Below are 72,089 nucleotides of genomic sequence, written 5' to 3' on the forward strand. Positions count from 1 at the left end.
TTTTTTTAATAGCCTCAAAATGAAAATCTCCCAAATGCCCATTATTAGTAAAATGGATAAAGTGTGGTATTTTCATATCTTAGAATACTATATATATATATAAAATCATTATTGATAGAGTTATAGTGAATTCCACAAGCCTATTTTGAGTGAAAGAAACTAGCCAAAATATACATATTTTATTCTTCAATTTGTTTGAAGTTCAAAAATTAAAAAAGAAATAAGGCTTTTAGAATTCAGGGTCATAGTTATCTCTGGGGAGACATGAAGGGTAGCAGTTGTAAAACAGTATGAGATGAACTTCTGATGTGGTATCAATAGTATTTTTACTGACTTTGGTGGTAATCATATTTATATCTTGGTGACAGTTGTTTGAATTCTGCACATATGATGTGAATATAATTCTGCCTAGATGCTTTTAGTTTTAAAAATTATTTGAAAAATAAGGCTTATCAGGAAGAGGACTTCGTTACTATTTTCCTAGACTGCTAATAAACTCTTAGGCTTAACACTTTCTTTTGTTTTATACAATGTTAAACCCAAACCTTGATTTCTCTGTGCATTTGGTATAACCACACCTTAGATAAAACCAACCCCGTTGCTAATATCTTTTACTATCATCCAGTTCTTGGCATCTATTTGTAGCACACAGAAGAAAGTAGATTTTCAAGCATCCTAGGAAAATTGTTGTTTAAATGGACTTGTGTTGCTTGAAGTATATCATTTCTGCTAGATCATCTGCATGAGATAATTGAGATCCTAAAATGCAATTAAACCAGCTTGCTAGTTTTTTTTTTAGTCACAGGAATCCGATATACTTGGAGATTTGAGAGCCTTATTTGTAGCCTTATTTCTAAGCCTTATTAATTATGAAGCTTATTCTTGTGGGGACGGCTGACTAGGTTGGTATCGGAAAAGTGGCTGAAGAAAATGGCTTTTATTTACTTCTGACCCATCTATCTCTGAAATGGAATGAAGATAATATTCTTTAGGGTATTTTATGTCTCTAGGCCTCTGGAAATAATTTCTGTGAAGCAACACCCAGGCAAAAATCAAATAAATGGTCTTTAATTTTCCACCTCAAATAAATGATCCAAATGCACAAAGTTTATGGAGAGACTATAAATATGGTATTTGTCATCAATTAATACACAGATAAATTTGAATACCTGAAGCAACTATTTCTAGGCAAAGTAAGAATATTGATATACATTCCCAATGATATGATAGAGATTTCTAATTTTACTTTGATGAATTCAGGGTAAGTGACAATTTTAAATTTCTTTTAATACTTCTCATCTACTTCTAAGCCTGAGTACAATTTTGTATTTCCTATTTTGTGGCACATATCAGAGGTAATTATTAACTCAGTATATAGTTTATGTTGTCTCACTTTTTTGCTGCTTTATATTTCAGCCTCTAGTTCATTCCACCTGCTAATGCATAGTGTGTCTTTTTCTTCACTTTCTATGTTTGTTTTTTTGACACAAAAATAGATATTTTTTAATATGCAAAAACAATGACACAGTGAAACTTGTATATAACAAACACATATTTTTATAGATGTGAGAAATGATGTATTTTTTTAAATTAAGCAGTGAATTAATTGTCTAGATATGTACACTTGTAAATGTTTATGCCTATCTAAGGAAGTGGATAGACAAATTATTGAATATATCATGTGGAAGTTTTATTAACTAACAAGTATTGGTATGTGATACATGTTGAAATGTACTAGACAAAAATTGTGGAAATGACTTTTGATGAGATTTTAGGACTGTAAATGCATTGAATGATGCTGTATATTTATAACCTCTCTGAAGTGTTGTTTTTGTTGTGTTAGCACTCAGTCATGTCTCACTCTTTGCAACCCCGTGGATTGTAACCCACCAGGCTCAATTTTCCATAGAGTTCTCCAGGCAACCCACTGGAGTCGGTTGACATTTCCTTCTCCAGGGGTTCTTCCCAACCCAGGGATCGAACCTGGGACTCCTGCCTTACAGGCAGATTCCTTACCACCTGAGACACCAGAAGTTGATCTGACATATTATCAAACTGTAAACTACATGAAGAATGATGACTAAGGAAGAGTAAGATGCACTTGGCAGACTAATTCAACCGGGATCTTCCTATTGTAATACTGTTAATAAAGTCTTACTCCAGTATTTGAATTTCTTAGAAAAAATCTGGATAGGTTCTGGATCTTTAGCAGAATAAGTAATATTACTCATATTGCTTGGATAAATTTTGATCACTGCATAGATTAAAGCTTAACTTAGAAAGCAAAATCATGACTCTCAGGTAAATAGAAATTTTGTTGTTCAGTTGCTAAGTCACATCTGAATCTTTGCGACCCAATGGACTGCAGCATGCCACTCTTCCCTGTCCTTCACTATCTCCCTGAGTTTGTTCAAACTCATGTCCATTGAGTCAGTGGTGCTATCCAACCATCTCAGCCTCTGTTGCCCTCTTCTCTTGCCCTCAAACTTTCCTAGCATCAGGGTCTTATCCAATGAGTCAGCTTTTCAAACAAGGGGAGAAGTCTCAGATAATGTGGCCATATCAAATTTTTATTTAACACATTAGTTTCTGAAGGGACCAGTAAGATGTAATGACTGGTTCAAAGAGCACTTAACAAGTTGATGTATTTATAGGAAACTTATCAAAAAGATTTTAGGATAAGATTGCTAAGTTGGATCTAATACTTTTTAATATCCAATAGATCACACATCTTTGGAGTTATCTAAGCAGACAAAAACAACTTTCATCTTTATCAAAAAAAACTATAAGTATTAATAAATAACTTCATTAAATCCAGGGCCTTTAATTAGTAATAATGAAATGAACTAAGCACATTCTCTTAGAAAATCCTTCAGTTCAGTTCAGTTCAATTCAGTTCAGTTGCTCAGTCATATCCGACTCTTTGCGACCCCATGGACTGCAGCACGGCAGGCTTCCCTGTCCATCACCAACTCCTGTAGGTTACTCAAACTCATGTCCATTGAGTCAGTGATGCTATCTGACCATCCCTGATAGCTCAGTTGTTAAAGAATCTGCCTGCAATGCAGGAGACCCTGGTTTGATTCCTGGGTTGCGAAGATCGACTGGAGAAGGGATAGGCTACTCACTTCAGTATTCTTTTTTTTTTTATTTTTTTTTATTTTTTTTAATTTTAAAATCTTTAATTCTTACATGTGTTCCCAAACATGAACCCCCCTCCCACCTCCCTCCCCATAACATCTCTGTGGGTCATCCCCATGCACCAGCCCCAAGCATGCTGTATCCTGTGTCAGACATAGACTAGCGATTCAATTCTTACATGATAGTATACATGACAGAATGCCATTCTCCCATATCATCCCACCCTCTCCCTCTCCCTCTGAGTCCAAAAGTCCGTTATAGACAGCTGCGTCTTTTTCCTGTCTTGCATACAGGGTCGTCATTGCCATCTTTCTAAATTCCGTATATATGTGTTAGTATACTGTATTGGTGTTTTTCTTTCTGGCTTACTTCACTCTGTATAATCGGCTCCAGTTTCGTCCATCTCATCAGAACTGATTCAAATGAATTCTTTTTAACGGCTGAGTAATACTCCATTGTGTATATGTACCACAGCTTTCTTATCCATTCATCTGCTGATGGACATCTAGGTTGTTTCCATGTCCTGGCTATTATAAACAGTGCTGCGATGAACATTGGGGTACATGTGTCTCTTTCAATTCTGGTTTCCTCGGTGTGTATGCCCAGCAGTGGGATTGCTGGGTCATAAGGGAGTTCTATTTGCAATTTTTTAAGGAATCTCCACACTGTTCTCCATAGTGGCTGTACTAGTTTGCATTCCCACCAACAGTGTAGGAGGGTTCCCTTTTCTCCACACCCTCTCCAGCATTTATTGCTTGCAGATTTTTGGATCGCAGCCATTCTGACTGGTGTGAAGTGGTACCTCATTGTGGTTTTGATTTGCATTTCTCTGATAATGAGTGATGTTGAGCATCTTTTCATGTGTTTGTTAGCCATCCGTATGTCTTCTTTGGAGATGTGTCTATTTAGATCTTTGGCCCATTTTTTGATTGGGTCATTTATTTTTCTGGAATTGAGCTGCATAAGTTGCTTGTATATTTTTGAGATTAGTTGTTTGTCAGTTGCTTCATTTGCTATTATTTTCTCCCATTCAGAAGGCTGTCTTTTCACCTTGCTGATATTTTCCTTTGTTGTGCAGAAGCTTTTGATTTTAATTAGATCCCATTTGTTTATTTTTGCTTTTATTTCCAGAATTCTGGGGTGTGGATCATAGAGGATCCTGCTGTGATTTATGTCTGAGAGTGTTTTGCCTATGTTCTCCTCTAGGAGTTTTATAGTTTCTGGTCTTACATTTAGATCTTTAATCCATTTTGAGTTTATTTTTGTGTGTGGTGTTAGAAAGTGATCTAGTTTCATTCTTTTACAAGTGGTTGACCAGTTTTCCCAGCACCACTTGTTAAAGAGATTGTCTTTACTCCATTGTATATTCTTGCCTCCTTTGTCAAAGATAAGGTGTCCATATGTGTGTGGATTTATCTCTGGGCTTTCTATTTTGTTCCATTGATCTATATGTCTGTCTTTGTGCCAGTACCATACTGTTTTGATGACTGTGGCTTTGTAGTAGAGCCTGAAGTCAGGCAAGTTGATTCCTCCAGTTCCATTCTTCTTTCTCAAGATTGCTTTGGCAATTCGAGGTTTTTTGTATTTCCATACAAATCTTGAAATTATTTGTTCTAGTTCTGTGAAAAATATGGCTGGTAGTTTGATAGGGATTGCATTGAATTTGTAAATTGCTTTGGGTAGTATACTCATTTTCACTATATTGATTCTTCCGATCCATGAACATGGTATATTTCTCCATCTATTAGTGTCCTCTTTGATTTCTTTCATCAGTGTTTTATAGTTTTCTGTATATAGGTCTTTAGTTTCTTTGGGTAGATATATTCCTAAGTATTTTATTCTTTTCGTTGCAATGGTGAATGGAATTGTTTCCTTAATTGCTTTTTCTACTTTCTCATTATTGGTGTATAGGAATGCAAGGGATTTCTGTGTGTTGATTTTATATCCTGCAACTTTACTATATTCATTGATGAGCTCTAGTAATTTTCTGGTGGAGTCTTTAGGGTTTTCTATGTAGAGGATCATGTCATCTGCAAACAGTGAGAGTTTTACTTCTTCTTTTCCAATTTGGATTCCTTTTATTTCTTTTTCTGCTCTGATTGCTGTGGCCAAAACTTCCAGAACTATGTTGAATAGTAGCGGTGAAAGTGGACACCCTTGTCTTGTTCCTGACTTTAGGGGAAATGCTTTCAATTTTTCACCATTGAGGATAATGTTTGCTGTGGGTTTGTCATATATAGCTTTTATTATGTTGAGGTATGTTCCTTCTATTCCTGCTTTCTGGAGAGTTTTAATCATAAATGGATGTTGAATTTTGTCAAAGGCCTTCTCTGCATCTATTGAGATAATCATATGGTTTTTATTTTTCAGTTTGTTAATGTGGTGAATTACATTGATTGATTTGCGGATATTGAAGAATCCTTGCATCCCTGGGATAAAGCCCACTTGGTCATGGTGTATGATCTTTTTAATGTGTTGTTGGATTCTGATTGCTAGAATTTTGTTGAGGATTTTTGCATCTATGTTCATCAGTGATATTGGCCTGTAGTTTTCTTTTTTTGTGACATCTTTGTCAGGTTTTGGTATTAGGGTGATGGTGGCCTCATAGAATGAGTTTGGAAGTTTACCTTCCTCTGCAATTTTCTGGAAGAGTTTGAGTAGGATAGGTGTTAGCTCTTCTCGAAATTTTTGGTAGAATTCAGCTGTGAAGCCGTCTGGACCTGGGCTTTTGTTTCCTGGAAGATTTCTGATTACAGTTTCAATTTCCGTGCTTGTGATGGGTCTGTTAAGATTTTCTATTTCTTCCTGGTTCAGTTTTGGAAAATTGTACTTTTCTAAGAATTTGTCCATTTCTTCCATGTTGTCCATTTTATTGGCATACAACTGCTGATAGTAGTCTCTTATGATCCTTTGTATTTCTGTGTTGTCTGTTGTGATCTCTCCATTTTCATTTCTAATTTTATTGATTTGATTTTTCTCTCTTTGCTTCTTGATGAGTCTGGCTAATGGTTTGTCAATTTTATTTATCCTTTCAAAGAACCAGCTTTTGGCTTTGTTGATTTTTGCTATGGTCTCTTTTGTTTCTTTTGCATTTATTTCTGCCCTAATTTTTAAGATTTCTTTCCTTCTACTAACTCTGGGGTTCTCCAATTCTTCCTTTTCTAGTTGCTTTAGTTGTAGAGTTAGGTTATTTATTTGACTTTTTTCTTGTTTCTTGAGGTATGCCTGTATTGCTATGAACTTTCCTCTTAGCACTGCTTTTATAGTGTCCCACAGGTTTTGGGTTGTTGTGTTTTCATTTTCATTAGTTTCTATGCATATTTTGATTTCTTTTTTGATTTCTTCTATGATTTGTTGGTTATTCAGAAGTGTGTTGTTCAACCTCCATATGCTGGAATTTTTAGTAGTTTTTCTCCTGTAATTGAGATCTAATCTTAATGCATTATGGTCAGAAAAGATGCTTGGAATGATTTCGATTTTTTTGAATTTATCAAGTTTAGATTTATGGCCCAGGATGTGATCTATCCTGGAGAAGGTTCCATGAGCACTTGAGAAAAAGGTGAAATTCATTGTTTTGGGGTGAAATGTCCTATAGATATCAATTAGGTCTAATTGATCTAATGTATCATTTAAAGTTTGCGTTTCTTTGTTAATTTTCTGTTTAGTTGATCTGTCCATAGGTGTGAGTGGGGTATTAAAGTCTCCCACTATTATTGTGTTATTGTTGATTTCCCCTTTCATACTTGTTAGCATTTGTCTTACATATTGCGGTGCTCCTATGTTGGGTGCATATATATTTATAATTGTTATATCTTCTTCTTGGATTGATCCTTTGATCATTATGTAGTGGCCTTCTTTGTCTCTTTTCACAGCCTTTGTTTTAAAGTCTATTTTATCGGATATGAGTATTGCCACTCCTGCTTTCTTTTGGTCTCTATTTGCCTGGTATATCTTTTTCCAGCCCTTCACTTTCAGTCTGTATGTGTCCCTTGTTTTGAAGTGGGTCTCTTGTAAGCAGCATATAGAGGGGTCTTGTTTTTGTATCCATTCGGCCAGTCTTTGCCTTTTGGTTGGGGCGTTCAACCCATTTACGTTTAAGGTAATTATTGATAAGTATGATCCCGTTATCATTTACTTTATTGTTTTGGGTTCGGGTTTATACACCCTTTTCGTGTTTCCTGTCTAGAGAATATCCTTTAGAATTTGTTGGAGAGCTGGTTTGGTGGTGCTGAATTCTCTCAGCTTTTGCTTCTCTGTAAAGCTTTTGATTTCTCCTTCGTATTTGAATGAGATCCTTGCTGGGTACAGTAATCTGGGATGTAGGTTATTGTCTTTCATCACTTTAAGTATGTCTTGCCATTCCCTCCTGGCCTGAAGAGTTTCTATTGAAAGATCAGCTGTTATCCTTATGGGAATCCCCTTGTGTGTTATTTGTTGTTTTTCCCTTGCTGCTTTTAATATTTGTTCTTTGTGTTTGATCTTTGTTAATTTGATTAATATGTGTCTTGGGGTGTTTCGCCTTGGGTTTATCCTATTTGGAACTCTCTGTGTTTCTTGGACTTGGGTGATTATTTCCTTCCCCATTTTAGGGAAGTTTTCAACTATTATCTCCTCAAGGATTTTCTCATGGTCTTTCTTTCTGTCTTCTTCTTCTGGGACTCCTATAATTCGAATGTTGGAGCGTTTCATATTGTCCTGGAGGTCTCTGAGATTGTCCTCATTTCTTTTAATTCGTTTTTCTTGTTTCCTCTCTGATTCATTTATTTCTACCATTCTATCTTCTATTTCACTAATCCTATCTTCTGCCTCCGTTATTCTACTATTTGTTGCCTCCAGAGTGTTTCTGATCTCATTTATTGCGTTATTCATTATATTTTGACTCTTTTTTATTTCATCTAGGTCCTTGTTAAACCTTTCTTGCATCTTCTCAATCCTTGTCTCTAGACTATTTATCTGTGATTCTATTTTGATTTCAAGATTTTGGATCATTTTCACTATCAATATTCGGAATTCCTTCTCAGGTAGATTCCCTACTTCTTCCTCTTTTGTTTGGTTTGGTGGGCAACTCTCCTGTTCCTTTACCTGCTGAGTATTCCTCTGTCTCTTCATCTTGGTTATATTGCTGGGTTTGGGGTGGCCTTTTTGTATTCTGGTAGTTTGTGGAGTTTTCTTTATTATGGAGCTTCCTCACTGTGGGTGGGGTTCTATCAGTGGCTTGTCAAGGTTTCCTGGTTAGGGAGGCTTGTGTTGGAGTTCTGGTGGGTGGAGCTGGGTTTCTTCTCTCTGGAGTGCAGTGGAGTGACCAGTAATGGGTTATGAGACATCAAGGGTTTTGGAATAATTTTGAGCTGCCTGTATATTGAAGCTCAGGGGAGTGTTCCTGTGTTGCTGGAGAATTTGAGTGGTATGTCTTGTTTTGGAACTTGTTGGCCCTTGGGTGGAGCTTGGTTTCAGTGTAGGTATGAAGGCATTTGATGAGCTCCTATTGCTTAATGTTCCCTGAATTCAAGAGTTCTCTAATGTTTTCAGGCTTTGGACATAAGCCTCCTGCTTCTGGTTTTCAGTTTTATTTTTACAGTAGCCTCTAGACTTCTCCCACTATACAGCACCGATGATAAAACATCTAGGTTAAAGATGAAAAGTTTCTCCACATTGAGGGACACTCAGAGAGGTTCACTGAGTTACAAGGAGAAGAGAAGATGGAGGGGGTAGTTAGAGGTAACTGGAATTAGATGTGGTGAGATCAAAAGAGGAGAGAGCAAGCTAGCCAGTAGTCACTTCCTTATGTGTGTTCTATAGTCTGGACCGCTCAGAGGTATTTACGGAGTTATACGGGGAAGAGGAGAGGGAGGAAGTAGACAGAGGTGACCAGGGGGATAAGAGAGAGGAATGAGAAGGAGAGAGACAAATCCTGCCTGTAACCAGTTCCTTAGGTGTTCTCCACTGGCTGGAACACACAGAGATTCACAGAGTTGGATAGAGAAGAGATGGGGGAGAAAAGAGGCAGAGGCCACCTGGTGGAGAAAAAGGAGAGTCCAAAGGAGGAGAGAGTGGTCAAGCCAGTAATCTCGCTCTCAGGTAAATTTGGGTAGTGAAGTTTGGGTTTTTAGATGTACAAAATTGACAACAGAAACCTAAGAGCAAAGATTAAAAATCTAGAGTAGAGGTTGGATTTTAAAAAATTACAATATTAAAGAAAAGAAGCAGAAGGAAAAAGGAAGAAAGAAAAAAAACACACAAGAATTATTTAAAAAACAAACAAACAAAACAAACCAAAAAAAAACAAAAAACCACCAACAACCATCCAAAGGCTATATATGGTGTTTGCCTTAAAAAAAAAAAAAAAAAAAAAAAAGTCTTTTTTTTTTTTAAAATATTAATAGTAGGTTATAGAAATAAAAATTAGAGGATAAATAGAAGACTTAACAATTAAAAAAATAGTTAGAAAAAAAAAAAAAGAAGAAAAAAAAGGAAAAAAAAAAAAAAAAGGAATGATTTTAAAATTATTAAAAATATATCTGGCCGTTCTCTGATGTTTTTGGGCTGTGTGGGATCACTTCCAAGGTGGTTCCCTCTGTTTAACTTCTTCTGTTTGCTGGTTTTTTAGGCTCACTAGTTCAGTCACGCTGTGGGGAGGGGGGATGCTGCAAACAAATAGCACTGTCGTGTGCACAGTGTCTCAGCCCCGCCTGACTTGTCCCTTCTTGCGGCGTACAAACCGCTCCGGCTCTACGATGCTCCGCCGGGAACCGTCTGGGGCCGGCCCTAGGCTGCGTGCACTTCCCCGGTCCAAGCCGCTCAGGCCGCCCTCAGAGGCACAGATTCGGCTGGGACTGCGTTTTGTGCCCTTCCCAGGTCCGAGTAGCTCAGGAGTTTGGCGAGCGCGATCGCCGCGGCGTGTCACCTTTTCTGCCGCTGCTGCTCAGCTTTCTGGGTGGACCGCTGGCGTCCCCCGTGAGGCAGATTGTGACTGTCCAGCACCCCCAGAAGTCTTAGCAAAGAGGCCTGCTTGCAGTTAGGTAAGTAAAGTCTCTCCGGGTCTGCAATTGCCCCTTTCCAGTCCTTACGGCTCTGGCTGCCTGTCCCCGGCGGGGGATGGTCTGCAGCCGGCTTTTTCCGTTCCGTCCTTTGTTCTGTGCTCGGTCCTGGTGGTGTCTTATGTTCGAGCTTTTCGCGTGGTAGCTATCCCACAGTCTGGTTTGCTAGCGCAAGTTAGATCGTTCTGGTTGCGCGTGGGGCGTTCCTGCCCGATTCTTACAAAGCACTGCAGCCCGCGCCTCCCGCGCGTCCCTGCCCTGCCCCCACTTCCCAATGGCGGATGCAGGCGTCTGTGCCGCTTTTCCGCTGGGGGAGTTACTGTTGGTCTTGTAATCTCTTGGTCTTAATTATTTCTTTATTTTTCCTTCCTGTTATGTTGCCCTCTGTGTTTCCAAGATTCGCCACTGACTCGGCAGGGAGAGTGTTTCCTGGTGTTTGGAAACCTCTCTTCTTAAAATTCCCTTCCCGGGACGGGCTTCCCTTCCCGGGACGGAGCTCCCTCCCCACCTCCTTTGTCTCCTTTTTCATCTTTTATATTTTTTCCTACCTGTTTTTGAAGACAATGGTCTGCTTTTCTGGATGCCTGATGACCTCTGCCAGCCTACCGAAGTTGTTTTGTGGAGTTTGCTCGGAGTTGAAATGTTCTTTTGAGGAATTTGTGAGGGAGAAAGTGGTCTTCCCATCCTATTCCTCCGCCATCTTTTCGCAAGCCCCTCACTTCAGTATTCTTAGGCTTACCCTGTGGCTCAGCTGGTAAAGAATCTGCCTGCAATGCAGGGGACCTAGGTTCAATCCCTGGATTGGGAAGATCACCTGGAGAAAGGAAAGACAATCTTTAGGTAACTTTTTTCAGAGTATAATATTAAAAAGATGTATACCCCAATTACTTGCATTAGTTCCAAGTTTGGGGGAGTTTTTCTGATACAAAAATGTATCATATACAAAAAAACATATGCAGCTTATCTTCATATAATATAGAATTTGAAATTGGGAAATAAGATTTTCCCTACTTTTCTGGGGTAAAATTACCCCTTAATTCAAGTTCCAGCCTACAGTCTATTAAATACCAAAAGGAAGAAATGTGTTTTCAAGAGGTGCAAAAACTGTGGGTGTTTATACTTCTAGTAATGTGATAAAATTGCCTGTAACTAATAGAGTGTGAAATTGTCTCCCAAGGAACATAATGAAGTCTTAAGGAAAATATAGCTTAAAATAGGAGGTCTGGAAAATACAAGCAAGGAAAATCACTGCTACCTTGGAAGGTGATTTTTAAGTTGTTACAAAGTGTTACTACCTCTAATTTTATTTTCATTCATGACTGGCCATATGTCATTTTAACACTGACTTATCTAATTTATATATACTCCAGAAAACAAAATGAAATCAAGGAATCCAGTGCTTATTACTGTAAATATCATTAAGATACAATAAATATTTGCTACTTAGTGTTGTCTGGAGACATGCACTCTGGAGAAAATTGCTAAACTGGTTTTCCTAGATCTCAATACTGATTTTGTGCATCACTGATATTCTATTCATGTGTCTTGCTAAATATATGAAATGGAATAATGGTTTTGTGATGTGGGTAAGTACTCCTGAGGGTCTTCTCCAAGAACCTAAACCACTTCAGGAACCAACAGAATTAGATATAAAGGAGTTTCTGTTGTAAACCAGATACATTATATTGATGAAAACAGATAAACTCAGTACACTTTAGTGTATATAATGATAATAAATAGGCAGATATTCCTAGTGATTTAAATTAAAATGACAAAGTTTATATTTAGAAGTAGACTTTTTTATACTTATTTATCAGCACTTCACTAATATTTTCCTAAGTGATTTGTCCTATATCAGTGTCTTTTAAAATTTCAGTGTTATCGTCAGACCCTGCATTTCTTCATCCTAAAATCTAAGGGCTCTGTTTCATGATACTGGTGTATCTCTCAAGCATGAGTTTGAATGACATTATATATAATTTTTCTTACATAAACTATTATAAACCTGAAAAATTGAATGCAAGCAAACATCACTACTATAAGTGGTCTTATGGTCAATGAATTTCCTCACATTTGATTGTCTACATTTGTTTCTATTTCACCACTGGCATTGCAGTTTTGTAGTAATTTCAAGTAAACTGGCTTTTGTTGTTTAATTGTTTGATTTTCCAGGAATGATTTAGTAATTAGATCTGTATTAGATATTAGATACTTATATAAATGTATAATCATTAAAATTTTAATGGTATTAAGCCCACTAAATTTAGAGACTGTATTGTATGAGGGAAACACTTCTGCTAGCATCCGTACCCTACACTGGAGAAGGGAACCACTACCCACTCCAGTATTCTGGCCTGGAGAATTCCATAGACTGTATGGTCCATGGGGTCGCAAAGAATCGGACACGACTGAACAACTTTAACTTCACTTATCCTACATATTCTATTACTCTTAGGGTTCTTCTGCTGTGCAAGAAGAATCCACAATAAAAATATTTTGCTCCTAAGACTGATTGTCATTTAAACACAAAAATTAGAATTTTCGTTTTAAAATTTTGTGTTCAACACTGATAAGCAGGTGTGTGCCTGCATGCTCAGTCATGTCCAATTCTTTGTGACCTTATGGACGGTAGCCCCCCAGGATCCTCTGTCCATGGGATTCTCCAGGCAAGAATACTAGGCTAGGTATTCTTCCTGGCCTCCTCTAGGGGTCTTCCCGACCCAGGGACTGAACCTGCATTTCCTGTGTCTTCTGCATTGTCAGGCAGAGTCTTTACCACTGATATTTGCATATGCAATATAGACATTCTAGATAAGTTTACCTTTATTTTGTTTATTTGTTAAGGTATAAAATCCAATGTTGTAAGGTGTGAAACACATAGGAATTTTGTTCATATTTACTAATTCTTCTATGTTCAGCATATTTATACATTACTACAGTTAATTAATCACAAAAATATTGCTAAGAAATTTCCAAAGTTTGTAATTATCACTAGATGAAATATGACTAATTTGAGATGACTCACCAAAAAGATGAATAAATTGAGCCTGTCGTGATATTATGCATCTGTTAAAAGTGTTTTGAAAAATTGGCTGCATACACATTTATTTTCGATTATTAATAATAACCATTAAAACTTTAAGAATATCCCTAAATACTTAAAGAACCTCATGTGCATTGTAAACTAATTATCTATGAAAGGTTATTGTAAGGAATGAGTAGAATGAAAGAAGGTTCTGAATTATACTACTTTAAATAAGCTGTTGGAATTATTTTCATATCCATTTGCAAATTAAAAGTGATAGCAGATTCATGATGTTGTACAGCAGAAGGTAGCATAGCATTGTAAAGCAAGTATAATCCAATAAAAAAGAAAAGTGTAAAAAGTCTATAAAATACTTATCAAACATTTTTTTAGAGTTGTGGAGAATCTTAAAACCAGAGAAAGGTATACAGCAAGCAATGTTCCCTAGCAACAAGAGCCTAACCATAGTACTTGATTGACTAAGTGAATTATGTGCTATTTCAACATGTGTTTTTCATAGGTTGGCAATAATATTTTCTTGCTTAATTTTTCTGAAACTAACACATTCTGACTGTTTTATCATGAGTAAAATAGTACAGAGATATTAAGAATATATAATCTATGAAAAAATTCTGTATGTAGGGTTTGGGATTAGAAATTAGCACAATTATTCCATAAGCGTGGGGCTTCCCAGGTAGCCCTAGTGGTAAAGAACCTGTCTGCCAGTGTAGCAATGTAAGAGACGGGGCTTCAATCCCTGGGTTGTGAAGATCCCCTGGAGGAGGAAATGGCAACCCAGTCCAATATTCTTGCCTGGAGAATTTCATGGACAGCCTGACAGACTATAGTCCATGAGAACACAAAGAGTTGGACAGTGCGCACACTGTGTAGAACTATGCACCACCAGACTTAAACAGGTGACAAGTACCTCCCTTAATATAAAATATATTTTGCATATATGTAAATGAAACAGCTAGAAGTTATATAACAAATGCTAAAGTAAGTAGATTCATGAATACATTATCAGGATATAAAATGTGTGAGTAGTTTGAGAATAAGCAAAGCTAAATTTAGATATATTTACTTATCAATGTTTTTAAAAGATTTATCTTTAAAATATCTTGCTATTATTTCTAGAGTAAAACAGTCTACAGTATGCAAACATCAGTTCAGTTCAGTTCAGTTGCTCAGTAGTGTCCAACTCTTTGCAACCCCATGAACCACAGCATGCCAGGCCTCCCTGTCCATCACCTACTCCCAGAGTTTACCCAAACTCATGTCCATTGAGTCAGTGATGCCATCCAACCATCTCATCCTCCGTTGTCCCCTTTTCCTCCTGCCTTCAATCTTTCCCAACATCAGGGTCTTTTCAAATGAGTCAGCTCTTCGCATCAGGTGGCCAAAATATTGGAGATTCAGCTTTAGCATCAGTCTTTCCAATGAATACACAGGACTGATCTCCTTTAGGATGGACTGGTTGGATCTCCTTGCAGTCCAAGGGACTCTCAAGAGTCTTCTCCAACACCACAGTTCAAAAGCACCAATTCTTCTTCACTCAGCTTTCTTGATAGTCCAACTCTCACATCCATACATGACCACTGGAAAAACCATAGCCTTGACTAGACAGACCTTTGTTGACAAAGTAATATCTGCTTTTTAATATTCTGTCTAGGTCAGTCATAACTTTCCTTCCAAGGAGTAAGCGTCTTTTAATTTCATGGCTGCAATCACCATCTGCAGTGATTTATATTAAAAAAGGGGTGGTGCTGCTATAGTTTTTATTAGCCTAGAAACCATATTGATGCATTCAACCGTAGGCTCTTAAAAAATTAATTCTGGGAATTAGTAACATCAGTGAATGTGCCTGAAAGCATTCATTTTTCCTTGACTTGAGAGAAATGTAGTGTCTTTTGGTTACCAAAAAAGTCATGTATTTATCTATGATGGCTTCTGAGATATAAAGGGAGAGACAAAGATCTGTATAAAGGGTACTCAGTGTTCAGTTGCTCAGTTGTATCTGACTCTTTACAACCCATGGACTGTAGCCCTCCAGGTTCCTCTGTCCATGGAATTCTCCAGCCAAGAATACTGGAATGGGTTGCCATTTCCTCCTCCAGGGTGTCTTCCTAACCCAGGGATCTAATCCACGTCTCTTGCATCTCATCTCCTGCATTTGTGCAGGTGGATTCTTTACCACTGAGTCACCAGGGGACAATGAAGGGAGAGCAACTTAAAATTGCCCCAGACCTTTTTACTTCCTTTATTAGATTGTATTGATTATGTTTAATGTACATAATATTAAGCTAGATTATTGAATTTTGCACCGAGTATTGTAGCAACAAATCTCTGACCTTTAAAAGCTTTTGAACTACTTGCAGTACTAAGAAATGGGTACAGATTCTAATTTATTTGTAACCCACTTACGTGATTTACTCTCAAGAAGCACTTTACAACTTCAAGAAATTGGGAATAGGTACCAAGAGGTAGCTCAACTGGTAAAGAATCCACCTGCAGTGCAGGAGACCCTGCTTCTATTCCTGGGTCAGGAAGAACTCCTGGAGAAGGGATAGACTACCCACTCCAGTATTCTTGGGCTTTCCTGGTGATTCAGATCCCTGGGTGGGGAAGATCTCCTGGAGAAGGAATGGCTACCCATTCCAGTATTGTGGTCTGGAGAGTTCCATGGACAGAGGAGCCTGGTAGGCCATGGACTGGCAAAGAGTAGGACACAACTGAGTGACTTTTACTTCACCAAGATGAGGTATAAAAATTGTGCCAGCCACTCAGTGAACTGTTCTCTGATCATTGATCCTGGAAAAAGTTGCTCTTAGATCGTGATGTTCTTCTCTTGGGGATGATACAATTTCAGTGGCTTCCTCTAGACTATGGCTTAGCTTCACAGGTACTTTCTTTTCCTATCCCAGGGTAAAGTGGAGTCTAGGGCAGAGGAGCAAGGTTGGGTCTCAAGATAGAGTCCTACCAGGGAGAGATCTAGTCCCTTATACCTGTCATATGGCTTTACTTTAGTGCTATGCCAGACTGGCTCACAGCAGCTCACATTGACTCATGGGATGTTTGTTATGTTTTCAGGAATGTTGTGAGCTGGCTCTTAAATAAAGCCATTACTAAGATATAAATTAAATAAATTTACAATTAAGGTATACTGAAAGTGAAGATAATAAATACTCAGATTTTATCACATTCTAACGATCTGTTGCCACATGGCAGTGTTATCTGTATGTTTGAGGTTATATTTACTGTATCTGTATAGCGGATATACTACATAACTGTGTGTTCCATATTCAGGGGTATAATATTAATAGGTGGAAACGGTCCAAATTGGGAGTATTTCAGATCAGTTCAGTTGTTCAATAATGTCTGACTCGTTGTGAACCCATGGAGTGAAGCACGCCAAGCCTCCCTCTCCATCACCAACTCCCAGAGTTTACCCAAACTCGTGTCCATTGAGATGGTGATGCCATCCAACCATCTCATCCGCTGTTGTCCCCTTCTCCTCCCACCTTCAATCTTTCCCAGATTAGGGTCTTTTCAGATAAGTCAGTTGTTTGCATCAGGTGTCCAAAGTATTGGAGTTTCAGCTTCAGCATCAGTCCTTCTAATGAATATTCAGAACTGATTTCCTTTAGGATGAACTGGTTGGATCTCCTTGAAGTCTAAGGGACTCTCAAGAGTCTTATCCAACAACACAGTTTAAAAGCATCAATTCTTCAGCACCTAGCTTTTTTTTTATAGTCCAACTCTCACATCCATACATGATTACTGGAAAAACAATAGCTTTGACAAGATTGACCTTTGTTGGCGAAGCAATGTCTCTGCTTTATAATATAATGTCTAGGTTGGTCATAACTTTTCTTCCAAGGAGCAAGCAATTTTTAATTTCATGGCTGCAGTCACCATTTGCAGTGATTTTGGAGCCCAAAAATAAAGTCTGTCACTGTTTCCTCTGTTTCCCCATCTATTTGCCGGAAGTGATGGGACCAGATGCCATGATCTTAGTTTCCTGACTGTTGTGTTTTGTTTTGTTTTGTTTTTTTTTTTTAACTCTCCCCTTTTACTTTCATCAAGAGGCTCTTTAGTTCTTCTTCACTTATCCAGCCCAGCATTTCTCATGAAGTACTCTGCATATCAGTTAAATAAACATGGTGACAATATAGTCTTGACGTACTCCTTTCCCTGTTTGGAACCAGTCTTTTGTTCCATGTCCAGTTCTAACTGTTGCTTCCTGACCTGCATATAGGTTTCTCAAGAGGCAGGTCAAGTGGTCTGATATTCCCATCTCTTTCAGAACTTCCCAGTTTGCTGTGATCCACACAGTCAAAGGCTTTGGCATAGTCAATAAAGCAGAAGTAGATGTTTTTCTGGAACTCTCTTGGTTTTTTGATGATCCAACGGATGTTGGCAATTTGATCTCTGGTGCCTTTGCCCTTTAGAAAACCAGCTTGAACATCTGGAAGTTCACAGTTCACATGCTGCTGAAGCCTGGCTTGGATAATTTTGAGCATTACTTTGCTAGTGTGTGAGATGAGTGCAATTGTGCAGTAGTTTGGCATTGCCTTTCTTAGGACTGGGATGAAAACTGACCTTTTCCAGTCCTGTGGCCATTGCTGAGTTTTCCTGATTTGCTGGCATATTGAGTAAAGCACTTTCAGAGCATCATCTTTTAGGATTTGAAATAGCTCAACTGGAATTGCATCACCTTCACTAGCTTTGTTGGTAGTGATGTTTCCTAAGGCCCACTTAACTTCACATTCCAGGATGTCTGGCTCTAGGTGAGTGATCATACCGTGGTGATTATCTGGGCCATGAAGATCTTCTTTGTATAGTTTTTCTGTGTTTTCTTTCCACCTCTTAATATCCTCTGCTTCTCTTAGGTCCATACCATTTCTGTCCTTCATTGTGCCCATCTTTGTATGAAATATTCCCTTGGTATCTCTAATTTTCTTGAATCATTCTCTAGTCATTCTCATTCTTTTGTTTTTCCTCTATTTCTTTGCATTGATCACTGAGGAAGGCTTTCTTATCTCTCCTTGCTATTCTTTGGAACTCTGCATTCAAATGGGTATATCTTACCATTTCTCCTTTGCCTTTCACTTCTCTTCTTTTCACAGCTATTTGTAAAGCCTCTTCAGGCAACCATTTTGCCTCTTTGCATTTCTTTTCCTTGGGGATGGTCTTGATACCTTCCTCCTGTACAATGCCATGAACCTCAGTCCATAGTTCTTCAGGCATTCTGTCTATCAGAACTAATCCCTTGAATCTATTTCTAACTTCCACTCGGTAATCGTAAGGGATTTGATTTAGGTCATACATAAATTGTCTAGTGGTTTTGCCTACTTTCTTCAATTTAAGTTTGAATTTGGCAATAAGGAGTTCATGATCAGAGCCACAGTTAGCTCCTCGTCTTAGTTTTGCTTACTATATAAAGCTTCTGCATCTTTATCTGCAAAGGATATAATCAGTCTCATTTTGGTATTGACCATCTGGTGATGTCCATGTGTAGAGTATTTATACCACAGCAATGAGCAAACACTACAATCCACCATAGATTTTATCATTTTTTGATTGTCTAGATTTAAAGTGATGAAGAAAATGTTAATAATGGAGACAAAGTTGAAATTGTGTTATGGCTGTAGCTTTTAGGGAATTCCACAAAAAAAGTGAGCGGTATTCTTTCATTACTTAAAAACTAGTAAGTTGATTCACCAAAGTGGCTCATGTCATTAATGAATGGGTGAAGTTATGACAGACGTTTGTGTTGTTTCACTTTCATTTTAATTGGTCACATAAGTGGAAATATCAGTCACCATTCATGTCAGAAATATGCTCTTTCAACAGAAATATGCTCTTTCAATCATGGATTTGTTATGGTATAAGATTTCCTTAGAAAAATCAAAGAACTCTATTAGAATCTCTTGGCTCTCTAGAATTTATAATAAAATTTGTAAATATTTGCCACACATTCTTTATGTGGGAGAAATTTACAGTGAATATATTTGTGTGTGTGTCTGTGCGTGTATACTGTTTTTTACAGAGAGATGTTAATTAAAGATTCCTTATTATTACCATACAATAGCCCTTACTCCTACCAGTGATGGAAAGCAGATTCTTATTGGTGTCTCTCTCTGCAGCTCTCACATTGGCTAGGAGGGCTCATCTTTGTTTTTTTTTCCTACCGAGACCACCGCTGTTTTCTAGTTACTTCAGTAGCACCTGCACTCATCTTCCCTCTTACTTTAGTTTCCATTCACCACACAGCAGCCAACCTGTCATATAACTTTTCTAGTTGAAATCTTTTAAGGGCTTGTCATTACATCAAAACCAGAAATATTTACCATAGCCTTTCCAAAGTCTGCATGATCTCTTCACAGCCAGCTTTCTGTACCATTCTCCCTCTTATTCACTATGCATACCCGGGGAACACGTGCTTTTGTTTGTGGAATACAAGAGCCCTTTCCATTCTCGGTGTCCTTACTGCTCCTTCTGCCTGTACTGCTCTGTTTCCAGCTTTCTAGAGCAACTCATTCTTATCCTTCAGACATCTCAAGTATTATTGGTTCAAATTCTCTATCACCTCATTCACTTTGTTTCTTTCATAGAATTTTTATAGCGCATAAAACATATCCATATTTATTTACTTGCTTGTTGTCTGTATCCCTCAAGGGGATGTAAATTCGATGAGTGCAGACATGTTATCTTTTTTGTTGTTTGTTTGTTTTGTTGTCTTTATTATTGCTATTTTTTCTATAATCCTATTCTACTAACTATGAAAAAGTGAGTACTGTTTTTCTTTTTTGTAAGAAAGGAAAGACAAAGCTCAGCAAGTAGGAAGGAAGGGAAGAAGGTAGGTCTAGGCAAAAGAAAATAATTGGTATTACTGTTAGCTCTACTATTATCCTTACAGATCAATTCTGGTAAATCAGATCATTCCTTTTATGGAATCCTGTTGAGCAGTGTAAAATGTTTTTTATTTACTGAACATCTGGAGCCAAAATATACCTCCATCCTAAATGGTAATATTCTGAACATCAATAAGTAATCTGCCTTTATTTATTTAGGGTCAAAATTGATCTATAGAGGGAAAGAATCTCAGAACAGAGGTTGAAACTTCTTCACTTTTTAATGTGAAAGCACAGATTTAAACAAAATCACAGATAGAGCTTCAAAAAATTCCTTTTACAGATATACACAATATATGACTATTAAAGTAAATACTAGAAGATTAATATAAGTGGAGGTTAACATACCCAGAATGAGGTAGGGTATGCTTTTAGAATGAAGTTGGGAAACCAGGACACTTGGTAACTAAATGAGTAATGAATTCCAGAAAGTTAGTAACCATTATCCTCCATAAAAGTGATTGAACAATTAAATTTGTTTTCCATTCTATGCTCTGCTAAATAGATGGGGAAACAGTGGAAACGGTGTCAGATTTTATTTTTTTGGGCTCCAATATCACTGCAGATGGTGACTGCAGCCATGAAATTAAAAGACGCTTACTCCTTGGAAGGAAAGTTATGACCAACCTAGAGATCATATTCAAAAGCAAAGACATTACTTTGCCGACTAAGGTCCATCTAGCCAAGGCTATGGTTTTTCCTGTGGTCATGTATGGATGTGAGAGTTGGACTGTGAAGAAGGCTGAGCGCCGAAGAATTGATGCTTTTGAACTGTGGTGTTGGAGAAGACTCTTGAGAGTCCCTTGGACTGCAAGGAGATCCAACCAGTCCATTCTGAAAGAGATCAGCCCTGAGATTTCTTGGGAAGGAATGATGCTGAAGCTGAAACTTCAGTACTTTGGCCATCTGTTGTGAAGAGTTGACTCACTGGAAAAGACTCTGATGCTGGGAGGGATTGGGGGAAGGAGGAGAAGGGGACGACCTAGGATGAGATGGATGGATGGCATCATGGACTCGATGGATGTGAGTCTGAGTGAACTCCGGGAGATGGTGATGGACAGGGAGGCCTGGCGTGCTGCGATTCATGGGGTCTCAAAGAGTCAGACACGACTGAGCAACTGAACTGAATTGAATCTGTCTTAGTTATTTTTAAAATATGTAATACTGAGAGAACCTTCGGGCAAAAAGGAATGTACATTTTCTTATTCCACACTAGAACTTTTCCAACCAGTCCCTTTTCCTCTAAATATGGATCTATGCCTAGAGTTGAAGGCAGATATATGCATCATCATTCACTTGCTTGCTACCGTCATTCACTTATGCTGTCCTTTGCCTGGGCAGCATAATCTGTTCAATTTTATTGTAACTATTAATTCTAGTATCCCAGATCACATCCTTTTTCTATATAGACCGACTTGCCTGTGCGAGGGAGATCATAGTGGTGGCAGGCCTTCTTGATACATCTAAGGATGATTTTTAATTAAACCTCTTTGGAGTACTTCATACCTATGCATAGAAAACCAGACACACCCTGTATGACTTGAATGAGAAGTAATTTTTGAAGAACAGTTTATCTAAGTTTCCTGTGACTATTGGATTTTGGGAAGCTAGTTTAGTGAATTGCGATTATAAATTTCATCTCTCCCTTTGCTTCTATACACATCTCCATACTGTCCTCATTAAGTAGTGACTCAATGAAAACCAAAAATATTTATCATCTTTATTGTATCTAAGTATTAAAATGCTCAATACATCTTCTCCCCTCTTAGCAAACTTTTTAGGAAGATATTCAACACATAGAGAAGATAGAAATCAGAAGAGCAGTGGGTGTCTGCATTTTAGTAACCTTTCTGCTTTTTAAGAAATTTTGGTGCTAGTTGAAGACATTTACCATGCTTTATAAATTTCTAAAGCAAAATCATTCATGGGAAGAAAATTAGAATCAATGTGATTTCATGATTGGAATATTTTTTTAATATATCTCAATTCTAGAGTCATGTTCTTATTGCTGAAAGCAGTTAATTATCTGGTATGATTTAGCTAGGTAGTTGCATAAGAATTTATCATTAAGAAGGTAACTCCATGTCACAGTATTTTAATCAGTACTATATTTCAGCTTGTTGATATACAGAGAGTTAATTGATATTATTTCCAACCTGTTACATAGTGATAATTAGGTGAAGTTATCAGAGCACTGATTCAGGAATCAAAAGATCTCATGCTGGCACAAACTGGTGGTGTTACTTTAAGCAAATCAAATCACCTTTCTGTGGCTCAGTTTTTCTAATAGACAAAATAAAAGATATAATGGATATAATGACCTCTGAAGAGATTTACTTTTACCTTTAAATATGTAATATTGCATTCATCTCTTGCTACTCTCATAGAATAGCCTTTAACTCATGAGATAAATAATTATTTAGGTAGGTATTTTTATGTTAGCACTTAACCCTGTAATAATTCAGGAAAAATGTATCTGTGTGTGTATGTGTATCTATCCATCCATGCATCTGTCTAGAGACAAAAATAGAGACAAAAGTATCAGAGAAAGGAGTAAAAACAAATGAGATAAAATGTTAACAACTGACGAATGTTAAGTGCAGAGAATACAAATGTATAATATTCTTGCAACTTTAAAAAGTAATTTGTAACTTTTCAAGAGAGAAGGTATGAGTAAAAATAAACATTTCTATGACAAAGAAAGACGCAATAGGAAAATGGTGCAAGATGAAAGTATTTTGTTTGGGGATTAGTGCCAAATATTCCTTAATACATTGTTCTGCTAAAATTGGGAGGATATACATCTTTTTGCCTCGGAGATCAAGTCTGTTTGATGAGTCTTTCTACCCTCTCTGGCTAGTCATATATATGGTGAGAAAGAGGACTAAGCATGATAACAGGGCCTGATGGTGACATGTCCTGCCTTGACCCCTGGCCTTATACTGATAGGAGTAGTAATTGAGGCAGAGCATATGCACTTGCCCTTTAAATAATTAATGGCTTCAGGTGTAAACTGGCCCGATTAATGTTCTATAATTGATTAACACTATCACCTCTTGCAGAAGAGTGAGGAAGGAGATAGGAATAAGGGAGCAGAGACCCTCCTCTTCTCTGCATGGAGTCAGGACATGTAACTATTATCTTAGTGCAATAGAAAATATAATAAAGTTTGATGGATATACAGTATATTTGAATGTAATTAAAACAGTTAACTTAAAAACATCTGGAACTTTCTGCTTTCTATTCCAGCCTGTTAGTTTATACTTTTAGTATAAAGTCAATTTTAAGTTTATATTTTTATCTTGAGATATTCAGTTCAGTTCAGTCCCTCAGTCATGTCTGACTCTTTGCGACCCCATGGACAGCAGCATGCCAGGCCTCCCTGTCCATCACCAACTCCTGGAGTTTACTCAAACTCATGTCCATTGAGTCGGTGATGCTGTCTATCCATCTCATCCTCTGTCATCCCCTTCTCCTCCCGCCTTCAATCTTTCCCAGCATCAGGGGCTTTTCAAATGAGTCAGTTCTTTGCATCAGGTGGCCAAACTCAGGTGGGGTTTCAGCTTCAGCATCAGTCCTTCCAATGAATATTTAGGACTGATTTCCTTTAAGACTGATTGGTTAGATCTCCTTGCAGTCCAAGGGACTCTTAAGAGTCTTCCCCAATACCATAGTTCAAAAATGTCATTTCTTTGGCACTAAGCTTTCTTTATAGTCCAACTCTCACATCCATACATGACTACTGGAAAAACCATAGCTTTGACTAGATGGACTTTTGTTGGCAAAGTAATGTCTCTGCTTTTTATATGCTGTCTAGTTTGGTCATAACTTTTCTTCCAAGGAGCAAGCATCTTTTAATTTCATGGCTGCAGTCACCATCTGTAGTGATTTTAGAACCCCCCAAAATAAAGTCTTTCACTGTTTCCATTTTTTCCCCATTTATTTGCCATGAAGGGATGAGGCCAGATGCCAGGATCTTAGTTTTCTGAATGTTCAGTTTTAAGACAACTTTTTCACTCTCCTCTTTCACTTTCATTGAGAGGCTCTTTAGTTCTTCTTTGCTTTCTGCCATAAGTGTGGTATCATCTGCATATCTGAGGTTACTGATATTTCTCCTGGCAATCTTGATTCCAGCTTGTGCTTCATCCAGCATTTCATTTCTCATGATGTACTCTGCATATAAGTTAAATAAGCAGGGTGACAATATACAGCCTTGACATACTCCTTTTCCTGTTTGGAACCAGTCTGTTGTTCTATGTCCAGTTCTAACTGTTGTTTTTTGACCTGCATACAGATTTCTCAGGAGGCAGGTCAGGTGGTCTGGTATTCCTATCTATTTAAGAATTTTCCACTCTAATAAGTTCAATTCTCCTATTAGATGTCCCTTTCGCTTTTATAATCACCTCTAGCATCTCAATATTTTTAATTAAAAATATTTATGTTTATTAAGTTTATTTATGAAATATATTTTTTGGCAGTTTTGAAGATTTCTGCCTTTGTAAATTTTTTCTGCCTTTGTAAATTTTTGGTGAAGGACTGTTTTAGCCTCTGGTTAAAGCTGTTTAACCTATGTTAAACATAGGTTTAAGCTATGGTTTTTCCAGTAGTCACGTATGGATGTGAGAGATGGACCATAAAGAAGGCTGAGTGCCAAATAATTTATGCTTTCAAACTGTGGTGCTGAAGGAGACTCTTGAGACTCCCTTGGACTGCAAGGAGATCCAACCAATCACTCCTAAAGGAAATCAGTCCTGAATATTCATTGGAAGGACTGATGCTGAAGCTGAAGCTCCAATACTTTGGCCACCTGATGTGAAGCACCTACTCATTGGAAAAGAGCCTGATGGGAAAATTGAAGGCAGGAGGAGAAGGGGCGACAGAGAATGAGATGGTTGGATGACATCACTGACTCAATGGACATGAGTTTGAGTAAACTCCAGGAGATAATGAAGGACAAGGAAGCCTGATATGCTGCAGTCCATGGGGTTGCAAAGAGTTGGACATGACTGAGCAAGTGAACAACACATAGCATGTTGAAATGTTTTGTTTTGTTTGTAATCCAAATAGTTGCCTTAATTTAATAATTCAAGAACTAAAAGATAAATAAATTATATCATAGCCAGTACTAGGTCAGGTATTGATTAAAAATCTGACTTTTTTGTTCTTAGTATGTTGAGAGGATTATTTCAGTCAAAGTCTAAAGAGAGGAACAAAGTAAAAATGATGGCATGGTTCTTTTAAAATGCTGGAACAAAATTCTGACATCGGAAGAGTCAACTTTAGGAAAATAAGAATAATCAAGGATAACCATCAAAATGTATATGCTAATCACCAGAAGTTTGAGTAAGCTCTGGGAGTTGGTGATTGACAAGAAAGCCTGGCGTGCCGCAGTCCGAGAGGTCACAAAGAGTCAGACATGACTGAGCGACTAAACTGAATAACAATTAATGTTGACAGGCACAGTTACAGAATCAAAAGACTAAGTTTTTCTGGATGTAGCTTGGGAAAGACCAAGCAGGATTCAGAATTTTATGTGTGTAGACAAGATTATCAAAAATGTTGATAGGCTCTTCAGATTTGGCAGGGATGGAGAATGACTGGATTGGGCTTCCTTAGCTAGAACTAGTCTTAGGCTGGGGACCAATCTAGGATGGCCTCTGAAATTTCTGAACCAGAAAAGTCATAATGACCAAGATAAACAATGGCCCAGGAAAACACTATCTTCCAGCACATCATTTTGTTTGACTCTGTACTCAACCAGTTACATTTGTGAGCGCTAGTTCAGCTTTGACTCAAAGATGTGAAGAGACTTCCGAATTTATAAAATGAAAGGGTTTCAGGCCCACAATTCAGGCTCACAGCGTCTTAGCTCAAGTTCAGAGCTCTTCCTACTACATCAGGAGGGAGAATTACCACCCCAGCTATTTCACAGCACATGTTTTTCATTGTTTCTTAGCAAGAATACCACATTTACTCAGAATAATTCACTCAGTAATAATGTTGTTTAATATTGATTCTTTCTTTGTAGCTGTTCAACTTTCATTTGAAGGCCATCTTATTAAGATATTATCTTTGACTATACTGAATTTTTAATAGTATTATGTAAGTTTCCTTCCAAGGCAGTCCTCTGAGGCACTGCTTACCATGTATGAAGGGGAAAGAAATTAAGAGGTGGTGGTCAAATAGTTTAGTTGTATTTAGGGAGCAGTCCTGGAACCTCTCTCTTCCCCTTTCCCTCTCATTCATATTCCCAGTACTTTAATTCTGGTCTTGTGTTTAATTAAACCAATGTGTGAGATCCTCTTGTGAATCACTCCACATCCTCTTGGATGCATCTTTCGGCAGCCAGTGTTAGTAGTGTCCAGTTCCTTGCAGATGTTTCTCAGCCTCATACAGGGGCAATTTGATCATGTTTCACTTTGAAGAATAGGCTTCCTCTAGCCTCATATTCCATGCATTTTTGAGGACACAGCTTGAAATTATGGAAAGTATCTTATGGATGCTCATGGTTGGACAGCTGGGGTGGGAGAGTCAATATCTATGGGGGCAGAAGTTAATGGATAAACATTCCTCAATTGTCCTCTGGGCTTCAAGTTCCGATATGCATTTCATAAACCTTTTCAGAATGTCCTGCAAGATCAAATACTGTCCTTCCAGCATGGTCGGTAATGAAATAATGCATCTTTTAATTTGCTTTCCTTGTTTTCCTGTTAAACTCTCCTTGCCCCTAATTTCCTGAGATCACTTTAATTGCCTTGCAAGTCTTTGTCTATGGCTCTGCCTTTGAGGGAACTAAGCTAATGAAGCAAACATGGAAGTGTAGTTCAGTTTTCTCTAAACAGTGCAGTATTTCAACTGTTCTACTGAATAGAAACCCAAAGAACTGGGAGATTGTGACTAGTAATGAACGTTTAATGAGCCCTGGCACTCATTAGATGTGGAATTCCAAGAAGAGCTGGCTGAAGTTTCTGCCCAGTAGGATCGTAAGTTGGCATATTTCCTGGTCCAGCATTAAGCATCTAGTGGGGAATAAAATGTGGATCAGAACTCTGTATTCCCTCCCGTCCCTGAGGCACCTGCTCCCTCCCTTGTCCCAAGCCTCCTAAGATTGAATTGTCTGACTCTGGATTTAATGGAAAACTCTGCTCTTGGAACCACATCCCAGAGCTAAAAGCAAAGCTAGTAATGAGCCCCGGTGGTATGTCCATTTGCTATTCTGCTTCACAAGTTAACTGTGGTCAGATAATTTATCTTGTGCTTGCGTGATGTATTTTTTAAAACATGGTTTTATTCTACAATCAAATTCTAAATTTATTTTTCTTCTATATATTTTCCTGTGGTATATTTCAATGGGAAATGCCTTATTTTTCCTATAAAGTATCCTAGTACCATTAAAAACTTCCATTCTAATGACCAAAATAATGTTCAGTTTCATTATAAGAAGCAATTACAGTACGTGCAATAAGGGATAATGCTCAATTAATTTTGCAGACTCACTTTAATTTTTACCTTTAAATGATAATTTTTCCCAGTGTTCAGATTGCTAGTAAAATATTGAGCAGCAAATATTTAAAATAGTATCTTTAAAAGTCTCATTTCTTGTTTTTCAAATCTGTAGTGTTAATGAGTGTAAATGTGTTTTAAGAAAAAAAAATTAACAGTTAACTGCAAATGGAGAAGTGCATTATCAAACTAGTGTCTAATGGACCAGATGACATAGCTTAAAAATATTTTAATATTAAAGGCTTTTTCTTTTGTTCAGATGGACTTGTGTGATATGTTAAGGCTTATTGCTGAGTAAAATTTCTGATGAATCTATTTTTCATCTTTTATGAGAACTAAAGCACCTTTCAGATAGACTCTGATATACACACCACTTCTAGTTGCAAACTATTTTATAAGATGGCCTTCAAATGAGAGAAATTTGCTAACAAATTTATTGATAGCTGAATGACATTTTTAATGTCATAAACTTTAAAAATATGTTTCTCTGAAAATATGTGCATACTTAAATTGCATATGGATTTGTTTACTGTCATTAAGGACAAAGAGTAAATTGAAATATTTTAATATATAAGATTATATTGTAATTTTTTTTTGCACACTGCATTTGTACAATCTGTCTAGGCTAAGTCAGTGCTTTATTATCTTATCACTTTTTGACTCACAGAGTCTTACTTATCCTAAATATTTTTGACTTTCAAAATAAAACTAGTTTTTGAATTTTATTTATGTATTTTCTTAATAGTACTTCTTAGTGTTCATGTTAATTATCCTTTGATCATTTTCTGTTAAGACTCTTATACACAAGATAGATTTTAAGCTTTAGGGTTACATAATATTAATCTATACAAATATTTAAATTCATTTTTAAAAAATTTATTTATTTTAATTGGAGGCTAATTAGTTTAAATATTGTGGTGTTTTTTTTGCCATACATTCACATGAATCAGCCATGGGTGTACATGTGTTCCCCATCCTGAACCCCCCTCTCACCTCCCTTCCCATCTCATCCTTCAAGGTCATCCCAGTGCACCAGCCCCAAGCACCCTGTCTCATGCATCGAACCTGGACTGGCAGTCTATTTCACATATGATAATATACATGTTTCAATGCTATTTTCTCAAATTATCCCACCCTCGCCTTCTCCCACACAGTCCAAAATTCTGTTCTTTATGTCTGTGTCTCTTTTGCTGTCTTACATATAAGGTCATCGTTACCATCTTTCTAAATTCCATATATATGCATTAATATACTAATCTATACAGTATTTAAATTTTTATGCAAATTCTTTCTCTCAATTTTACTGAACACAACAGCACTAGATTTCATGCTTATTTTCCTAATATAATTTCAATGACAGTAAATCATATACTTATGATACTAACCTCACATGTTCAGTTGTTGGAGATTTCTTTCCACACAACGAAAAGCTTTAACCAAAGGATATCAGCAACAGACAGAGATTCCATTATGTGATCTATTTAATTTATTGAGAAATCTAGAAAGTAATACTGGACAGAGGCAGTGTGCTCATCAGCTATTTCATTTATTCCTTTACATTGCCTCACCCCTGAAATTAGGCAGGGGCACTGTCAGTGGTAATGGTCAATGGGCTATGAACAGACGTGAAGAGAGTCCTCCACAATTCCATATGGTATAACTCAAATAATGGAACTTCTGTTACTGGTGCACAGTTTTACTGTAGGGTTGCTTAGAGAGATGCCAAATTTTGTATGAGAGGGAAATAAGCTTTTGTTGCTATAAGCCACTAACACTGGCGGTTGTACCCTGGGCAGTTGTTAGTGCAAAATATCCAAGCCTATCCTGACTAATACTGTTAATGGAACCAAACCTGTAGAACTTTTGAGTATCAAAAGCCTGATGTATGTGGTAGCATTAAACTTATATCAAAACTTAAAAAAGTTGGTGATCTTTACAATAGTAAAATATCTGGCAAGTTACATACCTGCAGGGTTTAAGCAGGTGGATCATATACCTTAAAATAAGACAAAATGAAAACATCACCAACCAGTCGGGTTCACAGTGATTAAAAAAATGAATGTGTGGCTTTTAGGGAAAAAGAGGTTGAAAAATTTAGAATTTTGAGTAGTTTTTAAATGGTTGTGTTGGCAAGATATTACATGAAACTGATGATTTCAGATAAGAGTTGGCTTGTTTCTAAGCAAAAATGCAGGAGAAGAAATATAATACACAAAATCTGGGCCTTTCAGGATTAAGAAAGTCCACTGTTTCTGGACTCCCAACCAGTAAAAATATGAAAATCTAGCAAGATATTTAAACTGAGTTAGTTGCTTCGGGGAAAAAAAAATCAGACCAAGAATATGAAGACAGTAAATACTTTAAACTGAAAAAAATAACTTGAGGCAAAAATCTGATTGGAGTCTGGAAAATCATGTTGCCTCTAAATACATAGAGAGGGATGGGGACAAGGGAGCAAAAATTGTAGTGCATCTGAAACTTATGTTGGAAAGACTAAGATTGTACCTATGAACTAAGTGGAATCAATTATATAAGAAGCTCAGTTTTGGGGAGATATTGTATCTTACAGCAAAATGTTTGAGTCTAAGGTTCAATATCACTTTAAATTGCTCAAACCTTTTAGGTTAAGGAAATGAATTAAAATATCTCCTCAGCCATCAAGAGTGCATAGTACCCAAGTGTCCACTTCAGACATGGACGTGAAGGATAAAGACAGACACTACCAATTGACCATTGATACCAACTGCAAATGTTCTGTGGAATAGTCCTTTGGTAGTTATTCCTTCCATTGATAATAGTCAAAGATGTGGGGTCCCTTACAGTACCTTCCCAGTGGGGTTGCAGATAGATAGATACATGGCAGACCTCCCTGTGTATGTGGAGATAGAATGGAACAAATAGAATAGTTAGTGAGCCTTACTGTCTCATAGTATTATGTTCTCAATTTCTTAAGTAATCAAATAGACTTAATTGCTGCATGCCACCCATTCTTCCTTCTTCAAAAGGGGAGTGATTTTTACAGTCATTTCACACAGACTTTACATTATACTGGAATGTAGAAGGGACTTAAGTTATATTTTTAGTTCAGAAATATCTACACCAAAAAAGGCCATGCCGTGACCTGATATAGACACTACTGCATGCCACTCAAAATAAGCCTTTGAACTGGATACACTGATGGAACTTTGTGCTATCTCCCTTAAGGAGGTATTTCATGTGAAGGGATATTTGGAGGACAGACCAAGGTAGAGATATAATGGCCATCCAATAAACAATTTTTTTCTCTTATTACTCATCTTCTTCGCAGTCAGACAGCTCCTTAGAAATAATGTTATTATAGTGACCTGAGAGCAGAAGTGATCTGTACCTCTGAGAAACTCATAGTCAGATATGATACTTTATTCTCCCCTCCCCCTGACCAAAAAGCTATAGGTTCAGATTCTTTATCAATCAACTCTGCTAAATGGCTATATGGGAGGTAGTTACTGCCTAGGTCCACAGAAGGCACTGGGGGACAAGAAATAGAAGGGAACTCTTTGTTACTGAGCATTATCAGGCTTTTCCTGACTGAAACACAGATGGATGATTGATTAGTCACCTTAAACTAATATAAGAATGGCAAAAAAAAAATCTTTCTACTGCATTGTAATGTTATTTATTTCTTAAAAAGCCTTAAAAATAAATACAAGATCTTTGGAAGTACATTTCATAGGATTGGAATACTTTTTGCAGTTGTGTTAATAGCTGCATTTAGTTTGCACTAAATAACCTAATTCACGTAAACATTTTAAACGGCCACTTGGTACACTGAGATTACAATGTGAGAAAGAATTCTTTTCAATGAACAAAAATTTTCCTTCTAAAAACTGCATGCATTTGTATATCATTTGGTATACTGCAGATATTTTCAAGTCAAGTTTACATATAACCATTTAATCTTCATAGCTCTGTAAGTAGATACTAAGAACCTTCATTGTATATGTGATTCATTGAATGTACGAAGAGTATAGATAATTTGCCCAAGTTTACACAACTAGTAAGGGGTGAACTTGGAACATTAAACTAGTCAGTTATAGTCCAGAATCCCTGGACTATAGTGGTTTTAACCACTATGTACTATTGCTTCAAGTTGATATTAATGCTCAGCTAGTTAAAGTAGGTTAGTAAAGTTCTGGAGAAAGCAATGGCACCCCACTCCAATATTCTTCCCTGGAAAATCCCATGGATGGAGGAGCCTGGTGGGCTGCAGTTCATGGGGTCGCTAAGAGTCGGACACGACTGAGCGACTTCACTTTCACTTTTCACTTTCATGCATCGGAGAAGGAAACGGCAACCCACTCCAGTGTTCTTGCCTGAAGAATCCCAGGGATAGGGGAGCCTGGTGGGCTGCAGTCTATGGGGTCGTAGAGGTCACACAAACTGAAGTGACTTAGCAGCAGCAGCAGTAAAGTTCTTCAACACAGGTTAGTACACCTTTAAAAACCAATTATTTACAAATACACTTTAACAGACAAACCAAGTGGTAATTTTTTCACATTAAAAGTATATTTTTAAAGAGAAAATTTCTTTGATCATTTAAGATGTGATTTTGTTTTTAGAAATCCATGCCTGTGTTTAGAAATCCGGGTCCACCAGCTTACCTGTATGGAATATAGGGATACTATTTGTCATAGGGGGCTTCCCAGGTAGCTCAGTGGTAAAAAATCCATCTGCCAATGCAGGAGATGCAGGAGACACAGGTTCGGTCTCTGGGGTGGGAAGATTCTCTGGAGAAGGGAATGGCAAACTACTCCAATAATCTTGCCTGGAGAATCCCAAGGACAGAGGAGCGTGGTGGGCTTCAGACCATGGGCTGCAAAGAGTTGGACATGACTGAGCACACACACACATTTTTCATAGGGGATCAGTGGGCTATGGTCAACAGGGGCAAGGATGAAAAGTATTATCACTGGATATCTCCTTTCCCTTTTATTATGCTGAGAATAGGAGTGTAGTTGGTATATTTATGGCAAGGATGATAATTATTTGCAATGATTGGATTGTTTTGTTTTCAGCTATAAATTATTCAGCTGCTTCTGTGGTCAACAGTTGTATTTTAAAATTGTGTTTTATGGAGATTAATCACATTAATTCATTGTAGCTGTTTCTATTTATCTAATACCCTGAATTCTTTCTTTAATGTTTTTGACACATGCACCCAAGAAAAATTAGAGAAAATGTAGCTTGAGAAAACATTCTAAAAAATTATTAGAGATAATAGTTCCTTGAGTAAATCTTTTGTTTTAAACATAAATGTCAATAAACAAAGCTGATTATAATAAAAATTATAAAAAGCACTTTCAAAGCAAAAACTGTTCCCAAGTTAAGCAAAGAAGACTTTTCTCAAGGCTATTGCAGTGGGTTAGAGAAGCACAGCTTAATGTAAGCTCAACTGGAGTTTCAGTTCAGTTTAGTTCAGTCACTCAGTTGTGCCCGACTCTTTGCGACTCCATGGACTGCAGCACCCAGGCCTTCCTGCCCATCACCAACTCCCGGAGTTTACTCAAACTCATATCAAATACATATTGAGTCAGTGAGGCCATCTAACCATCTCAACCTCTGTCAACACCTTCTCCTTCCACCCTCAATCTTTCCCAGCATCAGGGTCTTTTCCAATGAGTCAGCTCTTCGCATCAGGTGGCCCAAGTATTGGAGTTTCAGCTTCAACATCAGTCCTTTCAATGAACACCTAGGACTGATCTCCTTTAGGATGGACTGGTTGGATCTCCTTACAGTCCAAGGGACTCTCAAGAGTCTTCTCCAACACAACAGTTCAAAGCATCAATTCTTTGTTGCTCAGCTTTCCTTATAGTCCAACTCTCACACTCATACATGACTACTGGAAAAACCATATCCTTGACTAGATGGACCTTTGATGGCAAAGTAATGTCTATGCTGTTGAATATGCTGTCTAGGTTGTTCCTAGCTTTTCATCCAAGGAGCAAGCATCTTTTAATTTCATGGCTACAGTCACCATCTGCAGTGATTTGGGAGCCCAAAAAAGTAAAGTCTGCCACTATTTCCAATGTTTCCCCATCTATTTGCCATAAAGTGATGAGACTGGATGCCATGATCTTAGTTTTATGAATGTTGAGTTTTAAGCCAACTTTTTCACTCTCCTCTTTCACTTTTGTCAAGAGGCTCTTTAGTTCTTCACTTTCTGCCATAAGGGTGGTGTCATCTGCATATCTCAGGTCATTGATACTTCTCCTGGCAATCTTGATTCTAGCTTATGCTTCATCCAGTCCAGTATTTCTCATGATGTACTCTGCATAGAAGTTAAATAAGCAGGGTGACAGTATACAGCCTTGACATACTCCTTTTGCTATTTGGAACCAGTCTGTTGTTCCATGTCCAATTATAACTGTTGCTTCCTGTCCTGTATACAAGTTTCTCAAGAGGCAGGTCTGGTGGTCTGGTATTCCATCTCTTTAAGAATTTTCCACAGTTTTTTGTGATCCACACAGTAAAATCTTTGGCATAGTCAATAAAGCAGAAGTAGGTATTTTTCTGGAACTCTCTTGCTTTTTCGATGATCCAGTGGATGTTGGGAATTTTATCTCTGGTTCCTCTGCCTTTTCTAAAACCAGCTTGAACATCTGGAAGTTCACAGTTCACGTATTGCTGAAGCCTGGCTTGGAGAATTTTGACCATTACTTTACTAGTGTGAGATGAGTGCAATTGTGCAGTAGTTTGAGCGTTCTTTGGCATTGCCTTTCTTTGGGACTGAGATGAGAACTGCCCTTTTCCAGTCCTGTGGCAACTGCTGAGTTTTCCAAATTTGCTGGCATATTGAGTGCAGCACTTTCACAGCATCACCTTTCAGGATTTGAAATAGCTCAACTGGAATTCCATCACCTCCACTAGCTTTGTTTATAGTGATGCTTCCTAAGGCCCACTTGACTTCTCATCCCAGGATGTCTGGCTCTAGGTTAGTGATCACACCATGGTGATTATCTGGGTCATGAAGGTCTTTTTTGTACAGTTTTTCTGTGTATTCTTGCCACCTCTTCTTAATATGGTCTGATTCTGTCAGGTCCATACCATTTCTGTCATTTATTGAGCCCATCTTTGCACGAAATTTCCCCTTGGTATCTCAAAGTTTATTGAAGAGATCTGTAGTCTTTTCCCATTCTATTGTTTTCCTCTGTTTCTTTGTGTTGATCACTGAGGAAGGCTTTCTTATCTCTCCTTGCTATTCTTTGGAACTCTGCATTCAAATGGGTATATCTTACCTTTTCTCCTTTGCTTTTCACTTCTCTTCCCAGCTATTTATTTGTAAGGCTTCCTTGGACAACCATTTTGCTTTTTTTCCATTTCTTTTCTTGGAAATTGTCTTGATCCCTGTCTCCTGTACAATGTCACTAACCTCTGTCCATAGTTCATCAGGTGCTCTATCAGATCTAATCTGTTAATTGTATTTCTCACTTCCACTGTATTATTGTGAGGGATTTGATTCAGGTCATACCTGAATGGTCTAGTGGTTTTCCCTACTTTAGGATCTGGTATTGAGGGTAGGGGAAACCTAGATGTCACCTGTATTTGTTTATTGGCCTCTGAGTTAGAGAATCATTTGTATTTCCAGGAATAGGATCTAGAAATATCAATGACTTAATGATTGTTAGCTTTTAACATATTCTTGTGGTGGAATGAAAGTTTCATAGAGGAGATGTGGATAGATAGAATGAAATGTAAGACCGTATAAGGTAAACTTGATTATGTCTTTTTCAAAGAGACAGTGCAAAGCTGAAATTATCATATATTCTTCTGTACTCTTTTTGTGCACTCAGAACGAAAGAATGTTTACATTGTACTCTAGCATTCTACACTATAAGAAATAATTTCTTTAGGGATGACAGATAATGTAGAAATCAGATATAGACTGGCACTTGTGTAATAGAACTTTTATTATCTTGATATTTAAAATCTCTTTTTACTCACTGAATAGAAATAGCTAATATGCCTAAAGTCTCCAAAATACTTAAACTATTATATGCTTTACAACGAAAATTTCAAAAAAAAAAATCCTGCTTTCTTCCTAGGAAGCCTTTCTAATTTTTAGAATGATCCCAACTAAGTCTGTTTGGGCAGTGATCTTTCTAGGTTAGTCTTAACAAACTACCTGCAAGGTTAAAATATATTCCCCCATGCCAAAAGAACTTTATAGCTTCTTTGCCTGCCTTAAGAATCATTCTTACCATTTATAAAGAAATATTGGTGCTTTTGCCTAAGATCAGGATCAAAACAATAATGTCTCCACTCTCCACTTTTATTTGACATTGTACTAGAAGTTCTAGCCAGAAAAATTAAGGAAAAAAAAAAGAAAAAATAAATAACATCCAGATTGAAAAGGAAAGGGTAAAATTGTATTCACAGATGAAATGATCTTGAACACAGAAAATCCTAAGGAATCCACACCCTGCCAAAATACTGTTAAAAAAACAATATATGAGTTAATAAGCAAGTACTCTTGCCTGGCAAATCCCATGGACGGAGGAGCATGGTAGGGTGCAGTCCTTGGGGTCGTTAGGAGTCCGACACAACTGAGCAACTTCACTTTCACTTTTCACTTTCATGCATTGGAGAAGGAAATGGCAGTCTACTCCAGTGTTCTTGCCTGGAGAATCCCGGGGATGTGGGAGCCTGGTGGGCTGCCGTCTCTGGGGTCACACAGAGTCGGACATGACTGAAGTGACTTAGCAGCAGCAGCAGCAGCAAGATGCAAGACCAATGTAAAAATCAGTTTTATTTCTATAAGTGGCAATGAATATGAAATTAAGCAAATAATTCCATTTGCAAAAACTTTTTAAAAAACCTAGGAATAAATTTAATAAAAGTAGAAACTGACAACATGAAAATGTGGTTCAAAGAAATTTAAAAAGCTCTAAATAAACAGAAACACATACAATGTTCATAGATCAGAAGACAATATTATCAAAATGTAAAGAAAGTGACAGTGAAAGCCATTCAGTCATGTCTGACTCTTTGCGACCCCATGGACTACACAGTCCACGGAATTCTCCAGGCCTGAATACTGGAGTGGGTAGCCTTCTCTTCTCCAGGGAATCTTCCCAACCCAGAGATTGAGCCCAGGTCTCCCACATTGCAGGCAGATTCTTTACCTGCTGAACTACCAGGGAAGCCCCTTATCAAGATGGAGTTCTCCTTAATTTGATCTACTGTTGAACACATTCTCTTCTATCCAGAATTCTAACCTACTTCTTCCAGTAACTGATAAGTTGATGATCAGATTTGTATGGAAATGTAAATGGTCCAGAAGAGCCAAAGTAAACTTTAAAACTGGGTAGACTTTATAGCATGTTAATTATGTCTCAATAAAGAGGTTTTTTTTTTTTTTTTTAAGATGAGCATATAGCTTTTGTTAACCGTTTATTAGGCATTTTGATTTTTAGTACTTTTGAGTGACTTGACCAACTAAGTTAATTAAGCATGATATTTTTAAAAGATATATTAGGTGTGTGCTTGGAAATGGCAACCCACTCCGGTACTCTTGCCTGGAAAATCCCATGGATGGAGGAGCCTGGTGGGCTACAGTCCATGGAGTCGCAAAGAGTCGGACCTGACTGCGTGACTTCACTTTTACTAGTAACATAGCAATAAGAAAGAAAATTGAACCAATTAATGATTAATAGTATTATTATTTTATTTTATTCATTTTTTGGCTATTCTGGATCTTTTTGCACGGGCTTGCTGCACTAGCTTTTCTCTAGTTGCAGAGAGCAGGGACAAACCTCTGGTTGCAGTGCACGGGCTTCTCATTGCAGTGATTTCTCTTGTTGTGGAGCAGACTGTAGGTACATGGGCATCAGTAGCTGTAGCTTCCAGGATCTAGAGCACAGGCTCAATAGCTGTGGCACATGAGCTTAGTTGCTCTGTGGCATATGGGATCTTCTGGGATCAGAAGTTGAACCCATGTATTCTACATTGCCAGGTGGATTCTTAACCACTGAGCCACCAGGGAAGCCACCAAAAGTAAATTTCACTGTTTATTTTATTCCTTGTGCTTAGAGGTGAACAAAGTAAAGGGCTTCTAACTAATTGTACCTATAGTTTGAAATTTTTAAAAATTTTAATTTTTTGGGTAATTATAAACCCTACCTGAGTTAGTCTTAATAAAACATACAGTTGCATACAAGAAAAGGGATACCAGAAACCCATTTGATTATTAAAGTCTTTTGGGCAAAACTGGGACAAAGAGCACATGATTGACAAGTTTAGGAAGAGATCAGAGGGATATGTGTCTGTCCATCACTCAATGTTGTGTTATGTGGGGCATTTAAGTGAACTTTAAGGAAAGATTATGTTCACAGCTTGATACCTAAACTGAGCAGTCATATTACTGGGGCTTGGCACTGTTAATGGAGAAAATGATCTGAGTACTAATGTTTTAGGAATAAGGAAGATTTTGAGTTTTTGTCTGTCTTTCAGAAATTAGTTTCATTGAGGTATTTAATATTCTGGATTCCTTTTTTATCATGATCACATGAGAATTTTTTAATAGAAGAGATATCCAAACCCATGGGGTTAATTTTTTATCTTTTTTAAAATTTATATTAAAAATACACAATTATATTCTATAACCCTTCCTGTTTTCACTTTCCCAATGAACCTTTGTTCTTGAATAAATGACTCTTCTCAAATGGAAAAGTTGTTTCTAAAGGCCAGCTAGATAAACTTAACAAATTATGCTTGCTACCCAGTTAATTCATATTAAGTCTAATCCAGAACAAGTATTTGAGCTGGTTGTCCAACTCATGTAAAAACATCAGTGAAAACAGCTGTCTAAATGAAATAAAGGGAAGTTCAAGTAAACTTGCTAGGCAAAATGATTATTTTAGTAGTCTTCAAGACTGTCTCATCACAGTGCATTGGTCACTAAGAAGCTGATTCACTATCAAATTTTAATTTCTATATCCTTTGTATTAGTAAAAGGATAAGCTTGAATATACCCTTTTTGGTATTTCATATATTCACATATGAGCAGATATCATTTTAAATGATGTGTTTTTATGATTGTTGGTCATCATCCTAGCAAAATTCAGATTTTGCTGTTAAAATAGTTCTCTGAATTCTTCCCTGAGGCAGAATTAATAGACTTGCAGTATTGAATTCATAAACATTAATGCATACCCTTTAGAGGGTTAGCTCATCTTATAATAGGAATCTATTATGGAAAACACTTCTAACTACCTTCAATTGTCTCTTATTTGTTAAGCAGAAGGATATAATTAAGTGCAATATTTAAAAGTGTAAATGTGCTGATTAGAATACTTACTTGTTCTTCATTTTCATAAAGTAAAAAGACAAATTAAATAAAATAGTCTCACTTTTTGAAACATTAGCTTAAGTGTATACAGAGACACTGTAACTGCAATGTATTTCTAATCCAGTACTCAAAAAATTGAAGGAACTGGAAAACCAGAAATAAAGCTTTATGTAGAAGCAATAGTTGTTATATAGTCATATGCATCATTTAATTAGACATGTGAAATAAAAGGGAGATAAAATGAGAATGTTAGATTTCTGAAGTATACCTGTTCTCTATATAATAAGCAACGATAATATAGAAATGTGCAGTGTTTATTTCTATGGCAAGTTAGGTTAATTTTCTAACTGATTAAGTATCATATATCATGAATATGTGCTTCAAGGCCATATTGCATGGTTTTAAAAACAACTGTGTTTAACAGCAGTCAGGCAGTGAATGGGTACAATAAGGAACAATCAGGCTGAAAACAATCATCTACATTTCTTTCCTTTTTTTTTTTTTTCCCCTGATGAAATCAGTTTGTTTGAGAAAAGAGAATTTGCTGGAAGATAATTTTGAATAAGATATAAGGAAGTGAGTTGTAGATGAAAGGTAGTTGACAAAAGTACTTGTGTATGTGAAGTGATTCTAGATTAGATTTATGGTCACTTTGTGGGTTTAAAGGAGGAGCTAGATGAATATGCTTTCAGGAAGATTATCAGCATGGTTTTTTAATAGTCACCAATAAACCTGCTACGAAATGGTTTTCTCTTTGTAATTGAAGAAACATGGATCTGAAAATACATAGATCAAAACACATTCACATGTATTTATCATTGTTTTCTGCTTACTCTGACTGTTCTCACTATTTTAGGAAGATCGCAATTTAGTAAATCTTTTAATGTTACTAATTACATCCTCAGTACCCCATTGAAGCAGTGGGGCCCATTCTTTAGGGGTTTTGAATGTTACTGTAATTTCCCACTGATAGTCTTATATTTACAGCTTTTAAAATTATATCCTTTTTCTAAGTTGATCATTTGGATATATTAACATAGTAGATGTATATTCAAACACAGGATTAACAGATCCCTGAGGGTTTTTGTTTATATTCTTGAAGATCCTCATATTCTCAATAATTTGTATGTTTATGAATTGATTTTATAGATGAACTAAAAATACACCATAAGCATTTTTTAGGATGTAGTGGTGACATCTTCAAGGAAATGACTGTTCCCACTGTCAGTGCCCATAGTTGATGCAGTTGATGGAGTTCATGTACATGTCTGACAGTATGGTCTCGTGCACTAATGGTGATCAAGCTACTTCTGCCTCTGAATAAACCATTTATAGTAATGAAACCCAACATGAATCCCCCAATATGATATTATTTTGGAGGGAGACTAACCAACCACTTGTGGCAAGTTAACTCCAAAATCACCTTCTATACTTGAAAAGGCAGTGGTTTATCCTTTCAAGGATAGATACCTATTACACTTACGGGTTCAGCTTTCCTGCCAGAGCACTATCATTATCTGGAGGCATATGGAATACCTGTTATAGAGACCTGGAATGAAAACACAGTATCAGAGTAGGGGACCCGTTTCTGGCTAGATTAGTTCAAATACTTAAAATAATTCATTCTGCTAGGAATTCTTTTTCCTCATTTTATACGTGACTCCAGAGAGTTTCTGAAGTCATTTAACCAGTTGAACTGGATTTTAATCAAAGTCTATTTTATAGCAAATTTCATGATTTTTATGCAGTACCATTTATGAAGTTTTCTCATAGTTACCAAACACACTCATGCTAATAAATTCTAATGTAAAAACATATTCTTAAGCAGGTTGCAATATTCTGGAACTTCATTTGCCATTTTAATAAGCACACTCATAGTCCTATAACCTTTGGTTATTGAGATTTTATGGTTGGTCTACTTTACAAATAATCTACAGAGATTCCTCTGAAAGAGTTCTTACCTAGTTTTCCAAGTCTTGGTGTGTTTTCTGGGTGAAGAATGATTTATAGCATGACCTTTGAATAGTGAGAACCAAGTGAATGACATGTTTAGGAGTGAATAGTCCTGGCCGATAGCACTCAAGTGACGGGCAAGTTGAGACTACGTCTCACAGGGTTCCACAGCTAGGAGAAAAGCACACAGAACATTTGAGGTTACATAGAAGTTTCTAGTGGAGAAGGCAATGGCACCCCACTCCAGTACTCTTGCCTGGAAAATCCCATGGACGGAGGAGCCTGGTAGGCCACAGTCCATGGGGTCGCTAAGAGTCAGACACGACTGGGCAACTTCACTTTCACTTTTCACTTAATGCATTGGAGAAGGAAATGGCAACCCACTCCAGTGTTCTTGCCTGGAGAATCCCAGGGATGGGGGAGCCTGGTGGGCTGCCGTCTATGGGGTCGCACAGAGTCGGACACGACTGAAGCGATTTAGCAGCAGTAGCAGCAGAAGTTTCTAGTACATGGTGGTTAATGAATGTATATGAACAGTTATGTAGCAGATGTCTAAGTAAATAAGTCATGGTGGTTAGAAGCTGCCATAGGAGAGAATTTATCAAACTGAAGGTCACAGACACTGCAAAAAGTTTAAATGATTTAAAGTCTTTTTTATTTGTCTATGAACAGTATCATAATTATACAGAATGAAGTCTGATATTCTGGAATTCTTCTCAAGCACAGATAAAGCTTTATTTGATATCTGAAGGTTACACCCTGCTGACATGTTATCAGAAATATGTTGTTTGGCTTGAAAAGTTAAATTTTATTGGCTATAAGCAAGGTGAATATTCTCATTTTCCACAGTTCTTACTGACTGCTATTGTGTTAAGTGGGACATATTTCATTCATTCAGTAATATTCTGGAGCTGGTCCAAGAATTCACTTGAGTTTGCTTTAGTTCAGTAAACTCTAGCATTTCAAGGTGATACATTAGTTTCTCTGATTTCTTTACTCTTCTATAGAAACAAATGTGTGCCATTAGACTAATACCTAGTATAAGCAGAACTCTACTCTCTCTTAATTTGTAGTCTTTTCAGTTAACAGATCTTTGAACTGAGTAAGAAAATTGCAGTAACTGCTAAACATCCTCCCAACATGGCTCTAAAGACTTCGGTACATCTATTTAATGATATGTTTTTTAATTACATGCATATGGAAAATTCACAAAAAAATAATGTTAAGCAGAACAAAAAGTAGAATACAAAATAGAAGATAATAGTTTCTTTTCAGAAAATATAAACATAAAATTATCACTAGTAAATATATGTAAATGTCAACATTGATTACATTATTTCTTCTGCAATTTTCTGACTATTTTTGAGACCTTGCTGGAGTTAATAAAGATCATTTTGCATATACAAATACAAAAATACATATTCTAGAAAAATATAAAATAGAGGCAATATCAGCAGAAGAATTCTTTAAAATAATAATAAGTCAGAATGAAAAGGTTTGACTTCTGGTTAATTAAACAGAGTAGAGATAAACCATAACATGTATATTATTCCTATGGCTGTTCCATTTACAAAGAGTAAAGGTGTTTATGCCTGTTCTGGGGACTAGATCAACTAATGAGCTGTAAAGATTTCTTACTTATACAAAGCATGCCTTTCTGAACACTTACTCTTCAGTGGCAAGATTACTTCTGATTCTGTGCCCTGCTTCATCAGGTTGGCTAGAATGTAGGCAACAAGTAATTTCTCTGTGATCTGGCAAGGGAGGAAAAATAATTTCCCTCTCTCTTTCTAGTTTCTTGGCTCAGAAAGCCCCTGAAAGAAAAGACAGGCTAATAGGAGAAAAATAGGGAAGACCCAGGAAAACAGAGTAACTCCCCAAAATGGACCAAGCCACTATGTTAAATAGCAATTCTAGTTAAAGACAAAAGAAGATGCTGGGGTGAGACGGTAGAGGAGTAGACAATGACTTATAAAGTCAAAAAGAAATTGGAATATTATAAATTCTCGGAAACAGCACGACTTTCAGTATTTTCAGTGCTTCTCTGGTGGCTCAGTAGTAAAGAATCATCCTCTGCCAGTGCAACAGACACAGGTTCAATCCCTGATCTGAGAAGATCCCAAGTGCTAGGGAGGAGTTAAGCCCAAGAATCACAACTACCGAGCCTGTGCTCTAGAGCCTGGGAGCCTCATCTATTAAGCCCATGTGCCACAACTACTGAAACCTGCCTGCCCTGCAGCCCGTGCTCCACAACAGCAGAAGCCATGACAATGAGAAGCCCAAGCACCACAACTATAGGGTAGCCCACATTCTAGTAGCTGCAACCAGAGAAAAGGCCATGTAGCAGTGAAGACCCAGTATAGCCAAAAGTAAATCAATGCACAAAAATATAAGAATGGTTTTCCTTTAAGCATTACTGCTGCTAAGTCACTTCAGTTGTGTCTGACTCTGTGCAACCCCAAAGACAGCAGCCCACCAGGCTCCCCATCCCTGGGATTCTCCAGGCAGGAACACTGGAGTGGATTGCCATTTCCTTCTCCAATGCATGAAAGTGAAAAGTGAAAGGCAAGTTGCTCAGTCGTGTCCGACTCTTATGACCCCATGGGTTGCAGCCTACCAGGCTCCTCCATCCATGGGATTTTCCAGGCAAGAGTACTGGAGTGGGGTGCCATCGCCTTCTCTGACTTTAAGCATATGTGGCATATATTATTGGAGAAGGAAATGGTAACCCACTCCAGCATTCTTGCCTAGATAATCCCAGGGGCAGAGGAGCCTGGTGAGCCGCTGTCTATGGGGTCGCACAGGGTCGGACATGACTGACACGACTTAGCAGCAGCCACATATATTATAAAGCAAATAGAACCCTTATTATCTGATTCATTGAGATCTTTACACTTTTACTCTGAGATGCAAACAGAATGAAATTATTAATCTGATGACTAATTCATGCAAAGATGGGCACAATAAAGGATAGAAAAGGTATGGACCTAACAGAAGCAGAAGATATTATAAAGAGGTGGAAAGAATACAAAGAAGAACTATAAAAAAAAAGATCTTTATGACCCAGATAACCACGATGGTGTGATCACTCACCTAGAGCCAGACATCCTGGAATGTGAAGTCAAGTGGGCCTTAAAAAGCATCACTATGAGCAAAGCTAGTGGAGGTGATGGAATTCGAGTGGAGCTGTTTCAAATCCTAAAAGATGATGCTGTGAAAGTGCTGCACTGCATATGCCAGCAAATTTGGAAAACAGCAGTGGCCACGGGACAGGAAAATATCAGTTTTCATTCCATTTCCAAAGAAGGGCAATGGCAAAGAATGTTCAAACTACTGCATGATTGTACTCATTTTACATGCTAGCAAATTATTACTCAAAATCTGTCAAGCCAGGCTTCAGCAGTATATGAATTGGGAATTTCCAGATGTACAAGCTGGATTTATAAAAGACAGAAGAACTATAGATAAAATTGCCAACATCTGTTTAATCATAGAAAAAGCAAGAGAATTCCAGAAAAATATCTACTTCTGCTTCATTGATGATAAAGCCTTTGACTGTGTGGATCACAACAAACTGTGGAAAACTCTTAAAGAGATGGGAATGCCACACCACATTATCTGCCTCCTGAGAAACCTGTATGAAGTCAAGAAGCCTGTATGAGGTAAGAACCAGACATGAAACAATGGACTGCTTCCAAACTGGGAAAGGAGTACTTCAAGGCTGTCTATTGTCACCCTGCTTTTTAACTCGTGCAGAGTATATGACGCAAAATGCCAGACTAGATGAAGGTCAAGCTGGAATCAAGGTTGTAGGAGAAATATCAATAACCTCAGATATGCAGATGACACCACCCTTATGTCAGAAATTGAAAAGGAACTAAAGAGCCTCTTAATGAAAGTGAAAAAGGAGAGTGAAAAAGCTGACTTAAAACAACATTCAAAATACTGAGATACTGGCATCTGGTCCCATACCTTCATGGCAAATAGATGGGGAAACAATGGAAAGAATGACAGAATTTGTTTTCTTGGTTTCACAAATCACTGCAGATGGTGACTGCAGCCATGAAATGAAATTAAAAGATGTTTGCTTGCTCCTTGGAAGAAAAGCTATGGCAAACCTAGACAGCATAATAAAAAGCATAGACTTGCTTTGCTGACATCGCTCCACCTAGTCAAAACTATGGTTTTTCCAGTAGTTATGTACAGATGTGAGAGTTGGACTGTAAAGAAGGCTAGCATTGAAGAACTGATGCTTTCAAACCGTGGTGCTGGGGAAGACTCTTGAGAGTCCCTTGGACGACAAGGAGATAAAACCAGTCAATCTTGAAGGAAATCAGCCCTGAATATTTACTGGAAGGACTGGTGCTGAAGCTGAAGCTCCAATACTTTGTGATGCAAAGAATGGACTCATTGGAAAAGACCCTGATGCTGGGAAAGATTGAGGGCAGGGGGAGAAGAGGGTGACAGAGAATGAGATGGTTGAATGGCATCATTGACTCAATGGATATGAATTTGAGTGAACAGGGAAGCCTGGAGTGCAGCAGTCTATGGGGTCACAAAGAGTTGGACATGACTGAATAGCAACCAATATAAATTACAACTGTTTTTATTTAATGTTTGAATGCTAATGAAACACATAAATATCTTTTTAATTTCACAATATAGAAGAGAAATGATATACTTCATCCCAAAGAAATAAAATGTACCAAAAATTCCTAATTAAATGCCTTTTCAACCATTAGTGAAAATAATTACTGAGCAGGAAAATACACCATCCTTCTCTTTGGACTGGCTTTCACATCCCCAGGAAAAGATTGAAGTCATCCCAGGGTGATCAGCTTCACAGTTTGAGAACTCTATCCTAGTTAAGTAGAAAATCAGATAATTGCAAGAACAATTTGCTGCCTCCAGGTAATTTAGAAAATAGAAGTGACTGTAAGCTGTATTATTATGTAAAGTAACAAAATATAATTACTGCATAGGAGGTCTTTGTGTTTTGAAGCAGCAATCTTTAGAAATAGAAGGGTGAAGTGAATCATTTTCATTTTGCTTCCCATCTCTGTGCCTTATGTCTGGATTTAGCCTCTGATCAGACTAAAGTGGAAAATAATTTTTCTTTTTATAAAGTGTCAGGGGAGCTTGTAATTTCCTCGGTTCTGTCTCGTCACAATAAAAACTCGAAGCAGTGGATGGACCAGTGTTACAGCTCCATATTATAGCTCAGTTTTATTTAGAAAGCAAAGGAAAATACATCCTTGGGGCATGAGGGTGAGCTGACCCAGAAGACAGGAAGAGAAGAGAAGCCCCAGCTCAATTTGACTCCTCTTTTTATATGTTTTTTTTTTTTCTCTCCTCCTCCTGGGCATGCCCTATGTAAATTGGGCTAGCCAGGAGGGCTGTTTGTTTTACCTGAAGTCCTCACTCCAGTCCTCAGACCTTCCTTTGTTCCATTTTTGTGGGCTTTTCCCTTCTTTGTCCTTTAGCCACTGCCATTTTGGACTCCTTTTTCCTATTCTAACTACCAAACGTAAAGAAAAACTGGAATCACATTAAAAACAAAGAAACAAACAAAATCGAGACACTGTGGCAGTAAATCTGTATACTGGCAGGAGCATTTCCTATGGTGCTTGTAATGTTGGTGAAAAAACATGATCATAAATGTAAAGTGATAACAGGGATTTTTTAAAAATAGTTTTTAGCTATTCAGTAACAAACTTGTCAATTACAATGTTCAGTATTCTAACTTCAAAGTATTTTAGTACTGAAGACTTCCAGCTAGGCTTTTCTGTTACTTATTTCACTATTCTTCTCATGTAGCTTTGGCCTAGGTATTTATATATGGCAGAAGCTTGTATGGTGTAAGGAATTAAGCAGTGACTTCCAAGAGGAATCTAAGGGTGACCGTATTGGCATTTTATACTCACTGTTTATGTAATTACTATATAATTACATGGGGTTGCAAAGAGTTAGACACGGCTTAGCGACTGAACAACAGCAATATTTGATTTCAGTTTGGAACCTCACCATTGATGTTTCTTTGTAACACTTCAAAAATGGTATTGAAGACTGTTGAAGTACATTGTTTAGGATTAGGTATGTAATATTTTCTTCTTCAACCTGTCTTCTTTTTCCTTTTAGGGGAGCAGAATTTGCCACCCTAAAATTTGTCTCTTTGGCGTTTTGATTGGCTTAAGCTGATTATTTTCTGAGAAACAGTAGACCTGAGAAGGGTCCTGAAAACCAAGTAGGAGTTATCCATTTATAAGCAACATTTCTTACAGCTATTCATCCGGGACCTGGGGCTGACTGTGGCTCAGACGGTCAGCTTCTCATAAAAAAAAAAAAAAAAAAAAAAAAATCAGGCTTAAGCTAAAGAATGTGGGGAAAACCACTAGGCCAGCCAGGTATGACTTAAATCAAACCCCCTATGAATATGCAGTTGAGGTAATGAATAGATTCAAAGGATTAGATATAGTAAACAATGTGCCTGAGGAACTATGGATGGAGGCCCCTAATATTGTGCAGGAGGCAGAAAACAAAAGAAAAGCAAGAAGGCAAAGTGGTTACCTGAGGAGGCTTTACAAATAGCTGAAGAAAGAAGGGAAGCAAAAAGCAAGGGAGAAAGAGAAAGGTATGTCCAACTGTACACAGAGTTCTACAGAATAGCAAGGAGAGACAAGAAAGCCTTCTTCAATGAACAGTGTATAAAACTAGAGGAAAACAACAGAAGGGGAAAGACTAGAGATCTCATCAAGAAAATTGGAAATATCAAGGGAACATTTTTCCCAAAAATGGGCACAGTAAAGGACAGAAATGGTAGTGACCTAGGTGACACTGAAGAGATCAAGAAGCGATGGAAAGAATACACTGAAGAACTGTACGAGAAATATCTTAATGAACCAGATTACTACAATGGTGTGGTCAGTCACCCTGAGCCAGACATTCTATAGTATGAAGTCAAGTGGGCCTTAGGAAGCACTACTGTTAATAAAGCTAGTGGATGTAATGGAATTCCAGTAGAGCTATTCAAAACCCTAAAGGATGATGCCATCAAGGTGTTGCACTCAATATGTCAGCAAATCTGGAAGACCCAGTAGTGGCCACAGGACTGGAAAAGGTCAATCCTCATCCCAATTTCCATGAAGGGTAGTACTAAAGAATATGCTAAACATTGGACAGTTGCACTCATCTCCCATGCTAGTAAGGTCGTGCTTAAAATCTTGCATGCTAAGCTTCAGCATTATGCAAACCAAGAACTTCCAGATGTCCAAGATGGATTTAGAAAAGGCAGAGTAGCCAGAGACCAAATTGAACATTTTCTGGACCATAGAGAAAGCAAGGGAATTCCAGAAAACATCTATCTCTGTTTCTAGGAATTCCAGAAAACATCTATCTCAACTATGCTGTAGCATTTGACTGTGTGGATCATAACAAACTGTGTAAAGCTCTTACAGAGATGGGAATACAGGACCATCTTACATGGTTCCTGAAAAACCTGTATGCAGGTCAAGAAGCAATAGTTAGAACCTGTATGAAACAACTGATTGGTTCAAGTTGGGAAAGGAGTACTACAAGACTGTCTGCTGTCATCCTGTTTGTTTAACCTATATGCTGAGCACATCATGAGAAATGCCAGGCTGGATGAGTTACAAGCTGGAATCAAGAGGAGAAACATCAACAACCTCAACTATACGCATGAGACCACTCTAATGGCAGAAAGCAAAGAGGAACTAAAGACCCTCTTATGAGGGTGAAGGAGAGTGAAAGACCCAGCTTAAAACTAAATATTAAAAAAACGAAGATCATAGCATCTGGCCCCATTACTTCATGGCAAATAGAAGGAGGAACTCTGAAAGTTGTGACAGATATCCTCTTCTTGGGCTCTAAAATAACTGCAGATGGTGACTGCAGCCATGAAATCAGAAGGTCATTGCTTCTTGGTAGGAAAGCTATGACAAACCTAGACAGTGTGTTGAAAAGAAGAGACGTGACTCTGCCGACAAAGGTCCATATAGTCTTCCTGGTGGTCATGTATGGTTGTGAGAGCTGGAGTGTAAAGAAGGCAGAGCACCAAAGAATTGATGCCTTTGAACTGTGGTGCTGGAGAAGACTCCTGAGAGGTCCCTTGGAGAGCAAGGAGATCAAACCAGTCAATCTTAAGGGAAATCAATCCTGAATACTCTTTGAAAGAGCTGTTGCTGAAGCTGCAGTATTTTGATCTTCTGATGCTAATAGCCAACTCATTGGAAAAGTCCCTAATGCTGGGAAAGATTGAGGGCAGAAGGAGAAGAGGGTGTCAGAGGATGACATGGCTGGATAGCATCACTGATGCAATGGACATGAACTTAGGCAAACTTCAGGAGATGGTGTGGGACAGGGAGGCCTTGCATGGTGAAGTCCGTGGGGTCGCAAAGAATCAGACATGACTGGACAACTGAACAACAATAACAAGAGACAATTACATTTGTAAGAGAAGTCTCCATCTCCCTCTCTATACCTAGAGAGGAGGATGACCAAACTCAAGAAATGCTCATCACTGAAGTAGTCATCAGCTTTGTCTGACTCTTTGGGACTTCATGGTCTGTAGCCTGCCAGGCTCCTCTCTTCATGGAATTCTCCACTCAAGAATACTGGAGATTCTTGCCACAGTGGGTAGCCATTTCCTTCTCCAGGGGATCTTTTCAACCCAGGGATGAAGCCTGGGTCTCCTGTATTGCAGGCTGATACTTTACCATCTGAGGAACCAGGGAGGCCCATGGACCAGGCACAGGCTTAAATCTTTACCACAATCTCCCTTTTTATTGTGCTGTTCTTGGTACCCTCTCATAACCACCTCTTCCCACCTTCAGCATATTCTTTCGTCTTTATTTAGCTGGAGATGGGATTTAAGGTGAGGGCTTCACTTTGGCCATTTTGGCAAGTTACTCAATTTCCTGGATCTTTTTCATGTGTACATGTTATTTTTTGTTTGATTTTCTTTTGTTAAGCTATTTCATGTCAGTATATTCTTAGACAAACCAGAAAAACCTAGAAGAGTAGAGAAAAATTTCTTGTGCCTCAACACCTTCTCTAAGTCATAGTTTATTAACAAAAACAATTCCGTTATTTGAAAATTTTGATAATTTAACTGGAAAATCAAATGCATTGATTTAGACTTAACCTCTGTATGCTTAGGGCTTCCCCTTGTGGCTCAGCTGGTAAAGAATCTGCCTGCAATGCGGGAGTCCTGGGTTTGATCCCTGGGTTGGGAAGATTCCCTGGGGAAGGGAAAGGCTACCCACTCCAGTATTCTGGCCTGGAGAATTCCATGGACTGTATAGTCCATGGGGTTGCAAAGAGTTGGACATGACTGAGTGACTTTCACTTCCGTATGCTTATGGTAAAATAATACCTTCAGTGGGATAAATGGCATATCTTTATTTATTTGTCTGTGTTCAGTGTGACTGTTTACATGCAAATTTAACATATAAGCATTCCACTGAAACATAGATTCTCATCTTTAATTTGAGAAAATTTACAAAAGTAATGAAAGGTAGGATGGGGGGATAAAATTGAACTTTTGCAGAATTAACTAATTCAAATAAAGTATTATGATCCTAGGTAGAGTTAAGGAAGAAAAAAAAATAACATATTTTAAAATTTTAATTTAATTTTTATTTTACTCATTTATGTGTTCATATAATTTAGGAGTTAAAATGCCTAACAGCCTTAAAATGACAAATCCATATTCACTTTGTGTCTCTCCTCACCCCAGATTTATGCTCTGAGGATATTGTTGTCAATTGCTTAACTGTATTTTTTTGTTTTTACTTCCCTATACATAAATAAAATAAGTATAGTGATATTTTTTTTTTAAATTTTACTTTACAGTACTGTATTGGTTTTGCTATATATGGAATTTAGAAAGATGGTAATGTTTTGATTTTTAAAATGTAAACATATACAGTTTTGATTGGAAGAGGAGGACTTTTCTTATATCCCCACTCTCCCTACTCTCTCTCTCTCCTATGTCTCCCAACATAATTATGTTATTTGTCAAGCCATGTTTACTGCTTATGTTATTTTGACGTTGTATATATTGGTCACATAAATTCTGTAATACACTCTGATTTTTGTTTCTTTCTTGTATAATTCTTTGCTTTTCCTGGTGTTAATAATGACTCTTCCCCCTTTCCATATGCCTATTTGTCCTTTAGATGCTTTTGTCGGATACTTGGTGACATTTGCTGTCCATTCATATTTAAGAGTGGGGCAGTAACATGGTAACTGGAAACTGTGTACAGAACTTGGCCTTACTGATTTGCTAAGCTTTGTTATCAAACTAAGTTTGTTTGCCTGCCCTGCAGCAAGTCTGATGCTGAGATGCCAGAGGTTTTCAGCAAAGAATTTATTCACAAGACAGCCAAGACAGGAGACCTGAGATAAAGGCTCAGATCTGCCTCCTCAAAGGTGAGGGGGTTGAGATATTTACAGGATAAAGAAGCACCCTGGTCTTAGGCATGGGGTGTGTAAGGTGATTGGAGGTAAGGGAAAGGTGAGATAATTGGTGTGCTGTGCAGGTATATCTGAGTTACATGCTTCTTCATAGGATGCATGTTAAAAACTGGAGGTGCTTAGTGTGATCAGAGGGAGTTTTTGGCCCTCTGACATCAAAGGGTCTTTCATCAGGTACCTGCCAAGGCCCAGTTTTGGGATTGGTGATCTCAGCCAGTCTTAGCCAGCTTGAACTGAACAAGAGCTGACTCCAAGTTCCTGAAAAATAATTTCAGCCCCCATTATTTCTATAGTGACCCATACATCTGAGATGTTATCTATAGGGGTGGTTAAGGAGTCTTGTGATAAATTACCTAGGCTACACAAGACTCAGCGAGTATGCATACAAAGAAAGAAAAAAGTAATATCTAAAGTGATTTTATTGAGTGCAGTACTTTCACAGCATCACCTTTCAGGATTTGGAATAGATCAGTTGGAATTCCATCACCTCCACTAGCTTTGTTCATAGTGATGCTTCCTAAGGCCCACTTGACTTCCTACTCTAGAATGTCTGGCTCTAGGTAGTGGTCACACCATGATGGTTATCTTGGTCATAAAATCTTTTTTTGTACAGTTCTTCTGTGTATTCTTGCCACTTTTCCTTAATCTCTTCTGCTCCTGTTAGGTCCATACCGTTTCTGTTCTTTATTGTGCCCATCTTTGCATGAAATGTTCCCTTGGTGTCTCTAATATTTTGAAGAGATCTCTAGTCTTTCCCATTCTATTGTTTTTCTCTATTTCTTTGCATTGATCACTGAGGAAGGCTTTCTTATCTCTCCTTGCTATTCTTTGAAACTCTGCATTTAGATGGATATTTCTTCCCTTTTCTCCTTTGCCTTTTGCTTCTCTTCTTTTCACAGCTATTTGTAAGGCCCCCTCAGACAACCATTTTGCCCTTTTGAATTTCTTCTTCTTGGGGATGGTTTTGATCACCACCTCTTGTACAATGTTATGAACCTCAGTCCATATTTCTTTAAGTACTCGGTCTGTCAGATCTAATCCCTTGAATCAATTTCTTACTTCCACTGTATAAACAAAAGGGATTTTTGATTTAGGTCCTACCTGAATAGTCAAGAGATTTTCCCTTGTTTTTTCAATTTAAGTATTAATTTTGCAATAAGGAATTCATAATCTGAGCCATAGTCAGCTTCTGGTCTTGTTTTTGCTAAGGAAAATCAATCCTGAGTATTCATTGGAAGGACTGATGCTGAAGGGGAAGCACCAATACTTTGGCCACCTCATGTGAAGAACTTAGTGGAAAAGACCCTGATGCTGGTAAATATTGAAGGCAGCAGGAGAAGGGGATGACAGAGGATGGATGGCATCGGTGGATGGCATCACCAATTCAATAGACATGAGTTTGAGCAAGCTCCAGAAGTTGATGATGGACAGGGAAGCCTGGCATGCTGCATTCCAATGGATGGCAAAGAGTCGGACATGACTGAGCTACTGAATTGAACTGAAAAGTGAGCTTAATCAGTGAAGGCATTATACCAGTGAAAGGGCTTTTTACAAGCTGTTCCCTTACCTCTTGTTCTGTAAAACAGGATCAAGAATTTCTGCTAGTCAGTCTCTGTTAATTCCAATGAGGTACAGTGTCATTATCATAAGTTGATCAGATGTACACCCAGCTATTTCCTGGAGGAGGGCATGGCAACCCACTCCATTATTCTTGCCTGGAGAATCCCATGGACAACGGAGCCTGGCAGGCTACAGTCCATGGGGTCGCAAAGAGTCAGACACAACTGAATCAACTTAGTATGTTCATACACACACACCCAGATATTTGGTTGGGAATTTGTATTGCATAAATCATAGACAGCTTCTATAACACACAGACACTAAAATAAAGACAATATAAGGCTCAAATACAATGGAACATTTTCGTTATTCATTTTTCTGGTTAATGGGTGATTTTACTCTCTGGAGAGATTTAGAAGTACAGAGTCTTTTCCTTGTGATCCTACTTGTCATAGGGTCTTGTAGTACCCTCAGGACAGAAAATGAATATGAACTTTAGAGAGGGCACATTTGCTTTTTAAATCTTTATCCTGTATGTGACAGACATTAGAGTAGCCAGAACTTGTTCAGTGAAAATTGGGCTGGGAAATGTCTCCAGCTAGGACACTACTTCCCAATGACAACTCTGAGCTCTGGAAAAGCAAGTACTAATTTTGAAGACAACTTGCCATCTCTGCCTCTGAAAACCTCCCTCAAACATCACTGTCTATAGATCTTTGCTGTGGGGCTTACTTGGTAAAAATAAGCTGGATTGCCAGATTCTTTTTAGTTAACACAGTGTCCTTGCTTCTTAAATTCCAATATGCCTATAAATACACAGTAATATATGCATTGTGATTCCATAGTTCTAGTGTATACTTTCAGTTTCTGAATTTCTCACAAGATCTCAGGTAATAAAGATTCTGTTTCTCTGTGGACCATTCTTTGAGCAACAAAGACCCAAGTTACAGCACTCTGCCTCCATCTGTTCCATTTATTTCTGAGTTCAGAGCTCTTTTGACTAAACTTTTCCAGGGAACATACATCCTCTCTAATGCAAGTGTGTGCAGGAGTAATTTCCTGGTGGAAAGAAATAGGGGAGAGTCCCTAATAATCTCCCTGTTCTTTCTGCAGCTTTTCATGGTGGGTTTAACATCACTAAAAGTTAAAATGGGGTATTTTTAAAGAGTCGTAATGATTCACATAACAAATGTTTATGGAAGGGGAAAAAAGTGACTTGAATCATTTAGACTGAAGGTCTTTAGAGAGGAAGAAAAGAGGATATGCTCCAAGTGGCGATTAGTACAAGGAGAATCTCTACCACATTTCCAGGGCCAATGGTTAGGGAGGTAAGGAGACTAACACCAACTGAATGAGCTGTGTGGAAGCCTGGTTAGAACAAGAAAGTATGGGACAAATTAGAGAATCTAAGGACGAAGGAAGAAAAGTTGAAGGAGTTGTGGGAGAGGGAAAGATGAGTAGAAAGGTGCTAGGGTACATTCTGGGAATTGAAATCTGAGAGATAAGGTATAACCTGGAGAGCCAAGCTTCCTGTGGTGATTGATATAAAAAGATGCAGATGACAATTATTTTAGTCCTGATGATTCTGAACAGATAGCAATAGAGCTCAGGGAAAGAGGGGATGGGATTAGAGATTAGGGGATGTCAGAAGCAAGTTCTGGGTCTCCGGACTGACCCACATTGGTGCAGGTCTCCAAAGGGAAGGTCTGATTCTTAGTATGTCAAGGAAGTTTACCCAGGAAAATGAAAGAATGTACTGGCAGAAGAAGGAGAATTTAGGTAGTAGTACAATGTAGAACCCCCCTCATATTATACTCTTATTGTATTAAGTACATATCTTTCAGTTTCTGTTTTGATATATTCTCTGCCCAAAGGCAGATATCATCATCACTACTTCTTTTTTAATCCAATTTTCTCAGTGTGGCTAATTGTTTTATATAACACTTGTGGATGGCTGAAAATAATGTGGAACTTCTAAGGGATATATAATTCTGTTTAAAATAAAGGCTGCACATCTCCTGAAAGTTAAATCATTGCAAATCCATCACTGTACTGTGTGATTTGGTTATTAAAAAATAAATAAATCATAAGTTCTTTGAGCAAAGTTAATAACAAACAGAAAGGCTGTGGCAGGAACCAGACCAGCTTTTCTTCTGATTAACTGAAAGAGATTGATTTAAAATTTATACTATCAAGCAAAAGGCAATTTCTGTATTATCCCCAGGCAGTTGCACATTGGTGAGAAACACAGCCACATACCAAATCCTCTCCATTATACATACTTACTTTCAATTTGTTAGTTCATTTCATCATCAGTCATCTATTCTTTCATTCAGGAAATGTAAGCTAGCAGTGCAGTTCTTTTATGGAACACTGTTTTCATACTTAGCAATGTGTGAAACCGAGTTCTTCACTTTGTTAAATTCAGCCTTATTTAGTGCAAGGGAATTGTAGACACGTGTAGGGACAGACACCAAAGTGCTGAACAGGCAGAGGGTAAACATAGAAGTTCCTCTTTGGAATCTTCTCTAAGCAGAAAGCTCGGAATGATGATTTTTGACTCTTAAATGTCTTTTTGTTTTCTCATAATGTAAAGGTGACTAAGGCCAGCTTCCCTCAGCTTTTAAGATAATGAAGTTGAAATATTGCCAAAGAAGCAGCATCTCGTTTCCTCTTTTTATCTGTTACTACTTCTATATTCGATGTTGCAAGAGGGATTTCCAAAGCATGCTGATAAATAAAATGAGTTTATATAAATTCTGGAACATTTAGTGTCATGGGTAAAGGTAGAATGTTTTAATTATGTAAGTAGTTATTATCTTGAGACTCAACTGCTTCTAGGCATCTTCTTCATCAAATGAACCTAGGCTTTTAAAACATTCCAAATAATTTGTTTATTTGTGAATTTAACCACCAGTTTGACAGAAGTTGATAAGAAATATAGTCAAGTCAAACTTGGAGGTGTGGGGGGATGTTTCCAGAGAACAAACTGAAAAGGACTTTTTTTTTTTCTTTTTAAAAGTTGCTTTCTTTCCTGTATTGTATTTTCATTTCTTTGCACTGCTGATTTAATTGTCTGCTGACAGAGCCATTATCTTTTATAGTCATTTCAAGTAGCAAAAGGATTAGTTGCATATGATTTTTACCACTTCTCTTGGACTTGCAACCGGTTCTCCCTGATTGCTTCATTTTAATAGCCTGCATAATGCAATTAAAAAGCTCTAACACCATTTGAGTGTAAGATGGCTATGACCAATGAAGAAGGCAAGCTAAAGACCCTGACCATGATACTGTGTATGCAAGGAAAGCTACTTTCTTTGGGGTAGAAATTTGAACAAACAAAACCACAGCATCTAGGATATAGGAAGTCATTGTAAGAAAAAAAAAAAAAAAAAGAGGATTTTTATTTGTTTGTTTTTATCGAGACTTCAATGGCACCCCACTTCAGTACTCTTGCCTGGAAAATCCCATGGACTGAGCAGCCTGGTAGGCTGCAGTCCATGGGGTCGCTAAGAGTCAGGCACGACTGAACGACTTCACTTTCACTTTTCACTTTCACTTTTCACTTTCATGCATTGGAGAAGGAAATGGCAACCCACTCCAGTATTCTTGCCTGGAGAATCCCAAGGACAGAGAAGCCTAGTGGGCTGCCGTCTATGGGGTCACACAGAGTCAGACACGACTGAAGCGACTTAGCAGCAGCAGCAGCAGCAGCATGCATCCAGTTATTGCAAAACTTCCAAAGTTCCTTTGTCAAGTGAGGCTATGAAATGTTTCAAATGAAGAATGTTTCTATTGGATTGTCTTTCTATTTGAATAGAACATTGTATCAATAGTCATTCCTCCCATGATTCTAAACTGTAGATTCTAGAGACATAGGTCAGAATAATAATCACATTTACACAATCCTATATCATTTTTTCGGAGAAGGCAATGGCACCACACTCCAGTACTCTTGCCTGGAAAATCTCATGGACGGAGGAGCCTGGTAGGCTGCAGTCCATGGGGTCGCTAAGAGTCGGACACAACTGAGCGACTTCACGTTCACTTTTCAATTTTATGCATTGGAGAAGGAAATGGCAACACACTCCAGTGTTCTTGCCTGGAGAATCCCAGGGACGGCGGAGCCTGGTGGGCTGCTGTCTATGGGGTTGCACGGAGTCGGACATAACTGAAGCGACTTACCAGCAGCAGCAGCATATCACTTTTTAAAAAATAGAGCAACCTCAATGAAATATGTCTTCATGAAACCGAAGCAGATGCTTTAATTTTTTCAAGACTGAGAAGAAATAAGGCTGTTTGATGTTGAACAGGTATTAATAAACTGCTGTTGTTTTAATCTTTTCATATTCCTTCCTCCTTCCTTCCTTCCTTCTTTACTTTTTACTAAAACATCTGATCCATTCAAGAGGAATGAATTAAAGGTGTTCTTCCTTTAGTGAGATGTTAAGTCTTTTGGGAGTTAAGAGTGTTTTATAATTTTCCTTATATGACTTGGATAGTCTGTGAGGTTTAGAAGAATACTTTAGTTTTCTGAATTTGCAAAATGGCTTAAAATGGGTTTATTCCCACTGGAAATCAAACGCTATATCAGACACTGAAATGTCCATGATGGGCCATGAGAGCCCAGATTAAACACTTCTGAATGTGTCTGTGAGGGTATTTCTGGATGAGATTAGCATTTGAATCTGTGGACTCAGTAAAATAGATGGGGGTGGGGTGGCATGGTCCAATCCATTAAGAGGGCCTGACTAGACTGAAAAGGGTAGGAAGGGAGGATTTGCCCTATTTCTGTCTGCCTGCCCAACTGAGACATTGTCCTTGGACTGAGATTTATACCACTGGCTCCCCTGACTCCCAAGACTTTGTACTCACGTTGGAATTGTATCACTGGCTTATCTGGGTCACCTCCTTGCAGACAGCAGATCATGGGGACTTAGCCCACATGATTATATGTGCCAACTCAAAGACAGATAGATAGACAGACAGACAGATCCATTAGTTTTGTTTCTCTGGTGAATCCTGGTTGATACAGTACATTTTTCATTTATGAATATTTTTAGGGAAAACAAAAAATTCTCTATCTGATTACTCAAAATAAGAAGGTGGATTATTTGATTGGGTGATCCATACCTAAGGGCTTTCCTTGTGGCTCAGCTGGTAAAGAATCCACCTGCAATGTAGGAGACCTGGGTTTGATCCCTAGGTTGGGAAAATCCCCTGAAGAAGAGAACGGCTACTCACTCCAGTATTTTGGCCTGGAGAATTCCATGGACTGTATGGTCCATGTGGTCATAAAGAGTCAGACATGCCTGAGTGACTTTCACTTTCACTTTCTTTCTTTGCTTAAACGCAGAGTAGAAACTTCTCAGCCTTGATGGTGAGGGGAAACCCAATAATTAAATAATATAAATAAAATATATGAGTAGAATATAACCCAATATTATATTTTGAGGAGGAAGAGAAAAAGGAAATGGAAACAAAATCAGAAGAAAAAAGTAGGAAAATAAGGAAAGGAGAAAGAGTAAATGACATTTTTAGTATCATGATGGGTGGTTGACAAAAAGCATCATAATGGGACATGGAACAGAGCCACTGACAAAACCTCATGAATTTCTGTATGACAGCAGTTCAGTCACTCACAAACATTTATGGTGGAACCAGTATTTGGCAGACCTCTTTACGTCAATGATAAGAGCTTGATTTTTAGGTTTTTCAACTACTGCTTAGTAAAACAAATAACCACATAAACAAACAACCAAAAGTCCCAAAGTAGGCAAAAACAGCTTAACACAGGTAGAAATACAACTGTAAAAAATACAACTTCAGTGCCTGAAGATCTAATTTAGGATAAGGGTTACTAAAGACACAACTAGGAGCTGTCAAAGTCAAAATTTGGAATGCATCTTACAAAGAAGATTGACTCTGAAAGTCCCAGGAGATGAGTAGAAATTGTTTAAACTATAAGACTTCTTTGAACAAAGCATACTTAGCATCGAAAGTCTGTTGTCAAAGTTGAAATTCATCATGTATGTTCTACCATCTACTAATTCTACAGGAAAGTAGAGAACTTATATAATGGTAGGGAAGCAGAGCATTCACTGGACCCTCAGATAACATTCAGTGACCCAAGTAATTGGAAAAAGGGAACCTTCAGTTTTAAAGCTGATAAACAATGAATTAACTGATATGTTTAAGGAGGAAAAAAAGGAAAATCTTTTCTAATCCCATTTGAAAAGTGTTTTACTCCAAAAATAATTTTTATTTTACCATTAAGCATATTTAATATGGCAGTAAACCTCTAGGCCATTCAAGTATAACCTAAATCAAATTTTATGATTATACAGTGGAGGTGAAAAGTAGATTCAAGGGATTAGATCTGCTAGATAGAATGCCTGAAGAGCTGTGGATGGAGGTTTGCAACAGTGTATGGAAGGCAGTCACCAAAACCATCTCAAAGTAAAAGAAATGCAGGAAGGCAAAATGATTGTGTGAGGAGGGCTTACAAATAGCTGAGGAAGAAAAGAAGCAAAAGGCAAAGGAGAAAGGGAAAGATATACCCATCTGAATGCATAGTTCCAGAGAATAGCCAGGAGAGATAAGAAATCCTTCCTAAATGATTAATGCAAAGAAATAGAGGAAAAAAATAGAATGGGAAAGACAAGAGATCGCTTCAAGAAAATTGCAGATACCAAGGGAACATTTCGTGCAAAGATGAGCATGATAAAGGACAGAAAGAGCAAGGACATAAATTAAACAGCAGAGATTAAGAAGAGGTGACAAGAACACAAAAGGACTATACAGGAAAGGTCTTAATGACCCAGGTAACCATGATGGTGTGGTCACTCACCTAGAGCCAGACATCGTGGAGTGTGAAGTCAAGTGGGCTTTTGGAAGCATTACTACAAAGAAAACTAGTAGAGGTGATGGAATTCCAGCTGAGCTATTTCAAATCCTAAAAGATGATGTTCTTAAGATACTGCACTCTTTATGCCTGCAAATTTGGAAAACTTGGCAATGGCAACAGGACTGGATTTTTCCAGCACAGTTTTCAGTTTTCATTCCAATCCCAAAGGAAAGTGATGCCAAAGGATGTTCATATTTCCTCACAATTTTGCTCATCTCACATTCTAGCAAGGTAATGCTCAAAATCCATCAAACTAGGCTTCAACATTATGTGAAATGAGAACTTTCAGATACACAAGTTGGATTTAGAAGAGACAGAGGAACAGGAGATCAAATTGCCAACATCCGTTGGATCATAGAAAAAGCAAGGGAATTCCATAAAAACATCTACTTCTGCTTCATAGCATTTGTGTGGATCACAACAAACTGTGGAAAATTCTTAAAGAGATGGGGATACCGGACGACTGTACCTGACTCCTGAAAAACCTATATGCAGGTCAAGAAGCAATGGTTAGATATGGAACAATGGACTGGTTCAAAATTGGGAAAGGGGTCAAGGCTGTATATTGTCATCCTGCTTATTTAACTTATATGCAGAGTGAAGCGAAAGTGAAGGTCGCTCAGTCATGTCCAAGTCTTTGCGACCCCATGCACTATACAGTCCATGGAATTCTCCAGGCCAGAATACTGGAGTGGGTTGCTATTTCCTTCTCCAGGGGATCTTTGCAACCCAGGGATCAAACCCGGGTCTCGCACATTGCAGGCAGATTCTTTACCAGCTGAGCTACAAGGGAAGCCCAAGAATACTGGAGTGGGTGGCCTATACCTTCTCCAAGGGATCTTCCCAATCCAGGAATCAAACCAGGATCTCCTGCAGCAGGAAGAATCTTTACCAACTGAGCTATCAGGGAAGCCCTGATATGCAAAGTGCCTCATGTGAAATGCAGGGCTGGATAAAGCACAAGCTGGAATCAAGATTACCAGGAGAAATATCAACAACCTCTGTATGCAAATAATACTACTCTAATGGCAAAAAGTAAGGAGAAACTAAAGAGCCTCTTGATGAGGGTGAAAGAGGAGAGTGGAAACATTGGCTTAAAACTCAATATTCAAAAAATTAAGATCATGGCATTCATTCCATCACTTCATGGCTAATAGACAGGGGGAAAATGGAAACAGTGGCAGATTTTATTTTCTTGTGTTCCAAAATCAATGTGGATGGTGATTGCAGCCATGAAATTAAAAGAAGCTTCCTCCTTGGAAGAAAAGCTATGACAAACCTAGATAGCATATGAGAAAGCAAAGAAAGCAAAGCTGACAAAGTTCTGTATTGTCAAAGCTATGGTTTTTCTGGTAGTCATGTGTGGATGTAGTAGTTGGACCATAAAAGAGACTGAGGGCTGAAGAATCTATGCTTCCAAACTGTGGTGCTGAAGAAGAGTCTTGAAAGTCCTTTGGGAGATCAAACCAGTCAATCTTAAAGGAAACTAACCCTGAATATTTATTAAAAGGACTGCTGCTGAAGCTGAAGCTCTAATATTATAGCCCCTTGATGGGAAGAGTCGACTCACTGGAAATGACCTTGATGCTGGCAAAGACTGAGGGCAGTAGAAGGGGGATGACAGAAGATGTGATGGTTGGATGGCATCCCCGACTCAAGGACATGAGTTTGAGCAAACTCTGGGACATTGTGGACAGGGAAGCCTGGCACGCTGCAGTCTGTGCGGTCACGAAGAGTTGAATAGGTCTTAGCGACTGAACAATAACAACAATAGTACAAATTACCAGGGGGCAAAGCTTAGAAACAAGGTAAATCAGCTTATCAACCCAATACTTATTAATTGTCTACTATATAACCAGCTCTTTGCTTGGAATTATGAAAACAATAGGACTATTTTCTCAAATTCCAAGAAAGTAATAAAAGATACATGTAAAAGTGGACCAAATATCTTGAAAGCTTATCTTTGAAGTTAAATTTTAAATCTCAAAACTTAAGATGTAACCTTAAATATTAATAAACACTTATAAATATAAAAATATTCATTTTAAAGAATTGATTCATATTGAATCATTTCAGATAAATATCATCATAGTTAAAGCTTTCTTGTATTTGTAGTTTATCATGTGATTCAAAGTTCTAAAGCACTGAGACATGATATATGTAAGAAACAAAAGTCCCCTACATATCTTTAAAAAATATATTATAATCAGTAAGTAACATGAGAATGCTGTCATCTAATATCGATTTCACATACCATACATTAGGCAGTTGTCCTCCTGGAAGAGTTTGAGCATGGCTCTATCCTACATTTGAAGTATCTCCCCGATACAATTACACATAAATCATAATTTACTAGGTAGAAGAGCATGGTGTTTAAATAGGCAGGCTGTGCTGTAATCATCTAAGGTGAGGTCCTGATTTTATTCTTTTTTCAATCTTCTGTTTTGCCTCAGCAATGGAATTAGAATCACTACAGAACTTTCCCCATAGGCTTACAGTGATGACTAAACAATTAAAGTTTATAGCTTCAATATGTGAGCCTAGAAATTTTTCAGTAAACATTTACATAATATTATGTGAAGTAGGCATGCCAAGCCAGGAGGTTTTAGGGAATTGTTCCCCAAAATTCCACCTGTCTACTGTATTGCCACTTACAAATTCTGTGTAACATGGTTTTGGACCTTCTCTGATTATCTGTCTTGAAATACCGAGACTTCTAGTATAAATACCTTTTAGTTTTAAGACACCCCATGAGTAAAGAGTCTCCTTCTAATTGCCATCTGGGGTCTGAAGAATTAAGTTACCATACCTGTTCCTTCTTGTTCAGTTTATAATCCCGAGACAGCAACACAGTCACTTGAGAATAATTAAAATTTCAAGTTGCTTAATCCCATGAGGATAAACATTTTTATCATCTTTATCTCTTAATTGCTAACAAATGTTCTTGAAAAAAGCAGAATATGACACTTAACTAATTTGCATTTACTGAGAAGGTAGTGAGTTTTTAAATGTCATTATTTTGAGCAAAACAAATGACTGGCATGGGTTGTACTCATGTTGTCTACACAAATACATAACAAAATTATTAAGTTTTTTCAGTGAATCTGTTCATGCCTGTGATCAAAAGCTGTAGCAACTTGTCAGACTACTTCTCCATTTCCACTCCCAAACAATGACTTTAATATCTCCTTTGGAAAGACTAGAATTAACTAACCTCATAAGTCAACCAGGATCCTTATTGCTCCATTAAATGTTTATATGAATCCTTTATCTTATGTTTGTAACTTTTTTTAACAAAAGGACTTTGAAGAAAAGGACATTAATTACTAAACAACAAAACTCAAAAAACAAACTTGTAAAGAAAAAAAAAAAAAACCTCTTAATAGAAATGCTTTGTCATGCATTGACTAGTAGTTTTGATAAGAATTACCTATAATGAGAAATTTCTACATAGTCTGAAACTTAAATTTATTTGCTGTTTGATTGTAGCTGTATAAATTCCTCCAGCCCCCCCTACAACCCCACGCACTGCCATCCACCCCCTGCCTAGAATGCCTGTGTTACTTTCTGAAAGAGTGTCACTGAAATTCTTTTCCTTCTACTAATAGACAAACTTAGATTGGGAGTTGGTGATTTTTTTAATCACAGAAAGTGACCCCAGAAATCTATTTTCTGATTTACACATAATTAATTTACACCATAATGATGAGTAACACAGTATGGCATCTGCTATTTTCAGCAGTATACTGGATTAGTCTCATGAATATCATTAAATATTTAATAATGCTATATGTTTATGTCAATAAATAAAAATTTAATCCTGATTCTTAATTTTTAGTTTGCAGAGTGGCTACTCATAATACTTCTGTTCTCGTAATTCTGTGTGGGTCAACTTACCTACAAAATTCAGTTAAGCAACTAGGGGTAGGGAAAAGAAAGGACAGAGGTTTGTCATTTTCTAGTAATTTGAAGACTTAACACAGTTTTTGTTAAAATGTATCCTGCAGTCCAATCAACTTGATATAAATGTTATAAATGAACCTTGCCATATTCTTAAAGTGGTTTTTAGGAGTCTGCGTATTTATACCCACCCATTTTTGTGTAGGAGGTTCATGGTTAACAGTGAAAACAGGATGATATGAAGGGTGATTTGAGCTGGGGAGTGACAGATGGTTTGTATTTTGTGCTGACAACCAAAAGTAGAATGTAATTGTAGAGGCTTGAGACCAAGAGGGGACCGCAACTGTCCAAACTGGAGAGGATAGGAAGAGCCAGTATATACTGAACCAGAAGATGAAAACCCAGAGGCAGCATTCCAGAACTGTTTTTTTTTTTTTTTGCTTCCTAGAGTGGCTGGCAATCTTGAACATTCTAATGTTGCTTGTCCCCTTCCATCCAAAAGTAATATTCTATGTAAAATTATATAGTTGATTTATCTATAAATCCTAACTGAATAAGGCTATTTATTGTACATTATTCTAACTTAAAACAAGGACTGTCTTTATCTTCATTTTTTCCCTCCTTCATCTTTTACTTTTTCTCCCTCTGGATGATCTTTTCTAATGTCTCTTCCAAATGAGCCCCTGTTAGAACAGTCTGCAGCCACCTCCTGCATTAGTTGAATTTGAAGGAATGATCTTCCACCCGGTCTTCTGTCCAGCTTCCCTCACCCTAGAGACTCCTTTGTACATGATGTGGCATCAGAAGATAGTGATAGATAGAGCTTGGCCCTGGACTGCTGTGATGTTTTCTAAATTAATTTTTATTGAAGTAACAGAGGCATCACTTTGCTGACAAAGATTCATATATTTAAAGCTATGTTTTTTGCAGCAGTCATGTACAGATGTGAGAATTGGTCCATAAAGAATGAGTGCCAAAGAATTGATGCTTTCGAATTGTGGTGCTGGAGATGACGCTTGAGAGTGCTTTGGACAGCAAGGAGATCAAACCAGTCAATACTAAAGGAACTTAAACCTGCAAATTTATTGGAAGGACTGATGTTGAAGCTGCAATACTTTGGGCACTTGATGCAAAGAGCCAGCTCATTGGAAAAGACATGGATGCTGGGCAAGATTGAAGGCAAGAAAAGGGGGCAGCAGAGGATGAAATGGTTAGATAGCATCACTGACTCAATGTACATGAATCTGAGCAAACACTGGAAGACAGTGGAGGACCCAGGAGCTTAAAGTGCTGTGTCCATTGGGTCACATAGAGTCAGACATAACTGAGTGACTGAACAACAACAACAAAAATTGTTTGCAATATTGTGTTAGTTACTATTGTGCAGCAAAGTGAATCAGTTACATGTATACAAGTGTCCCCTCCTTTTAGATTTGCTTCTCATTTAGGCTACCGCAGAGCATTGAGTAGAGTTCCCTTTGCTACACAGTAGGGGCTCAATTGTTATCCTTTTTATACATAGTAGTGTATATATGTCAATCCCAATCTTCCAGTTCATCACACTGTTTCCCTCCTTGGTAACCGTAAGTTTGTTCTCTACATCTGTGATTCTATTTCTGCTTTGCAAGTGGATAAAGAAGATTAGTACATATATACACAATGGAATGTTACTCAGCCATAAAAAAGGAACTAAATAATGCCATTTAGATGGACCTAGAGATTTTCATTTAGAGTGAAGTAAATCAGAAAGAGAAAAAAAAATATCATATGATGTCACTTATATGCGGAATCTAGAAAAATGGCGCAGATGAACTTATTTGCTATAAGGTTTGGGTTATCTGCCTCAGGGAACATGGACCTCTCGCTGACTCTCATTTGAGCACCAACTTCTTGGTCCGTGTTCATGGAGTAGATGTTGGCCCAGTTCTAGCTCCCTGGCAAGTACAGTGCGATGTCACCTGTGACATAGTGTCTCTGAAACCAAACCTGAACAAGATATGACATTTCCTCCAGAGACACACTACTTTCAGGTTAGTGATTTATTCTTTAGACTAGTTTGTACCACAGTCCCTGAAAGTACAGTTACCAAATGAGTTATTTCCCTTTGAGTTCTTCTGAAAGGTCCCATTCAGATACCTGAATACAATGAAAACATGTTTTGAAAACCATTCTAGAGCGAAATTCAGAGTTAAGTCAGGTTGATCTAGACACAAAGTGAATTTAATTACTGAAATGTCAGAATAATTCTCATTATGTCTTTCTCCCTGTTGTTGTCTTCAGAACAGATTACTCAGGGTGTTGTACTAGGGTGTTCACTCTTCCACTGCAGTACAAGTTTGCTGATTGCCCTGATGGTGAGTAGCCCTAAATTATCTGTAGTCATGTTTTATGTGAACTGATATGAATCCAGGATATAAGCAAAGTGAGACTCAAACCTGTAATGAGGTCAAAAAGAATAGCAATTGTTCTCAGTCTGAGTAGCTATTTCTTTTTTTTCTCTTTGTTGAATAACTAAATTAAGAGTCTGAGTCACACTATGAAGCATTAGCAGTGAAAATCTGTAACTGATCTACATACATTACAAATTGATTTAGATGAGCCAGGTCTAGCTCTAATGACCAGCGCACATGATATGCTGAAAGTGTGTAATGACCCATGTACAGATGCCGCAGAAGAGGAATTTGACAAAATGGGTATTGGCTTTTATTAGATCTCACATGGTCAGATAGCATTTATCTGATGTGAAGAATAAACCTAGTGAATTATCAAACAAACAGATACTTTTTTTTCTCTTTGCATGTGGTAAGTCTCTTTGGATTTATAATAACTCATCGGAGAACATAGCAATCTCTAAAATTTTGCTGCAAGGTGAGAAAATACCAAGCATAGACAAGTTATTAAAAAGAGAGGATATATCACATTGAACTCTAAACACTTATTCTTAACACATGATGCCTCATACAGCAGCAAATAAGATGACAGATGTGTATGATTTATAAAACACTTTCTTGTTTAGAAAAGCAAAGTGATAAAATTGAGTTGATGGATATAGTAGCTGTGAGACAAAATCATTCTTTGTCTATGTAAGCTGTATGTAATAAAATCTCTAAAGTAATGTTCTCCATTTCTTAAATTCAGTTGCTGGTGCCATTTATATTTTTTCAGTCACCTGGCAAGTAAATCTTCTCCCAGTACTCTGAAAATCTAAATCATTACTGTTGATGTTCAGGAAATTGAGAAGTATGATTGCTAACTCAAAGATTTCAACTGTTTTCTTTTTTTTTTTTTTTTTGGTGTGAAGAAAAGGGGAGTGTTGTGGTGGGTAGAAAAATGTCCCTCTAATATTCTAATCCTGGAATCTGTTAATATGTTATTGCCTGGCAAGAGGGACTTTACAGATATGATTAAGTTAAGGATCTTGATATGGACATATTTTTCTCAGTGGGCCCAAGATAGTTGCATGGGACCTTAGAAAAGGATGCGGAGGAGGCAGAATCATCAAAGGAGACACGATGCAGAGGCAGAGGTCAGAGTGATTTGTTTGCTGATTTTTATTGAAGATAGAAGGGGGCCACGAACCAGCGAATGGAGGCAGCCTCCAGAAACTAGAAAAGGCAGGGATACTTTTTCTGCCCTAGAGCCCCCAGAAGGAATTCAGCCCTGCTAACACCTTGATTTTAAACCCACAAAACCTATTTAAGACTTTTAAAATGTGAAATCATATGTTTGCACTCTTTTAAGTTACTAAATTGTTGGTAATTTGTTTCAACAGCAATAAGACTAATGTAGTCTGTTGCCTTATAGACACTGTTGGACACTGTCTAAAAAATATCCCTTATCTTTGTCATAATTTTCCTGAAATGCCTTCAAGTGTATGAAGAATTAAACATTATATTCCATTTTTGATGTATCAAGTCAAAGCTCAGGCAGTGTTTCCATGACCCATAATGTGATGCTCAGTGACTGATCAACGTTGCTGGAAGATGCCTGTTCTGGTTGTTGGATATTTTTATTTCTATAGTAAAACCACATCCTTTGTGGTCAACAATTAGCCTTAGCGACATACTGATAGCATTCCCCAAATTCAACAATCCAGAAGCAAAATAAAATCTTGTTTCAGATGGATTCATGTTCTCTGAAAAACAAACAACAAGTTTTTACTGTTTGAAAAACATTTCAACTTAAAAAGTATTTTTACAAACACAACAAAGTATAACTATCTGTATTTTCTGTGAGTTAGCTAAACAGTAGATTATAATTAATGAGTGGAAATAAAATACTGTTTTTCTAAATGATTTTATAAGCTTTACAACATGTGGCAATAACAATGGAATACTTTTAAAAAGAATTAGGTGAGTGTTTCCCAAAGAATATAAGAGAAACTAGTTCTAGGGAGTTCCCTTTAAAACAAAGAATGTGGCTTTACATGTCATAATGAACCCTCTGACTTTTACAGCAGCATATTATGAAAGCATGTCAAAAAGAATCATATTCAAATTTAACTAAGCTTTTCTACAGTTATCTATGAGACTTTTAGATTTATTAACTGTAAAGAAAATTGAGCTAAAGATTTTATAAAGATTTTTATAAAGGTTTACATTATTCAGCCACAAAGAAAAAAATTTACATTGTTGGTAAATAATGTATTGATAGACTTTGAATTCAGGAGATCCTCTTAAAATTATTGTGATAAGTCATAATAATTTCCATTAGTTCTTCCCTTGAGATAATCTTCTTTATCCCCATTTTACAGGTAAAAAAACAGGCTATGTGAGTTATGTTACCTGACCTTGATTGCCTTATTGGTAGAAAGAGAATCAATAGGAATAAAATTAATCTATGGTTTGTGTGCTATGGCATCTTGCTTTTTTTTTTTTTTTGGCATTTTGAAATATTTACTATCTTCCTACAATTTGTATCATATGAATGCGGGACTTTCATTTTATCTTGATGTAAAGAAAGTTTCAGGGAGACCAGAGGACAAGCATTTTGTGCTTCTGGTGGTTTATTTGCCCCCCACATTTCTCTAAAATAGTACTTCCCATGCTATAGAGAATGTGATAAATGTATGGTGACAGAAAATAAATAGCATATTGAGTAGTAATAATTCATAGACTCTTAAAAATAGACAATCTGATAACATTCTATTTGTACTGCAGAACTGAATTATCCTCCCTTTGATACAACTTCTTCAGTGATTTTTAATTCAGTCTTTTAGAATCAAAATCAGTTCTGTCATTGTTGTTGTTCAGTCTCTAGTTCAGTTCAGTTGCTCAGTTGTGTCCAGCGAACCCATGGACTGGAGCATGCCAGGCTACCCTGTCCGTTACCAACTCCTGGAGCTTGCTCAAATTCACGTCCATTGAGTCAGTGATGCCATCCAACCATCTCATCCTCTGTCGTCCCTTTCTCCTCCTTCCTTCAAACTCTTCCAGCATCACGGTCTTTTCCAGTGAATCAGTTCTTTGCATCAGGTGGCCAAAGTATTGGAGCTTCAACTTCAGCATCAGTTCTTCCAATGAATAATCAGGACTGATTTTCTTTATTTTTTTAAAAAAAATTTTATTTTTACTTTATTTTACTTTACAATACTGTATTGGTTTTGCCATACATTGACATGAATCGTTTGATCTCCTTGTAGTCCTAGGAACTCTTAAGAGTCTTCTCCAACACCATAGTCCTAAAGTCTTCAGTGTTCAGTTTTCTTTATAGTCCATTTCTCACATTCATAGATGACTACTGGAAAAACCAGTGTTTTGAATAGATGGGCCTTTGTTGGCAAAGTAATGTCTGATTGTTAACATGCTGTCTAGGCTGGTCATAGCTTTTATTCCAAGGAGCAAGTGTCATTTAATTTCATGGCTTCAGTCACCATCTGTAGTGATTTTGGAACCAAGAAAATAGTCTTTTTCCATTGTTTCCCCATCTATTTGCCATAAAGTGATGGGACCAGATGATGCCACGATCTTAGTTATTTGAATGTTGAGTTTTAAGTCAGCTTTTTCACTCTCCTCTTTCATTTTCATCAAGAGGCTCCTCAGTTCCTCTTTGCTTTCTGCCCTAAGGGGAGTATCATCTGCATATCTGAGGTTATTGGTATTCCTCCTGGCAGTCTTGGTTCTAGCCTGCGCATCATCCAGCCTGACATTTCTCATGATGTGCTCTGCATTTAAGTTAAATAAGCAGGGTGACAATATACAGCCTTGACATACTCCTTTCCCTATTTAGAACCATTCTGTTCCACTTCTGGTTTTAACTGTTGCTTCTTAGCCTGTATACAGATTTCTCAGAAGTCAGGTCAGGTGATCTGGTATTCCCATCTCATGCAAAATTTTCCACAGTTTGTTGTGTTCAGAGGCCTTGGCATAGTCAATAAAGTAGAAGTAGATGTCTTTCTTGAACTCTCTTGCTTTTTCTATGATCAGCCAATGTTGGCAATTTGATCTCTGGTCCCTCTGCCTTTTCTAAATCCAGCTTGAACATCTGGAAGTTCTTGGTTTACCTTCTGTTGAAGCCTCACTTGGAGAATTTTGAGCATTACTTTGCTAGCATGTGAGATGAGTGCAATTGTGCAGTAGTTTGAGCATTCTTTGGCATTGCCTTTCTTTGGGATTGGAATGAAAATAGACATTTTCCAGTCCTGTGGCCACTGCTGAGTTTTCCAAACTTGCTGGCATATTGAGTGCTGCACTTTCACAGCATCATCTTTCAGGATTTGAAACAGCTCAACTGGAATTCCATCACCTCCACTAGCTTTGTTCATAGTGATGCTTTCTAAGGCCACTTGACTTTAGACTCCAGGATGTCTGGCTCTAGGTGAGTGATCACACCATCGTGGTTTTCTGGGGCATGAAGATCTTTTTTGTATAGTTCTTCTGTGTATTCTTGCCACCTCTTCTTAATATCTTCTGCTTCTGTTAGCTCTACACCATTTCTGTCCTTTATTGCACCCATTTTTGCATAAAATGTTCAACTGTTTGTGACCCTCTGGACTGTAGCATGCCAGGCTTCCCTGTCCTTCACTATCTCCCACATTTTGCTCATGTCATCCAACCATCTCATCCTCTGTCACCCCCTTCTCTTCCTGCCCTCAATCTTTACCAGCCTCAGGGTCTTTTCCAATGAATCAGGTCTTCCCATTAGATGACCTAAGTATTAGAGCTTCAGCATCAGTCCTTCTATTAATAATGAATGTTTGGGTTGATTTCTTTTCAGATTGACTGGTTTGATCTCCTTTCTGTCCAAGGGACTCTCAAGGGTCTTCTCTAGCATCACAATTTGGGAGCATCAATTATTTGACGCTCAGCATTCTTTATTGTCCAACTCTCACATCGGTACATGACTACTGGAAAAACCTTAGCTTTGACTATATGAACCTTTGTTGGCAAAGTGATGTCTCTGCTTTTTAATATGCTATCTAGGTGGCTGAGACAGTAAAGAATTTGCCTGTAATGTGGGAGATTCGGGTTTGATTTCTGGGTCAGGAAGATCCCCCTGGAGAAGGAAATAGCAACCCACTGCAGTGTTCTTGCCTGGAGATTTGCAGGGACAGAGGAGCCTGGTGGCCTGCGGTCCATAGCATCTCGAAGAGTCAGAGACGACTGAGTGACTGACACTTTCACACTAGGTTTGTCATAATTTTTTTCAAGGAACAAGTGTCTTTTAATTTCATTTCTGCAGTTACTGTCTTCAGTGTTTTTGAAGTCCAATAAAATAAATAAAATAGTAAGGAGAGATAAGAAAGCCTTCTTACCTGAACAATACAGATAAATAGAGGAAAATAATAGAATGGGAAAGACTAGAGATTTCTTCAAGAAAACTAGAGATACTAAGGGAATATTTCATGCAAAGATGGGCACAATAAAGGACTGAAAATGGCAAGGACCTAACAGAAGCAGAAGAGATTAAGAGGAGGTGGCAAGAATACACAGAACTACACAAAAAAGGACTTAATGACCTAGATAACCACCATGGTGTGGTCATTCACCTAGAGCCAGACTTCCTGGAGTGTGATGTCCAGTGGCCTTAGAAAGCTTTACTACAAAGAAAGTTAATGGAGGTGATGAGATTCCAGCTTAGCTATTGAAATTCCTAAAACATGATGCTGTTAAAGTCCTGCACTCATTACGCCAGCAAATTTGGAGAACTCAGCAATGGCCACAGGACTAGAAAAGGTCAGTTTTCATTTCAAGCCCAAAGAAAGGCTATGCCAAAGAATGTTCAAACTGCTGTGCACTCTTTTCACATACTCAGAAGGTAATATTCAAAATCCTTCAAGCTAGGCCTCAACAGAAGAAGGCAATGTCACCCTACTCCAGTACTCTTG

The sequence above is a fragment of the Budorcas taxicolor genome, chromosome 4 (genome assembly GCF_023091745.1).
Source record: "Budorcas taxicolor isolate Tak-1 chromosome 4, Takin1.1, whole genome shotgun sequence".
In the NCBI taxonomy this organism is placed as follows: domain Eukaryota; kingdom Metazoa; phylum Chordata; class Mammalia; order Artiodactyla; family Bovidae; genus Budorcas; species Budorcas taxicolor.